General features: G+C 42.4%; 3 protein-coding genes across 5 annotated transcripts in view; 2 read left to right on the forward strand and 1 right to left on the reverse strand.

The window, feature by feature from the left end:
• GPR155 (G protein-coupled receptor 155) overlaps nucleotides 1-795 on the forward strand; it is a 30,362-nt gene extending 29,567 nt beyond the window's left edge. The window contains exon 15 of the mRNA XM_018572420.1: nucleotides 428-795. Within this exon, the coding sequence (XP_018427922.1) occupies nucleotides 428-650 (223 nt within the window). The 3' untranslated portion in view covers nucleotides 651-795. The remainder of the gene's footprint in view (nucleotides 1-427) is intronic.
• Nucleotides 796-9,140: 8,345 nt separating this feature from the next.
• On the reverse strand, nucleotides 9,141-22,219 carry SCRN3 (secernin 3). The gene is made up of 8 exons (XM_018572564.1): nucleotides 22,215-22,219; nucleotides 17,044-17,213; nucleotides 16,775-16,956; nucleotides 16,487-16,686; nucleotides 13,755-13,967; nucleotides 12,673-12,835; nucleotides 11,840-12,020; nucleotides 9,141-9,468 (listed from the first exon to the last, which is right to left on the reverse strand). Exons 2-8 carry the CDS (start codon nucleotides 17,197-17,199, stop codon nucleotides 9,319-9,321), a joined length of 1,245 nt encoding a protein of 414 aa, XP_018428066.1. The 5' UTR covers nucleotides 17,200-17,213; nucleotides 22,215-22,219; the 3' UTR covers nucleotides 9,141-9,318.
• CIR1 (corepressor interacting with RBPJ, 1) lies at nucleotides 20,640-53,517 on the forward strand. Of its 3 annotated transcripts, XM_018572552.1 has the most exons (11): nucleotides 20,640-20,783; nucleotides 22,426-22,520; nucleotides 25,912-25,985; nucleotides 27,250-27,260; nucleotides 29,434-29,436; nucleotides 31,296-31,351; nucleotides 31,856-31,904; nucleotides 34,650-34,767; nucleotides 40,416-40,522; nucleotides 43,264-43,358; nucleotides 52,831-53,517. In XM_018572552.1, exons 1-11 carry the CDS (start codon nucleotides 20,712-20,714, stop codon nucleotides 53,420-53,422), a joined length of 1,272 nt encoding a protein of 423 aa, XP_018428054.1. In that variant the 5' UTR covers nucleotides 20,640-20,711; the 3' UTR covers nucleotides 53,423-53,517. The 3 variants fall into 3 exon arrangements, with proteins under 3 accessions (XP_018428054.1, XP_018428048.1, XP_018428049.1); XM_018572546.1 differs by lacking the exon at nucleotides 29,434-29,436 and having other exon boundaries at nucleotides 31,293-31,351; XM_018572547.1 differs by lacking the exon at nucleotides 29,434-29,436.
• The last annotated feature ends 18,572 nt before the right edge of the window (nucleotides 53,518-72,089 follow it).

A 72,089-nucleotide genomic window follows, 5' to 3' on the forward strand; every position in this document is an offset into this window, starting at 1 on the left:
ACAGAAGCAAACTGACATTTTATAGGTTTACCTGACAATTGGGAGAATGGGATGGCATGATATTCCATGGAAATAATTTAAAAAAACATTTTCAGACAAAAAACATTTTCTAAACTTTATATTGGCATTATATCATGTCATCATTATACTTCTCAGCATTGCATTTTTCACACCTCAATTTATCAATTTATGTTCTGCATTCCAAATTTTAGATTGCTCCAGTCAGCTCCTCCCGCTTGTCCGTGAATGTATTTTCAGTTTATGCTTTTCCCGCTGCCCCTTCTAATGTTCTATGACCCTGTACTGATCTAACCTACCTATATCATGCTGTCCTGTTTTCCCTCTTATTTTTCTTTACCTTCTGCCAATCACAGCCCTGGCACAAGAGTTACAGAGCATATGGGTGAATCATTCCTTTGACACACAGGTGTGGTGCCAGGAACTCTGCTATCATCTTCTGGGGCTCCGATTTGGTGAGCTGGCTTGTCGAGGTGGGGCTGGCGTCCGATCGTGGAGAAGCAGTAAAGTACGGAGAGAGACTGCTGAAAGGAGGCGTCCTCCAGCATATCACAGACGAATATGAATTTCGGGATGAAAACCTCTACTACCGCATGCTGAAAACAAGGAGTGTCCCAATCCAGAGAAGATGACCCATCGGGAATTTTGTGTCGTTGTTTCCCTCGTCTTTTGAGATTTTGTGTCTTAATACATGTGTGTAACATTGCTGAAGACACCATCATCATAAGTGCTCTGAGGAGTTTGTGTTTATAGCTATGCAAAAACCATCAGGGTTTGCTATGCCTAAAGGCTTGGTATGCCTGGGACTGTTAAAAGTATTGTGATAGCTGTGGGAAAGGCAGCGTCAGTCCTTCCATAGTAAAGACACAGAACTAGCCTGCTGCCAAGGGGTTAATTTGCCACTTTTGAACCAATGTGATAAAGCAGACATTGACTGCTTTCCTAGGGATAAAATCTGCTATCTGTGTTCCTGCCCTTCTATCTATTATTGTGCCTCTAGGCTACATGTAATACAAGCTCTCCATTCACTCCTATGGAGAATCCAAGAGGTGGGGTTTATCTGCTGCATTTGTCATTGGAAATGACATGACCCAGCTCAAAAGCCATCAGTTTTTGCCAAAGGAGCTGCTGGTGTGTGTCATCCATCTAACACTGAAACATTATTGTTGGATGGATTATGCCTTTAAAGCCCAATTCAACCTTTATGATGTATTACTGTAATGCGGCCAGGCTCCAGATACAGTAACACATCTGAACTTTTACCGTTTTTTTTTGTTTGTTTTTTAACACTTGTAGGTGCTGCAGCAAGGGTTAAACTACCCTGTGCTGCAGCAATCTGAAGAATCAGCCTGTTGAGAACCAGGACGCTCCTTTTGTAGGGTATTTTGACCCTTACTGCAGCACCTACAAGTGTAAAAAAACAGTAAAAGACGTTCAAATGTGTTACTGTATATGAAGCCTGGCTGTATTAAAGTCATAAATCATAAGAGTTCCGTAGGGCACATTCACACCATAGCGTTGCTTTAAACACACAATACCATGCGCTTAGTGCATGCTGTCTCACAGCGCGCCTAGTTTGTGCTAGGTGCATTGCCATTCATTTGGATGGCACTCCAACACCGCTCCCCGCAGCAGTGTATGTACAGCGCTATGGTGTGAACGGCCCATACCGCAGAAAAAACAAATACCATTTATGTATATACAGACCCAATGCTAGAACTGTACATGATGAACAGTCCACATTTGATGTAATGTTAGGGGTAAAATCTGAATGATAAATCGGGCTACCTCTGCCATATAAAGCAATGGGTGGGTGAAATTTCCCCAATCTTAGTGCATAAGCTGCACCCTGGTAGCTTGGCTGACTCTTCGTGTGTGTCCGGTCACATAAACGACTTGACTCTGTTCTTGTTTGTTTTTTTTCTTTCTCAGAAATAAGCGGGGGAGAGCTGCAGGAATTAGTAGGCAGCACCAGGAACTGCTTTGGGTAATGTGTTTTCTGTCCCCACTGAGCCTGGATTTATCTGACATGGAAATGGGGACAGAATGGTGCATGTTGCTTTGCCAGCTGATTTCAGTGACTTCAGGCTTGGCACACGTGAGCAATTTATTTTTCTTGCTAGTGTGATCGCTACACATGCATTACGCATGACAGTGCTAACATATATCCTGCAGTTCTGCTTTCCTAGTCCTTGTACATCTCTTTTTCCTGTTTAATAAAAGTGCAATGAGGAGGCTTACTATCTACATGTAGCCTTCTAGAGCTTTCTTTTCTCTACACGAGGGGAGGTGGGCAGTGCTCTTCAATTTGGTTTACCATTTAATTTTGCTGCAGAATGGACGGCCTTTGTAATTTAGAGGCTCAATTCACTAAGAATTCGAATTCCTTACATAAATGTGTTTTTATAGCTTGGTGAATTGAGCCTCATGTTTTTGCAGCAAACTTTATATGCACTGTGTGCCCTCCACAGTGGAAAGATATGTGTAAAGCACAAGTATGTGAGTTCTAAACATACTGCCATTTCTTGTTTTAAAAGAAACCGTATGACTATAGTTAAGACATAACGATGATTAAACAAGAACTATGGGGTAAGTGTTTTCCCCCCATAGTTCTCTTTAGGGTCACAGGAGGACATATACTAACCTCCTCCCGTGACCCAAAGCTCAGTATTTCGCAAGCTAGACCATTTATGTATTGGATAGATTCACCCAGCTGTGTGAGTGACATCTGGCTCAGCCTATCTAGAGGCAGAGCCAGCTGTGACCGCCCCCTCCCCGTTCGTTCCTCCACTCAGCGCTGGCGGATCGGAGGAGAGGGGGGAATCCCTGCAGGGAGCGGTGACTGACAGTCACCGCTCACTGCAGGGAGACGATCGGGAAGTGAGCGGATCGGCTGCATGTTTCTGCTCACTTCCCGATCGAAGAGCTGACTTATGACAGCTTCTTTCACAGGTCGGCTCTAACTATGAGTAGGAGCAGAAATCACTTAGTTCTCCTTTTAATAAATGATCTTCTGATGAGTGTGTAGCCCACAGCAATCTATACACATCCTTCACCCCTGCCATATATTTCTTTTACATGTGTTACATTAGGTGGCACAGGTTGGGCATACAAGTCACTTGTAAATTCTTATGTTGCTAGCTTATTTAAAGGGAATCTAATAGGTTTTTGTTGTTATCTTTTTAGATATATTGTGATTTGCGACTTTAACAATGTGCAATGTTTAAAAAAAACAAAACCTTCTATTTTTTAGTTTGTACATGCACATGGGGGTAGCCATATTGTTTTATTAACAACTGTGCTTTACTGTTACTCTCTAACTCTAAATAGAAGTCGTTTAGTCTGCTCAAACAAACTGAAAAAGGAGTCTCACTAAGGCTAATTGCTCTTGTCTTGGTATTCACGTAGCAGGGTTGTGGCCTCCTACTGGTTCCTGTAACGAAATCTACTGGAGGGAGGAACTATAAATGTGATGCAGTACCATGTGTGGAGTTTATTACTAAGAGGATGGCTTTGTCCACTTTGAGAAATGCTTTACACTTTTCTGTGTAAGTAGGAAAAGAATGAATTTCCATGAGTGCTGTATTACATAAAATGCCATTTAAGTTGACCATAGACATGACTTTTAGCACACGTGCAGTGACTGCCTCACTTTTCATGTCACCTACAAACACCCGTAAGCTGGCCATACACTACTTAGATTTTCAGAATAATTTTTTTTCAACTTTTTCTATTAGTTGATGGAGTCAAATCGTTGATCGTTTTCAACCACAGTGACAAAAAACTCCAAACGAGCAGGAATTGTAACAGTGAATGTGGCTTGCGCTCAGGAAACTCCATTCATTCCAAAATGGAATGCTAAAATCAAATGAAATTTCGATGGAAATTCGTCAAGTGTCTGATGGCAATATTAGGTGGTAAAGAAACATCTTTCATACGAAGGTTTGTTTAGAAGTCTACTAGTGTATGGCCAGCTTTAGGGCCTGTGTGAATGGGGTTTGGGTGTGTTGATGACATCAGTTTGAGACGCTTCTGAAATAATTCAGAATTCACTGCTGCATGTGACCCGCTTCAAGTGGGTTTTCCATGAACTTGTATTGGATTGCAAAACCCATTTGAAGTGAAGCAAAGTGCAGTGACACAAACCCTTAGCTGACCACTCTGAATTGCTTTGGTTTCCTTCTAATGATGAGCATTGTCAGCTACCCTCTGTCCCTGTACTTCTGCACTCAACAACATAATGCTGCTATAAAATATTTTGTACATACTCTGAAAATATTGTATTAACAAATTAATATATTATGTTTTGTTTTCTGTACTGATATTGTATGAAAGCGCACATTTCATTTTAAAGAAAGAGTAGAAATTGCTATGTTAAAGGAGAACTATGAGGTGAGTGATTTTCAATCACCTCATAGTTCTAGCCGACTTGTGACAATGAGACTGTCACAGGTCGGCTCAGTAGATCGGGAGGTGAGCGAACACATACCGGCGTTCGCTCACCTCTCGATCCTGGGCTGGATTCCCCCCTCCGATCTGCCAGCGCTGGCTGACGGAACGGACGGGGGAGGGGGCGGGTACAGCTGGCTTTGCCTTTTAGATAGGCAGAGCCAGCTGTCATTCACGCAGCTGAGCGGATCCCGGCACAATTGTCGGGAACCGCTTCAGCTGCAGCGTCTCAGTATACCGCGAGCAGCTGCTTGCGGTATACTGCGGTGTCTCAGTATACCGCGAGCTGCAGCTCGCGGTATACTGAGCTTATGGTGACGGGAGGACGCTAGTTTGTGTCCTCCCGTTACCCTAAGGAGAACTATGGGGAAAAGACAACCCCCATAGTTCTCCTTTAATAAATCCCTGAAACGTGTACTTCTGAGTGTAAGCCGCTAACTAAATATTCCGCACACCAGTCCTCCACATTGATCTAATGCCATTTAAATATATGATATTCCCAATTGGCACAAACAAAATCGTATGAAAGGAACATTGGTTGCCATGCACAGCTGCTCCAGTTTTAATAAATCCCCCTCTATGTAAATAAGCTGTGACTCAGCCACTAGAGTAGCCCACTAAGACAGAATCATGTTTCTTTGTGAATTGCACAGAAAACATCTTCCTGCCAACCAGATGTATGTACATGCAACTACTGGTGCCTCCTCTTAGGTGGTTGTGTTCATATTAGGTTTACATTACGTGTTCTCTGGAGTATGTATAATACACAAAACATAACTGGTTTTGCATCTCTTGGATTAATGTGAAATTGTTACCCTCTGAATTGTTTAAAAGTCCTACACGATGTCCGCTTTACCTTTCTCGGCTAGAAATCCTGTTCTGTGCGCCTCTCTGTTTCACGTTGTTACTAGGGGACTGACTTCAGGACTAAAGCTGGCCATGTGCTGTAATATTTAACTCGCTCACACCCTTGGGGCTGAACAAGAAAAAAAATTTTTCCCCCATTCACAATAAAGAGAGTAGATGCAAGAATCTTTCCTGCTGGGTATTGTATTCTGCCAACCTAGTGCCCACAGCTGTCAGAATACCTAAAGAGTGACTGCAGCTGTCTGGCCAAATTTCCCTCCAGTTTTTCCATTGCCTTTTGTTGAGCTGGGTGGTGTTGGTAGGGCCACCAACAGATTGCATTTTGGCTAATTAAGCAGGAACTGATTGAGATTTGATTGATTTATGTCCAGCTGTAGCCCTGCCAACTGTCTTCACCATATCTAAATAAAGTGCTCTTATTGGCTCGAGGCACTCTTACTGGACAGGGGGTTGCAGTTGATGGGGCTTGGTCCTAAAGTGAGGCCCTCAGAGTGAAGCTAGTTTCATACAGGCAAGCAGGGCTTTCTGGCTAACCAATGTAACGGCAAACATGTCGCAGCATCTGCTTTTAGACAGGACTTTTTCTTTTAAAATGGCATACGGGTCTTTTACATTTTAAAATTTAGAATGGCAGACAAGATACACTTTAAGGAAAGTGTTTAAGGATGTCTGGTATTGATTTGCTCCTGTGTGACCTAACCATTGCTTTTCAAACTTGAGCAGAGATTCCAGAGGTCATAACCTGCTCTGTCCACGCCTGCTCTGAGATGGAGCACCTTCTCGGGAAGATCTTGTGACATGGATACCTATAGAGCTGTGTTTGCATTTATACACAATACACTGGGTTCACACAGGACTTGGATGTAAAAGAGCACCTAAGATCCATGTTGTGGAGATCCCTTTCCATAACCAATACTAGTGAATGGCCAGCAATGGCCCAGACTTTGTATGGTGTTCAGAGTGCTGCAACGCACAGCCAGGCCACATGTGTACAGAGCTGATTGGCCCCATACACATTATATGACCCGTTTTCAGGGGACACTTGCCAGCTCAAAGTACCACCTACTGAGAGCTCCATTTAAGTGCCCGTGTGAAAGAAGCACAAGTTAAAAGGAAAGACAATGACACACATTTTAGATGTTTATTTTGGCACATACTAAGAATCTAGTGCATTGTTTTATCATTGATGTATTCAACTGAGAAAAGGAGCCAGAGATGCAACATTTACAGATTTATACCTAATGGCATCGTGCTGTAACCCGTAGCAACCGCTAAGAATCCTCTAAATGATACGATTGTGGCTGTTAGCCTGCATGTCACTGTTGTGCTTTTCACTATACCCATTGCTTTGGTTTAGACCATTTGATGCTAATGTATCTGAACGTCCTGCGTTTACTGACTCAATGACAGAACACTATTGCAAATTCATACACAGCAAGTGCCAAAATTGGTTAACGTATGATTTTATTGTACTGACATAAGGTGGCGAGTAAATATATTTATACTTTACATTTTTAAGATGCTTTATTGTCTGACAAGTACCTTGTGGTCAATAATTATGCAATATTTTGTTGTGTTGTTGTTTTTGAGTCGTAGATCTGCTTATTTATAAGCGATCTATGCTATAAATGTAACTTGAAAACCCCAAAGAAGCAGCATGTTTGTCTAAACGATCCTCTCTTGCTATTTCAACCCTAAAGTAGCCATTCTCTCTGTGGTAACATGCTTACTCTTTTTGGGACCCCGCTTTCACACAGTTGCAGAGTACAGCGAGATTCAAGAAATTCCTATGTAGCTTCAGTCACTCCTCTGCCCTTATATGAAGAAATACCCATCGCCTGCATGCCTTCAACTTATCCCCTCCTAGGGCCAGTCACATGGTTTCAGCCAAATCGACTTGGGGGAGTGATGAATCGGCAAAGCCTGCAGGTAAGCAGCTCTGCCTGACCTTTATCAGAGACCATATGACCAATGGCAGAGGAGATGCACATAGACAGCATGCCAGAAGATGAGTACTTCTGACCTGTCCTTTCATATTACTCAAGGGACTGATTTTTACTTATAGAAAGCTAGATTTAGAACATGTCGACATTAAAACTAACGTTGCCAAGTGATGCTTCTATGACTGTTATGAGTTTGAATGTATGCTCATTGCGGACCCATGCACTCTTTTTTGTGCATTCGGGGACTCTTGCGGCAAGAATCCCAGGTATGCCAGTTCAGATGTGACCGCTGTGCTCGTTCAAGTCCAAGACAGGATGACAGCAGCCTCATCTGTCTGTGGCTGTTTGCATGTAATCGTACATGGTATGATTAACTGCATATCGGGAGATGTGCTTGTCCCAGGGTGCAGAGTTTGTGTCCTGGGACAGACATCGCTCTTGATCTGCAGGTAATCGCACCATGTACAGAGACATGCTGAGCCACAGGCAGATGCGGCCGCTGTCAAACTTGAATGAGCAAAGCAGCCGCATCTGGATGGGCACACCCGTAATTCCTGCCACAAGAATCTGTAGGATCTTGCCGCAGGAATCCTCAAACGCACATAAACGTCCTGTGTGCATGGGCCTAACAATACTTAAAGAATATTATACTGACTGCATCTGTTTGCTGAAGAACCATAACATCCACCAGTGAAGATGATTGATCTCAAAATCTAGAGTATGATGCCAAATTCTATAAATCATTTTGTACAGACACAAGAACCAACAAATACTTTATGTCCAGTGTTATTGTATATTGACCCCAGAAAAAGCTGCGGTATTTGCACATTTACCATATGCAACAAAATGTTCATATTCATTCAGCCTGGCTTGTGCTTGTTTTTCATCCAAGTTTTACCTCTAATAAAAGAACAGTTGGATCAGTTCACTTGTTTGTGTTTTATAAAACATGTTCATATAAATAGTGTGTAGTGCAGGAAATAGACTGTAAGCTTTCATGAACAGGTCCTCTTGTATTCTAATTGCTCGGTCTCCTTTGATTGTGTAAAACACTGCCCATTAGGCTGACACTATATAAATCCTGTATAATAACTATGGCAGGAAAGAAAAACAAACATTCTCGTTCATTGATTGACACAGGGATATAGTTAGTAAGTCGTGTGCTGCCTTTAGAAGGTGGACGCTGGACACTGGGAAACGGGGGGAAAAAAAAAAGTTGAATTCCAGTCTCCAGTCTACGGTCCCAAACAGTCATGTCTCCGTTTTTTTTCTAGTGTCCTAGGAGCTTGGACACTTTTTAGCTCTGCAAAGAAAAACTCTATACTTTTACTGTTGTTTTATTTCTCTTCTATTAAAGAAAAACTCCAGGAAAACCTTTTATTAACCCTTGCAGTCATGCTACCACCACACCAAGTGTTAACTGCTTATTTTTGTCGATGCTAAAAAAATTAAGTTATATTCACCCGATCCACAGAGCCAGCTTGCTCTTAGACCGGTCATTCCAGCCTCTCTCCCCCATCATAAAGCCATGATTTGATGTGAAGCAACCCAAGCGGTCTGCACAGAGCCCTGCCTTCAACTCTACTGAACACCCTTGGGCTGAGTTAGAAACGCTGATTGCGAGCCACGTCTTTTTATCTAACATCAGTACCTGGCCTCACAAATGCTCTTTTGGTTTAATGGAGAATTCCCACTCCATTTCTTGTAGGAAGCCTCAGAGTTTGGAGACATTCCAAAAACTTGCAGAAAGCCTTCCCAAAAGATTGGAAAGCGCAGAGGGAGAGGGGACAATTCCATATTAGTTTTTAATGGACTGTCCAACACACTCCTATAGATGTGATTAACAGGTGTGCGCACACCTTTGGCCATATAGTATACACTGTATATATCACAAACTTGACATTTTGAGGACAGTGACAGATGGTAAAGCAAATTTTATCGCATACTTTACAGATCCACAAACCTTTTTTCACATGAAATGGCTGATAAATCTATGTAGGGATATTGAACTCTGCTAAGCCACACAATGCATTATATCATGTTACTCATAGATCTTCATTTCCTCCTCCACACATTTGGAAAACAGTGCAGCTAATGCAGAGGTGTCATTCGTCCCATTCTGTAGCAATATTTCTACCTCTTCCAGCTTCTGTTTTTCCAAGTTTTTGATTTTTTTCAACAACTCCTTTACCTATAATGAAATAAAAAGACTTTAAGTCCATATTTACCATTATAAACCAGTAATCAAAGAACTTTCCTTAACAAGATCTACAACAGTTGGAACATGTCATGTAATGTTTTGTTTTTATATTGTGCCAAACTGCCACCTGCAGTATTTACATAGTGTTTCTAAAAAGGTACTATGTCCTTCACATTACACAGGGATACGCCTCCCAGCTGTCCATCTGCTGAAGCTTCAAGTAATGTTCTTTCTATTACAATTTCTTCCTCACCATGAAACAATTGCACACTACTCTACAGAGGTGTAACTAGACACCTCAGGGCCCCAATGCAAGAAACCATGAAAGGGCCCCCCCCCCCTGCAGAGCATTAGCCTGCTGGGAGCTGTAGTCCCAGGAGGCAATATCGGTGCCTCAGCGGTTTGTATGATCTATATATATAAAAAATTATTTTTTAATTCATTTTTTATTTTTTCACACAAATAATTGTGTTTCTTAGTCGTATCTTGTCTGATATTTCTTTTGATGAATATAAATTAGGACACACATTGTAGATCTCACGTTTTTCTTTTCATTTCACCGTCTCCACGCACAGCGATCTCCTGCATATAACACAGCCGGACACGCCCCCTCTACTACTCAGCCGCACCCCCTTTATGCTGATCAATGTGCTTCTCCCTTGTCAGCAACTGCATAATAGCACAGAACCCCACCCAGCTACAGAATGGGAGCTGCCGATTGGAGGGCACGCCGAGTAGTGCAGTCTGGGTCTCAGAGCATCGTACAGAGTCTGGGAATAACGGCCTGCTGGGAGCTGTATGTCGGCAGATACCGGGGCCGGCGCCTCTTCCTTTCTAGGCCACCCCCCTCCCTTCCCCCCCAGTGGCGAAGCACCAGGGCCCAGTCGCGCATGCCACCCTGGTAGTTCCGCCACTGCTACTTTACCAGAAACTGCATCTTCCCTAGGAATGAATGGTAACTGATAGCAGATGGAATATGGATGTACCTCAGTGTACACAAATGTATAATGCTTACCTGTCCCACCACTCTGTCTTGTAGCAGTCAGAAGGAGCTCAAGAAGTGCAATAGAGTGTGGAGCTGAGGCCTGGTCACTTTAACCAGAATAAAGTGAAGGCTAGATTTTTTTTTTTTGCCACATTGCAGTGTTTCCAGCTTAGTACTGGCAAGACACTGCCTGATGACTTCTGTTGCTTGAAATTGCTTCTAAAGTGAATCTGTATGCTGAATAAAGATATTAAAGTGACTCTAAACTCAGGAGTTGAACCTTCTTTATTCATTTAGTACAGGTATTTATTCATTTAGTACAGGTATTTATATAGTGCCGACATTTTTACGCAGTACACATTCACGTCAGACCCTGCCCTGAAAGAGCTTACAATCTAAGGTCCCTCTCTCACATGCATTCAAGTACCTTAACTATTTAAAAAAATGTATCTTATTTGTAGGGATGTCACGATACCAATACTAGTACAGGTTACAGGGCATTTTCACGAGTACTTGTATGCGTGAAAGTAGCCCGATACTAAAGTCCAATACTGGCCCTTTACATTTTTAAACAATGGCTGGGAACCTCGCAGCTGTCTTTGAGAGCACTGGTCTGGCTCCGCATCTCCTCTTCCTCCCTGGCGCTCGTAGAGACCGGCGCAGAACTTGACAGACCCACACCCGCACAGTCGTGGAGCCCTGCACCCGCCCGCAGAGCCCCAAACTCAGCCCTGCATAATTCCTGTATAATCATGGATTGATGGGATCTGTAGTCCTCTATAGCCGATTGCCATTCTCCATTGCTGAATAATCATGGATTGCTGAGATTTGTAGTCCTCTATAGCCGATTGCCATCCCCCATTGTTGTATAATCATGAATTGCTGAGATTTGTAGTCCTCTATAGCCGATTGCCACCCCCCATTGTTGTATAATCGTGGATTGATGGGATCTGTAGTCCTCTATTCCTGGTTGCTATTCTCCATTGCTGAATAAATCACTGAGTCAGTTCTTCATAATTATAAAGAAACTGCCCTAAAATTATTAGTCTGTATTGTTTAAGAAAAAAATGTCACATGTCCCTTCTTTGAATTGGTGCTGACACTGTCCTTCATTCTAGAGCAAGTGACTACTTTACAACACACACAGGGACCATGGGTAACAAAAGTAGCCACCCTCCAGAAGGAAGGACAGTGTCAGCACCAATTCAGAGATTTGAGGATCTACAGCCGAGTGACACACAAATAAGATACATTTTTGTTAATAGTTAAGGTGCTTGAATGTATTTTTAAGATTTAACTCTTGAGTGTCGTGTCACTTTAAACTGCCCAATGCGGTGTATAGAAGCCTCTATTATGAAGTGTGATGCCTATACCTACCTGTGATGTTTCCTTAGACCTCAGAGTACTTTCATGCTTCTTATAAAGCTCGTGCCTTCTGTCTGGCCCTGTCTGGAACCTTGGCTTCAATTTGACAGGATCATCAGCGCCCAACACAGGCGAAGCTGTTCTTACAAACTGCTCAATCTGGGGCACAAAAATGAAGGGCTTGAACATAGATCTGGGGAAAAAAAGAATAATGCATGAATAAAGTATATTTCCAATTGAACATAGATCTGGGGAGACTTTTGTCTTGCGATGGTTGTAAGGTAATTTAAAAAAACGTACGATCTGCCCATCTTGGACAGGCAGACCGTACTTGCGATGATCGCAAGCCGCGCCCCCGAGCGGCGGGCTTCCAATTACCGCAATGCCGAACGGGCAGTGCACACACCGGCCTGTCCGGCTTTTATCTTACGAACATGCTACACACCCGCCGAACATCGTACGATGCTCGGCGGGTTTTCGAACATGTTCCTAAGATAAAAGTCGTGCAACCTTGTAGTAGAGTAGAGGTTGTGCGACCAGTAGTAGAGGTCGCACGGCTTCCACACACCTTACGATATCGTACGATCGCGGGATTTCCTGCAATTATCGCAAGCTGTGTGGGCACCTTTAAACTGGCTATACACCTAGAGATTATCTGCAGACTTTCTATGGTCAGATGGAAAAAGTGCAACAGATTCCTCCATCTACGCTACACTGTGTGGATGGAGGAATGATAGGATGCTCTTTAAGAAATGAATCCAGTTTGTAAGTGTCATTCTATAGCTTTAAACTCAACAGACCCAGATTATACCCACCATGCCCTTCATAGTCTACATATACTGTACCTGGATGGGTCTGGAGTTCCGGTAAAGAAGTGACAGCAGGGCTGGGATGGATCCTGTGGCAGGATGGACACCATGCTTCCAGTTGTCATAAAGCCACCTTCCATATTAATGCCACTTGGCTTGTCTGATAGAATTTCCATCATACTCTCGGCTGTAATGTTTCCTAACATATAGACAGAGCACTTACATAAGAGGATGACATCATAATAGGACTTTGAGGTAATAAAGTGCCAACCTACATACAACCTATTGTTTTAAAAATAACTTGTTTTAAAAATAACTTGTCTATGTCTGCTTCCTTCTTTGGAGTGCTACGCAGTAGTTGTACGTCACACTACAAGTCTATGGGATGCCTGACTTCAGGAAACAACGCACTCCCTGTGTGGCCGATATAGTAAGGCGGATTTGTGAGAAGAGTTGAAAACAACAAATGCTGTGAATATTTACTTCAATTATCCTGTTTATTTAATTTATCCGCACAGGATTAGGGATTTAAAGGGAAAAGGAATTTGCTTTTCACAAGATTGGGTAACTGATTTGAAAATTCACACAATTGGAGTAAATAGTCTCAACTCCTTTAGTGGATCAGTCTCCCTATCTCAACAGATGTTAAAGCCTAACTCCAGGATCGATGTGCGAGTATTGCAGCTTGAGCTGCCTTTATTTTTCTAACATCTATGGGGGTCTTTTTTGAAGTGGAACTCCAGATAATAACGTCACCAACACATGTTGTCTCCTTTCCCCTCCTCAATTATCTGCTGTCATGCATTATATATAAAAACTCATAACTAGAGATGCACTGATACCAATACTAGTATCTGTATCGGTGCCAATACCGAGTATTTGGGCGAGTACTCGTACGTGCCCAAATGCTCCAATACCTTCCCCGATACCAGAACCTCCGGTCAGAACTTTCTGACCTATAGTGCCGGAGGGGGAACATGTAGCCCCACTGGAAGGGTTGATTTTGTACATGCCCAGAGTTCTTCTTAAGTAAATTTATTGATGTGGAGTTCCACTTTAATTTGAAAAATCCCGATGAACACAATCTATAAAACAGAACTCGTATCCCCTTCACTCACCTTTGTGTTTTCTGAGCAGTTTGTAGCCTTCACAAAATCTGTCTCCAGAAGAAGACGATCTAGAGGGGTTAAAGTAGGAATAGACAGCAGCGAAATTAAACTCCCTTTTCCCGTCCCACCAGCCTTTCGTCCTGGCATACTCCCTCATCCCTGGGTGCTCACGGTCAATCTTGGTGGTGATAGAGAGGTTGTTGGATATATTCTTTATGCCTTCTGTCAGAAAACACAACAAACTGCAGTCAGAAAGTACTTCACAATGCTACTCACATGATCACATGCATGGAAAGAGAACCTGTCAGCGGGGCCAGTTTTACCATTCAGCACAATAGCTTTGTGTCCATATGTGGCAGAGACAAAACAGGCAACTCTCTGCTCTGCATAGTAATTGGCCACAAATTTATTTCCCCATCTTTACTCGAAATGCAGCCATCGCATACAAGAGTATGTACACATTGTTACAATATTCCAAGTACAAGCACTGTATAAAGGAAGTAATACTTGCAGAGGGTATTGCATAGGGTACCAAACGTTGTGCTCTTACAGGCCCCAGTAATAGCAACCTACCCTGCCTGTCAAGATAGAAATCTGAGGGCTGCCACTACCAACCTGTTTTTAATGATACAGGCTACGTGGCTGCCATCCTAGTGGCATTAAAGTCAAACTTTTTTTCCCCCCTTCCCAATCCTGCTGTAAGGACTTGCCTTAAAAGATGCCTCTTAATCCGATCATCTTCTTCTTTACTGTCCTTTTGAGCTGTCCCTCCAGCGCTGCTGCTGGTCTCTGATCCAGCGCTGACTCCTCTGTCCTCCTCTTCTCTGATGTCCCACGGATTCTGTGCGGCTGCACACTGCTCCATAGACTTACCTTGTGTGTCTCCTCATCTCCCGGCCCAACATCTGAAGTGCGCATGCGCCCGCCCGAGACTCTTCAGATGTTTGGACGGGAGCGTGCGGCAAAGACACAGGTAAGTTTAAACCTGTTTCAAAAGGTTTTTTTTCAAGTTTTTCCATATATCTACTGCTTGCTAGCAGTAGATATATGCAAAAACACGCAAGAGTTTAATAACCCTTTAAGCCAGTGAAGTGTAAAAAGTCTAACTCTGTACTTGCCTCCTGTCTAGTCAGTGAAGCTTGGATCAGAATGAAAGCCCTGGAACCTGCACCCATTCAGGAATGGCAGTCCCCAAGTTTCTATTGTAGCAGGTTTACATCATGTATATCAGCTACAGATACTGGAAGTGTCCATGGTCTGATGCATAGCACTGCACATAAAAACAAAGCGTAGAACCAGTATTTACAGCAATCCATAAAGAATAAGAATGATACACTGGCTGCTGGGATGGCCCTAATGTAGCCAAACTGGCACCTCATCATATTTCTCAAATATCCACAATCCCAAACCCGTCCCTCAAGAGTCGCATGTTATTTTCAGTTCCCTCTTATGTTATTCTCCATTGTGAAATATGCGTGTCTCTGAGCCACAGCCAATGGCGGTCACACCAGCCATGAAAGAAACTTCTGCTCTTTCGCCCATTTCCATGACCAATGCTTTCTTCCCAAAAACTAAAATAGAAAGGGGTGGGGCATCATCCACTTATTAATGCCTATGCTTTTTTCTGTATATCATTTAGGTTATAAAACCCAGAAAGATGGAAGAGAAAGAAGCACCTTAAAAAGGCAAAATCTACTTTTTGCAAAAAAAATAATAAAATGTACCCATATTGCAAAAAAAATATTTTTTTTGTATTGGAACCTGCAAAGTATTGCAACTGCAATTGGAGGATCACAAATGCAATGCCTAGGTTCCAGCAGACTGTTCCTCCAGCCCTAGATTCGTACTGAGGTACAGCCCTTTGGTTTTGTAGATGGAGGAAGTTATCTACAAGTCTCTCTGCCGCAATGGCATATGGGATTTCTAGTTTTCTTCAATCACAGATCCTGTGGATGATCTGTGAATAAATGATGCGTCTGTGTGGACAGAGCTACGCACAGCCACACCGAATCCACAGGAGCCTGCAGGGAAAAGCACCCCGCGATTCAGGTATGAGGGTGGAGGGCACCATATTCCATGTTATACCCTAAATATGAGTGTAACATGGAATTGAAGTGACACTACACTGGGGAGTTAAGTCTTAAAAATGCATTCAGGTACCTTAACCATGAACAATACTGGACCGTATCTGTGCATCACTCAGCTGTAGAGCCTCAAATCATCTCAGAATTGGTGCTGACACTGTCCTTCCTTCTGGAGGGGGGCTACTTTTGTTCCCCATGGTCCCTGTGTGTGTTGTAAAGTAGCCACCGCTCAAAGCTCGCTCCCGTAATAGACTACAATCTCTATACAAATTAGTAAACTAAACATGAGATTGTAGTCCATCACAGGAGGGAGTTTGGAGCGGTGGCTACTTTACAACACACATAGGGACCATGGGGAACAAAAGTAGCCCCCCTCCAGAAGGAAGGACAGTGCCAGCACCAATTCAGAGATGATTTGAGGATCTACAGCTGAGTGATACACAAATAAGATACATTTTTATTAATAGTTAGGGTACTTGAATGCATTTTGAAAATTTAATTTCTGAGCTTAGTGTCACTTTAATGTTGGAATTAACCTTTCATTGCCATAGGGGAAGAGACTAAATACTAACATATCTGTAAAGAGCAATATAATGGAAGTCCCATCACTGAACACAAGCTTACAGTATTTGTAGGTTCACTAGTTGCACAAATTACCTTCTACTTTCTCTGCAGCCCAGTACAGGCCAGCAGTCTCCAGTATCCAGGCTTCCTTTCTGTCCGCTATCAGGAAACTGTTGTGGTAGGTAAATGACATCTGACTTTCCATGCAGTTCCCCCCTTGTCCGTACTTTTCTAACAGGCCAACAAGGACATCCAAGGCTCCCTCCGCTGTTTCTGCTCTCTCCAACCCAAGCCTACAAGAGATATGCAAATATAAGGATGTGATGAAACTATCCTCCTGGTTATTCCTTCCGGCTTTAAAAATGCATTTCATTTAACAACCTGACAAGATCCATGCCAAGGAGTGCTTCTTTATCATCAATTTCTTCCTTTCCCCACACTGCTTCGTTTCCAATGCATACGCCAAATTCGTTGGCTCCCATCTCAGCTCCCCACAACCAGGATGGGCGACTCAATACCACGGCATGAGTCTTCTCCACTTGGTCAATCTTAATGTAAGTGCTCTAGTGGGAAAGAAAAGTAGAAGAACAAATAAGAAACATCCATCAGGCATGTCTATGCAGCAAAATTGGTATCTTGGGAATAATGACCTCCAGCTTCTCTCCTGCTCCATAAGTCCTTCCAGGGAAGTATACGATCTCCTGTACTTCATCACTGGGCCTGTCCGAGTTCTTCCCAAAGATAATCCGGGCACCAACCGTTGCAGGGGGAAGAGCTACGAAAGTGTCACATGAGCAGGGTTCCATGTTGTCTCCACTGCCTGCAATATGATTTACAGAAGGACTTGTATAACAAGGAAAATATATATTTATGGGACACACACACTTACAATTAAGACTATACATACAGGATAGCCATCGTGCTTTTACATTTCTACATTTATATTTAGTATTTAACCATTATCGGATGAAATATTTCATCTTTAGATGTCAGTCTGAGGCCTAAGGGCGATGACCATGTCTAATACGAAATGTACTGGAATACAATAACGACAACTTGCTAAGCCTAAATCTTGGCATCAAAATCAACTACATATGCCACCTGGTGGCCAAAGACAGCAATGACAGCACCTCATACTGAATTTGATGAAGAATTATTGCTGGCCTCCTTCTGAAAATGCTGGTTGTCTGGCTGTCATGCTAAATTGTAGGCCTATATATTTTCTGAGTTACTGACCTGGAACAAGTGAGCAGCAGGTAAAGCTGGAGTTCATGGTAAAAATCCTTTTTCCGTATCAATGATTTAAAAAATAATTGAGGCTAAAGGATCAGCATGACAGCCAGGCATATGGCATTTCCAGAAGGTGGCCAGCAATAGTACACTTCATATGTGAATACGTGGCATAACTATTTAGGCAAATGTTTTAGGGCCAGATCACACGTAGGTGGCACGCTAAATGCATAATACTGTGATGGGAATTTATAAAAAAAACTGGAGCAGAGAAAATCTGGAGCAGCTGTGCACGGCAACCAATCAGCTTCTCTCTTCAGTTTGTTCAGTTAAGATTTGAAAATGAAAGAGAGAAGCTGATTGGTTGCCAGGCACAGCTGCTCCAGTTTTGATTCATTCCCCTGTGTGTGTGTGTGTTTAGTGCACACTATCACGCAGCACAATTAGCATGTGGTACCATGTGCTAGGTGCGTACCGTTGCCATTCAATTGCATGGCACCTCCTGACAGCCGTATGTTGCAGTGCGACTTAGAATACGGTACATTCTTCTGCGGTACAAAAAGTAAAGCACGCACTACATTTCCCACCACAATGCACGGGACTGCGATACTACGCACTGAGCTGCAATGAACGGCCGCCGGGAAGTGTTTTGGAGTTCTGTTCAAATAAATGGCAATAGAACAAACCTAGCACACGTTACCACACGCTAGATGCACTGTACAACAGCGTGCGCTGAACGCATGGTATTGTGCATTTAGCGCACTGCTTAGGTGTAACCCGGCCCTTAGTGTATCAGGTGTCAGGACTATACTCCGAATCAATCTGCCGGGTATGTGTAGTGGATTGATCTGCCAATTCTGAACACACCAATAAAGCTGAACTCTGAAGATCAGCTGACATGGTGGGAATGAGATGTTAGACACAAAGCTGATTTAAGGGGTATTTCTACTTTTGCAGTCAGATTTGAGAAACCCCCCACTTGATGTTTGTTATGTGTTCCCAATATCACAGTATAACCTAAATATATATTTATGTTTTAATGTTTCTGACCTTTCTAGTAGTTTCTTTGGAGAAGATTAAACATAGGACTCCATGGAAAAGCTTCTATTGGCTTAAACAGATGGCAGTGTGCAGATAAAGGGAGCGTACATGAAAGGACCATGTTCATCTCTCTGACCATGTTTACTAATACACCTGTATTCAGGGTGTAACATGAACCAGGGTCGCATCGGGCCTTCCACTTACCTGAATCATAGGGTTCTCTCCCCCCCACACATCCTGCTGATATTTTTTTTTAATCTGGTGCGGATGTGCACGACTCTGCCTACACAGGCTTGTCATTCATTCACAGATCCTCTGACAGGGTCTAAAAATGGAGCAACTATCGCATCAGAGGGACTTGTAGATCTCAACGGAATACAAGTGCAGTGACGTCACCACACTGGTAGCCCCTTCATTCTTCTGTCCATGTTACTGAATATCCAGACCTCAGTACTGACCAGGAGCCAGAGTATTGCACCACTGATTGCGGACAAGCCTGCCCCTAAGGTATTCACTGTGATGTGCTGTTGTTCCAGGAGGGGAAGGGGGGTGCGTTATCAAAAAATGATTACTGAGGGGGTGCTGGCAGGGAATGATCACTGTAGGGGGGCAGCATGGTTGTTGTGCTGATTTGTTGTTTAGGAGGAGAGGCAGACACCGGACCGTGCTATCAGCGGCTCTTTATACTGTATCTTGCCCAGCTTACTGACGTCACTGGCTGCCAGGAGCTCAATGTGGCACCAGCCAGAGCATCCAGCTCAGCTCCCTGGCATACGGTCACGTCAGTGAACTGGTTGGGAAGCTACACAGAGCATTCAGCAACTTGGGATACTGCGGCCACTTCCCCCGGGATGCTGTGGCCCCACCACTCAAACCGGCCAACCAAACCCCCCCCCACCCCCCGCTTTTTTTGGCGCGTTTTTATGCTCACGTTTAGATTGTGACATATTGATGTGAATGGGAAAACGGTTAAATGTAAATGGTAAAATGCGCATAAAACGCACAAAATAATTGTGTTGCGTGTTTCCCAGCATTTCCTATTGAGTCTATGGGGACAAATCATGCTGATCTACGCCCCCCCAAAAAAAAAAAAAAAGGTCATGTACTTTTTCCAGCGACAGACACTTTTTTATGCACAATGCTATGCTCAGGTGTGAACAGGCGCTATAGAAATAAATGGGATTTTTTTGTCCTGAGCGTTCCAGTGCATACAAACCACTTAGTGTTGAAATGTAGATCAACAAGGAGATCAGCCAGCACAGTATAGACAGGGTTAATTATGGTAAACATTGACTCCCCACCAACCCTCCTTAACATCACATTGCAGAGGTTGCCAGCTAAGAATTTTCCACAAGTAAAATATAAGCAGCAAATTTTCAATATTTTTAAAGTCTGCAATGTGAATGGGAACATGTCACAAACATGACATAGGTGTTATCCCAATCTGCCTGCAAAAGTAGAAATACACTTTAATATAAACAAGATATAACACAGCCTCCCTCATTCACCTATAACTCCTGTAGGGGAGATCTCCCTACTCGGTTCCTGCAGTTGCCCCTCCAGCCAGGAGACGAACAGCTGGTTGTCACAAGTATGTCAAAGACGCCATATTGTGACTGGAAATCTACCGCCGCCATCCATTAGCGTCATTGACGTCATCTCCAAGCGTAAAACCTCTTAGACAGCTACGTGCGGGAGGAGAGAGAGAAGAGGCGTAAAACGTGTCTCCGATTTAATACCAAGAACTTGCTGTGGCGGCCATTTTTCCGTAGTACAAATTTCTGTGATAGAACGAATTTTATCTCATAGAAAATGACCGCGGAGACGGAGACAGTAAACGCCTTCCTAACTTCTCTGGAAAGGACTCGTTTTGGCTGGAGGGTGTGTCGTTGTTTTGATGACGTTTTCATATCACGACCCTCCACAGACGCACATCCGGGAAAGACACAACAGGAAGTGGTGTTGTCCCTGGGATGTAGTGTTGATGGTGTAGGTTGTGGCAAGTCTAGAGTTTTACTAGTGAGATCGTCCCTGGAGAGCAGCAGCCATGGGCAAGTCATTTGCCAATTTCATGTGTAAAAAGGATTTCCATCCTGCCTCCAAATCCAACATCAAGAAGGTGAGTAATGTCTACTTAGGTTATCATTGTATCACCATTGAAGTGTATCTAAAGCCCAAACCGTTTGGCCTGAATAGTTCATAGGTAAACCTCCTCTCAGTTGTTTACGTGTCTCATTGGAGAGCTCCTCTTCACTTCCTGTCCAGGGGACACAACAGGAAGTAAACCGAAATCTCTTCAAAGTGTGGGGAATCCCCTCTTAGTTGTCAACAGAACAGACGTGTCCCCCTTAAAAGATTTTCCTTCTGTTCCTGTTCTATAATTTGGGTTTCTGTCCAGATGACAACAAATTGGGTGAAGTTCCTTAGTGGGGACAGTAGATGCCTGATAGAGCTGCTCCTAAACAGCTTCTCTGTCAGCTCCTGGTTGCAATAACGTAGTAAACATTTCCAGCTGGGGCAACGTTTCATTAACCCTTTTGGGACCAGATGGCTATATGACCAGACTGAAGCTGACCATACACTGTTCTATTTTTTTCCTTCAAACCCGCGGGCTGAACAGATTCCTCCATCAACGCTTATGAGCATTGATCAAGGAATCTCCCGCTCTCTTCATTGTATTCTGATAGCAGCCGCCAGCCACTGTCAGAACATCTGAACAGAGCTGGCAGCTCATTGGCTTGTTTGTTCGAAGATTTCATGACCGGCTCCTTCGATCGGCTGATTGAGAGAAGCCAACTGAAAGGGGACTGACGGCGGCGCCCGCTGTGTGAATTCCGGCTTGTTCATCAAGGACTGGCCGCAATGCGCATAGTATATGGCCACCTTTTAAAGAAGAAGTGTTAAAGATTTTCCTGGCAGTGCGGGGTAGCCGCAGTGCAAGGGTTAATTTGAATAAAAACTGCTCGTTTTGGTCTAGGAGCTAAATTAAACCAGATCCATTCACCTGATCCTCTGTCCTGTGGCAGTGACTGCTCACGTCTCTGCTCCGGCTGTGGTATGTCCCTCGGTGCCCTCACATCTAATAGACCTGCATTAGGTATGATTATGTCACAGGTCCTTAGACTGCTTGAGTCTGGAGGAGAAGAGGCTTGTGGGGACTGGTTCCGTAGCCAGGCAGGATGGAGGATCGGGTAAGTTTTATGTCTTTTTGTTTTGTCCGCAGACCAAAACGAGCACTTAAACCTTGCAGTGCTGCAAGGGTTAATTTGAATAATTCCTGGAGTTCTTTAGCTATGCCACTCGTCTTGACAATAACTCTATGACTCATTTTAATGAAATATAAGGCACATTGATGTAATAAAACCCTGCTCTTTTTTTAACATTTATTTACAGTAGGAAGATATGTGACTCATGTTTAAAGAAAGCACTAGTCTCAACTCACAGAAACGTGATCGTTTTCCAGTTGAATGTGATTTAAAATATCTGAAATAAAGATCCTTATCCTTGTGCCACAGCTGTGCAAATTGAGCTTAGTGCAGGGGTAGGCAACCTCGGCTCTCCAGCTGTGCTGAAACTACAAATCCCACTAGCCATTGCAAGCCAGAGGCATGACTCCCTGAGGCAGAAGCATGATGGGTTTTGTAGTTTCAGCACAGCTGGGGAGCCAAGGTTGCCTAACCCTGGCCTAGTGCATCAGACTGACTGCTTCTGATTTCTGGGGTGTTTCCTAACATTTACTGAGGAATGTTTTTTGGTCCTAGGTATGGATGGCAGAACAGAAAATATCCTATGATAGGAAAAAGCAAGACGATCTGATGCAGCAGTACTTAAAAGAACAAGACTCTTATAACAATCGGTATGTTCCAATGGTATATTCTCTGGTTGTTTCCAAAGCCCTCCCCCACATAAGCCGTGCTTTTCATGTCTTGTACTTGTGAATGCCAAAACATGCACAAGCGGGAAAACTGTATTTACACTTTATCTGTATCCACAGGGAAAACATACATACATACATACATACATACATACATACATACATACATACATACATACATACATACATAGATGAAATACATATATGTAAGCTGCTGTGTATGCAAAAAGATTAGTATTTCTGTCCATCCAATCCTGAGACTTGCACAGTTCTGCTGTGGAGTACAGCCAGGTGGATGATACCACTTGCAGTTAGTAATACACTGGTGTCCCCTCTCCACCCCTCCAGCCTTATTGGTGGACAGCTAAAAAGACTCAGAAGACTGATGCTCTGTACCAGCATGTTCCTTGTCAACACATTTGCATGCAGCGCACCTGCTTGGCTCCCAGTCTGAGTGATGTATAAGAATCACAAGAGGCTGATAGCAAGTCATATTCAGGTACTTGCACTAGTTACAATAAATTACAAAATACATTTAAGGGGATTTTCTAGAAACTGGAGCAGACAGAATTTGGAGCAGTTGCCCGTGGCAACCAAATCAGCTTCTCTCTTCCAGTTTCAAAGCTTAACTGAACAAACGGAAGAGAGGAGCTGATTGGTTACTATGGGCAACTGCTCCAGTTTCTGTCTGCTCCAATTTTGATAAAATCCCTTTGAGTTATATAGTAATGAACACAGAACTGCGTTTATTTATGTCTTTTATATCTACCCAGAGTTGAGCTTTACAACGCATGAGCTCATTTATATCCGGGGGTACCAAACAACTTTGCAAATGTAACACCTTGTCTCTGCCTTTTCTTTGCCTGAGTTGTCATCACAGACCCAGGACAGTTTTTAGATGACATTGTTTACATTGAGCTTGTCTGTGTTTGCACTGCAATTGCAGTCTGGGACACAGGTGAGAACACGTAAGGTGTCTGCTCCATTGACCTGTTTTCATTTAGTTTCTTTACTGCAGAGAGCTATTATTAGTAGTTTCTGTGCAGCAGTGCACTTGTGTACTCATTGGAGATCACAAACTGCTAGAAGCAGGCAGCACTTGCATAAGTTAAGCCAACTTTAGTCCCACCTATCCCCAGTTACATTTTAAATGCCCAATTTGTGGAAAATAAAATGCACATCAACATGGAATGTCTGAAAGGATTATTTATTTTTTTCTTCTTGTGATGTATGCTTGCAGAATTTGGCTTTTCTGCCTTCAGGCTGGCCACACAGTCACATTTTGATCTGGCGGATCAACAACATTTCTTAAGAATGGTAGTCAATTTAAAATGATTTAAAAAAGAAAGGGTGCGCATGTGCACGGCCATATACAAAGCGGTACAAAACTTCCCTAGCACACTCTTCAGATACTCTGCACACAAATCTCAATAAATGGGTTTTAACATCTGAGGTATTTGTTGTATACATGTGAAGCCGCATTGCCACATCAACGCACCTCTGTTAAGTGCGTTCCATAACTCAAAACTGTCTGAAGTTCCCAACTATGGGACATATATATATATATAGATAGATAGAAATGCATGAGGTGCAAGCTGACTGGCCTAAAGGCAGCCTTCTGCTTCTTAGACCTCATGCACCCGGGTGTCTGGGGATTCTTGCGTCAGGCATCTCAGTTGTACCCGTTCAGATCCGGCTGCTGTGCCCATTCAAGTTAATGACGGGGTGACATCGGCCGCATCTGTCTATGGCTTGCATAATATGATTACCTCTGGATCAGGAGAGATGCTTTGGTCCAGAAGCAAGCTCTCTGCGTCCTGGGGCAAACATCTTTTCCATTTCACAGGTAAATGTACGATTTGCTTGTAGACAGATGTGGCTGCTGTCACCATGTCATGAACTTGAATGGGCACGGCGGCCACATCTGAACAGGCACACCTGGGATTCCTGGCAAAAGAACCAGCAGACACCCATGTGCATGAAGCTTTAAAAATAGAGGAACACGGCAGAAGTCCAACAACACTTAAGGCAGCTAAAGGCACCTTGGAGCAGTGGGCTGTCTTCAGGTAAGCCAGCTCTCACCTTATGCATTGCCATTTATCCTGTAGTTGGGAATTCAGATAATTCTGAGTTATGAACAGCATGTTACAGAGGTGACAAATGTGTAAAATCTGGGCCTATGGGTGAGTCTTTGGGTCTAATTAGAGCTGCTGCACTGTAGACGCTGAGGTCACAATGAATATAAGTAATGAATGTGCAGCGCTAAGGATTGGTGGTAGGTTAGATGAACCTACTTTGATGTTAAGTTAGGGCTCTCTTAATTACTGTGCACAAATATTTAATGCAAATACAAGTGACCTGTGCACTCACAGGTGTGTCACTACCTCAGTAGTAACTAAATAATTATAAAGGTGCAATACCTGCAAAAGTGATAATGTGCAATTATAGTCAGATATATTATAAATGTAAATTATAGTGTACATAAAATAAGTGACAAATATGAATTAAGTAAATACATGCAATAAAAATAATTTCCATATGTGACAAACCTTCAAAGAATTAATCAAATAAATACATGCAATAAAAAAAAAATTCCATATATGAATGGCTCACACTTCATGTGATATAAATATATGGTGAAATGTTGCTAGTATTAAATCCAATATGTGCAACACAGTCCCAAGGTGCTTGAAAGGTCTTTCCCCACACCGCGTGTCAGTGTCCACTTCAACCGCCCCTTAGGGGTGCGCGCTCACCGCACTCTTGTTGTATGTAAACAATAGGAAGTTTAATTAATGAATCCCAGCATCCGTCCCAGCAATATCCCATAGGTCGGAGGATAGCGGAAATTACAAAAAGAAACTCCTCCTCTTGGTGTCGTAGGTAGAAACATTTATTTAAAAACACGTAGAAACTCACAGTTAAAAAAACGAAGAAACCGGCCGGTCAAACACAGCATTCAGATAGCCTGTACATCCGTTTAGTGCGTGGTATCGAATGGAATAGGCCCGTGTGGCTTCACATGCATTCATAAGTGTTTGCAGCAAAAACCTCTGTTTCACCCTGACATACTGAATCGGTTTAGATAGGTTTTTGTTTTTTCTGCTGACTAGCTGGACACATTCAAGACTTAATACTGAGTAATCTAAAGTTTAATGGGGGATTTACTGCACATAGCACATCAATGATCTTCAGGTGGGAAGGCCTGGAAGGCACAGGTGTGTTTATTTTACTGAGGAACACTACCCCCTGGATCTTAGAAATACCAGACCCCTGATACTCTGGGGTCTGAATTGTATCTAGAAATTGACTTTGGCCACTTTATGTATTTAGTTTTTACTACATATTATATATTTTTATTTTCCATCAACAGGGTACTTTTAGGTGATGAAAAGGTAAAAAGTGGGTTGAATTTCATGTATGAAGCACCACCAGGAGCTGAAAAAGGTAAATACTCATAATTATTTTAAACAGAATTCATAAATAATATACATTTTTAAGTTGTGTTTTTATAAGCAGTAAGCAGATATCTAATAGGAAATATTGTACATGAATATTTTATTTTTACTATTTCCAGCCAACAGATGGAGCTCTGGGCCTCTCTTCACATTCTTATTAGGCTGAGCTTTTCTGCTTTGCTGATAAAAGGCCTGCTCACAGAACGGAGTAACCGAAGCTCAGTTGTCGCACTTTGCACCCCCCACACTCTCTGTTCATATGGAACCATATAGAGTTTCAATTAGGCACGGAGACCAGTATGTGTATATGAGAATGTAGCAGGTGATATGCAAACAATACTTCAATATACAATAAATACAAATCATGGATGCAATCCATTGATCATGTGAAGGTAAAAATGAAAACATCATTTCTATAGCAGGTAACAGTCTGAAAATGTCTGTCCTACACATCAAGTTTTGCAAAATCTGACTTCTAAAAAGTTGGAGCTTAGGTGCATGTAAACACCACCAAATTCCAATGTAGCCTAGTTCTCAACTGACAAGCACCAGAATTAAAAGAGAACTATGGGGTAGGTGTTTGTCCCATAGTTCTCTTAAGGACCACGAGAGGGCATATACTAGCGTCCTCCCGTGACCCAAAGCTCAGTATATTGCGAGCTACAGTCCGCCGCAGCTCGGACGGATCCCGACAATGCTGTTGAGGTCCCCCCAGCTGCGTGAATGACAGCGGGCTCTGCCTATCTAGAGGCAGAAACAGCTGTGCCCACCCCCTCCCGGTCCGTTCCTCCAGTCAGCGCTGGAGGATCGGAGAGGGGAGAATCCCTGTGGGGAGCGGTGACTGACAGTCACCGCTCTCTGCAGGGAGATGATCGAGAAGTGAGCGACGGTATGCGTTCGCTTACTTCTCGATCTATTGAGCCGACGTGTGAGAGTTTCATTGTCTCACATCGGCTTGACCTATGAGAATGAATGGTTTTCACTCACCTCGTAGTTCTCCTTTTAAACTTGCCGCCTGTATAGCTCTCTTGGGACACATGAAATGTGTGCAATGGAAAACTTTGAGATTAAACCGGCACTGTGCTGCACACACTTGCATTGGAATCTTGAACTACAAGATGGGGGTCATATAAGGGGTGTGGAAATTAGTTTGATTCTGATTTTGTGAGCACTAACTTTTTTTTTCCTCGTCTTATTAAATCTAATTGCTCTTGTTTTGTGTCTTCCCTCCTCCCCCTGGGTCATCAATAAAGAAATAAAAGAGGTAAGCAAAGTAGTTAATATACAACAGCACTTCCTGTACCTTTTGGACACCTCTCAGCCTCATTTATTAAAGTGTATTTTCAGAGAAACTACGCAGCACAACAATCGGCAGGGCCTTAAAGATACTTTGATAAATTAGACTAGTTTTCATAACTGTGTCTCTTTGTGCTGCGTTTTATAGAATAGACAATTTGCATTTTTTTTATATTAAAGTGTATTTCCACTTTTGCAGATAAATTTGAGAAAACCTCACTATATGTTTGTGTTACTATTCACACAGCATGCCTATTCACACAGCATGCCTAAACAAAGAAAGTATTTCTTACCTTTTCTAGCTAGTTGTTTCTTTGGAGCAGGATTATACGTAGGATTCAAAGGGCGTCTTGTAAGCTATTCTGAGCAATTTTAAAGTAGATTTAGTTGGGCAAACTATTAGGTATTAAGACAAATTATTAGGTGCACTTTGCTAGTACCAGGTTGGACCCCTTTTTTGTCTTCAGTATTGCCTTAGCTCTTTGTGGCATAAATTTAACAAGGTGCTGGAAACATTCTTTAGATCATTTTGTCCACATTGACATGATGGCATCATGCAGTTGCTGCAGATTTGTCGACTGCACATCCAAAATGCGAATCTCCCATTCCACCACATCCCAGAGGTGCTCTATTGAAGATCTGGTGACTGCGGAGGACATTGGACACATTATCATGTTCAAGAAACCAGTTTGAGATGATTTTAGCTTTATGACCGGGTGCCTCATCCTGCTGGAAGTAGCCATCAGAAGATCATAAAGGATTGGACATGGACAACAACAATACTCAGCTAGGCTGTGGCATTTAAACAATGCTTAGTTGATACTAAGGGGCTCAAAGTGCGCCAAGAAAATATCCCCCACACCATTACACCACCAGCCTGAACTATTGATACAAGGCAGGATGGATCCATACTTTCGTGTTGTTTAGTCCAAATCCTGACCTGACCATCTGAATACATCGCAGCAAAAATCGAGACTCCTCAGACCAGGCAACGCTTTTTCAGTCTTCTATTGTCCAATTTTGGTGAGCCCTTGCCAATTGTAGCCTCGGTTTCCTGTTCTTAGCTGACAGGCGTAACACCCAGTGTGGTCTTCTGCTGCTGTAGCCCATCTACTTCAAGGTTCGACGTGTGTAAAGAGATGCTCTTCTGCATACCTCGGATGTAACGAGTGGTTATTTGAGTTACTGTTGCCTTTCTATCAGCTTGAACCAGTCTGGCCATTCTCCTCTGATCTCTGGCATCAACAAGGCATTGTAACCCAGAGAACTGCCGCTCAATGGGTATTTTCCCTTTTTCAGACCATTCTCTGTAATACCCTAGAGATGGTTGTGTGTGAAAATCCCAGTAGATCAGCAGTTTCTGAAATACTCAGACCAGCCCGCCTGGCACCAACAACCATGACATGTTCTAAGTCACTTAAATCGCCTTTTTTCCCATTTTGATGCTCAGTTTGTACTTCAGCAGATGTTCACCATGCCTAAATGCATTGAGTTGCTGCCATGTGATTGGCTGATTTAGATATTTGCATTAATGAGCAGTTAAAGTGACATTAAACCCCTCAGATTTTTTAACATAAAACAATAGTGTAATGTGCGCCTTACTGTAATCCATGGGTGTTTCCCTTCTCTTTGCTGCTCTTCCTTTAAATCTGTAGCTGTTCTCATGCTGGGCAGAACTTCTGTTTTGCAGCAGACTGCCTTGTCTATGGAATGGCTACATGGTGTCTGTGTATAGGTTTGCAACCTGAGCCAGCACTACAGGAAGAGGCACTCAGCTACAAAGGGAAGTTCTCCCCAAGCATGAGAAGACATGAGGATTTAAAAGGAAGAGCAGCAAAGAGAAGGGAAACTACCATGGATTACAGTAAGGCACACATTACAGTATTGGTTTATGTTAAACAAATCTCAGGGTTTAATGTCACTTTAAACAGTTGTTCCTAATAAAGTGGCCAGTGAGTGTATAATGTACTATGTAAGGCTTGACATCTTTAACACTTTGTTACGACAGACAGTGTGCACATCTAGTTTACAATCGGAAATTAGATCTGCCAGCGCAGTACAGACAGGGTTAATTATGGCAAACTACTCCACAACCCCTCTTGAACATTACATAGAACAGAAAGCTAGGTAGGATTTTTAAGCAAGTAAAAAGTTAAGCAGCAATGTTTAAATAGTTCTGCTATGTGAGTGGAAACGTAACAAATGTAAGGTAGTCAATATACCTGCAAAAGTTGAAATACATTTGGCTGATTTGTGATTTTTGGTTTCACGATACAATTAAAGCAAACCTGTCTCAGAAAATGAAAAAATGTGAGATGGAATAACTGCAGAGTGATAGAATCCGAAACTTAGCTGATTGAATAATCACCCTTCAAGCTCTGGAATTGGGGAATTGAGTGTTTTCTCTGACTTCTGGTCTATAGCCAGGTTTAGAAAAAACATTCTTACACCTATAACAGGAAACGAGGTAAAGTTGCTCTATTCCTGTATAACACACTCGTGGTGGAGTACCAGCTGTCAATGATGACTCATTTAAAGTGGTAATAAACTCTCAAACTTTTTTTCAATAATGAATCCAGATCATTGCTTTACATTTTTGCCAAAACACTTACAATCATTATGTTTCCGAACAGCTGCTTCCAGGTCTCCCAGCCAGCTTCTCTGAACTTCCTGTTCAGTACAAGTTCACAAAGGACAGTGCAGACTCCAGCAACTGTTCATCTACTAGCTGGAAGGAGGGAGGAGAGGGGGCCAGGCGGGAGGGGACCGGCTTGATTTGCTATGTCTGTGTGTTGATAGAGACACACACAGCTTACTAGCACACACAAGGGTGACTGCATAGCACTCTGCTTGAGAAAGGAGTCATTCTAAAGCAGCAAGTCAGGACCAGTGCTCAGGAGATCAGCAGATTCTTCCGGAAACTAAAACTTTTAAACATCAAGGAGCAACATTTATTGAAAGTGCTTTCATCAGCATTTGAAATAGCTTAAAATCCTTTTGACTTTAATATCACTTGGGTGCAGATCATTACTGTAACCTCTTGGTGTCACTGTTGGATTACAGAATGTGCAGAGCTCTGAGTCTCTTATGACTAGGTGTAAGAGACAGCTCATCTGTGTTTCCTTTAGCAACCATTTCATTCCTTTCACTGTAGGTGCTAAAGAAATTGAGGGCTGTTAGTGTTTGAGTTTATTCTCATTTTGGAGAGGCATCATGGCCTTGTGTACAGTCTGGGCCTAGAAGCTAGGGGTCTCTCCAGATACAAGGGACCTAATTTGAAGACAAACCTAGGCCCTTGCAGACTCCACAATGTGTTTATACACCTTTTAGGCCTCATTCACACACAACGCAAGCAAAATTGTATATTGCGTCTATGCGCGTATATGCGTGCACTATATGCAATCCCAGAATGCATCACTCGTAATGGAATTTTAATGTGCTGTACGCACGTATATGCGCGTAAATACGCAGAGATACGCTGCCCGGACGCATCCCTGTTCCATTCTGTTTTTGCGCATATATACGCTGCGCAAATATACGGCTCCATACGCGGGCTGTGTGTATGGAGCCATTTATTTGCATATGGTACAATACGCAGTGTGAATGAGGCCTTATGGACATGACGATCATTTTAAGGTGTTCTCTGCTTTTTTTTTCTTTTCTATAAACTACCTTGGCTGAACTTTAATTGGTGGGCAGTGATAAGCAGATCATGTCCCCCTACAGCCATTTTTTATAAGTATAGTAGGTCACATTGTGTACAGACAACTCCTAGCAGCCAGCAAAAATGAAAATTAAAAAAAAGAAGTGAATGAGTTACCTAGTGGTCTTCCTTCCCCTCTTTTCATACCTCCTTTTAGTTTTAACAATGCAGTATATTAAAATCAGCAATATAAATTAGGGCAAGCAATGCATTTAGACTTTAAACCTCTTCGGTTTATTATTACTTAACATCATTAGTATCTTTATTTTCTTGTCATTTTTCTTTCTCTTCCTTGTGCAGGAAGGAGAGACAACTGAATACAAATTTGAATGGCAGAAGATGGCCCCTCGTGAAAAGTAAGGAATTTCATCTAGCTTTATTTTAACAACATTTTCTATGCACAACGGCAACAAAATATCTAGTACACAGAAGCTGTATTGCTGTAAAACTTGCTTGTTGATAGTGTGCTGATGGTCAGCTATTACATTTGGTCCAAAGGATCTGTTCTGACTATATTACGGCACGTTAGGTTTTGATGATAGGTTTAAGATGAGAGAGAGGGGGTGGTGAGGAATGTTCAACAGAGCTAGCAAATGGCATAATATAGAAGGCTAATAGACATCTTGAATTTGAGAGACTACATTTCTAGGTAAGGAGGGGTGAGAGCACCCTTGCATAAAAGTTCAGTCTTCACTCAAAATGGACATGTAGTTCCTTTATATAAAATGGATGTTGTGCTGAATATGAACATCATAGTGGATTTCTCTTTCAGTAGCATTTACTATATTGCAGATTGTGTTAATCATGGTGAGTGTTTTTACTGTCCTCTACAGATAAGTATTCACTTTTTTTTATTATAGGTATGCTAAAGATGACATGAATATCAGAGATCAGCCCTTTGGTATACAGGTAAGAGTCATGATTTTGTGATTTGATTTGTGATTTTGGCTCCAAGAATAAACCATGTGGCAGAATGATTCTGTTGTTCATTGTGGAATTCAGAGCATTTTCTGGCCACTGGAAATACTCCACATAGGGAAGCCGCCAATGTTCAGTAGTATGTCCTCCTGATTAATACTGTGGAGAACACACAAACATAGGAGAGTTCTGTCTTAAACAGGTCATGTGACAGGTTTCCTTCTTTTGCACTGAATGGGGCTTCTCTTGGTCCAAAGTCATGAAGCACACTGCAGTGCTCTTCATTTGTCAGATATGGTTTTAATTGAAAAGAGCAGTATGGTCATGGTTGGGACATATGGCTGCTAAGTCTTATTTTCTGACTTTAGCATATCTGCGGCCTATTTTGTTTGCTAGTGTTGCACTTCTGACGAATAAACTCCACAGTGCGATCGGGGTTGGGTGAAATTAGGGTGCTTTAATATGAACTGCAATAGAATGGAGGACACTCATCACTGAGGGAACAAGTGTGTAACTGACTAAACAATAATACAGTATATGAAGCATAACAACTGTGCAGGTACAGTACAGAATTATTGTAATTAACATGTGCTCTGTCTGCTGGGAACATCCTCCCCCAAAGCTGCACTAAGGAAGATGCCACCTGTCCTATAATCACACTGCATTTACTTTCACTTGTCACAGGAACATTAGCTAGACCAGTTTAATCTATTATTCCAAGTTATGCTTATAAGAATCATCTCCCTTACCTGCAATAGAATGGAGGACACTCATCACTGAGGGAACAAGTGTGTAACTGACAGGAAGTTCCCTCAGAAACAAGTAACTAAGTTTCCCTTTCCACTTACTGTGCAGCAGGTGCTCTGGTAAATGTGTCCTCTCTCTACAAACAGAATTTTAGCTTGGAGTGTCACTGTGTCCTCTCTGTAAAAACCGTAGTTTAGCTTGGAGTGTCAATGTGTCCTCACTAAGAGAATCTTAAAGGAGAACTATGAGGTGAGTGCTTTTCACTCACCTCATGGTTCTAGCCGACCTGTGACAATGAGACTGTCACAGGTCGGCTTAGTAGATCGGGAGGTGAGCGAACACATACCGGCGTTCGCTCACCTCTCGATCCTGTCACGGCTCTCTGCCGTGACAGGGGAGGGGCTGGATTCCCCCCTCCCTGCTCTGTTTCGCCAGCGCTGACTGGCGGAGGGGGCGGGTACAGCTGACTCTGCCTCTAGATAGGCAGAGCCAGCTGTCAGTCACGGAGCTAGGCGGATCCCGGCACAATTGTCGGGATCCGCTTCAGCTGCGGCTTCTCAGTATACCGCGAGCTACAGCTCGCAGTATACTGAGCCTAGGGTGACGGGAGGACGCTAGTTTGTGTCCTCCCGTTACCCTAAGGAGAACTATGGGGAAAAGCCTTAACCCCATAGTTCTCCTTTTAACATGTTATTTTGAATATTATTTTGGTTGTGTCTAAGTTTATATTCTTTACACTAGCCTTCACTGATAGTTGTTGCTCTTTACCAAGTATGGGAAAACAAGGAGTTCTATGGCCGACCCACAATACTTGTAACCAGCCTGTTAATGCCCCCCTATACTATTTTATTAGGCTGGTAAGCCTTTTAAACCTATCGTTACACCTTTTTCCCCCAAAGACCAACAAAATTAGATATTACTTTTTAGCAAAAATATAAAAGCTTACCGCTTGCACCAAGGGTTCTACACCAGGGTGTCTACTTATAAAGCAGCAAGTTAACTTTCCCCAGACATTCTCAGGTGGAGAGTCAATCACTGTCATTTACCTGGAACATTCACTTGCAGAGAGTGTTTGCTTAAGACACCATTCACAACTGAGCGACATGGAAATCGCGCGACTTTGAGCGACGTGTCGCGCAACTTCTTCCTATTGGGCTGTATGCAATCAGGAGCAATATCGCTCAAAATCGCTCTAAAAAAGGGTCATGTAGGAGCGACAAGCTACCAGCGACGAGCTACAAGCGATATTGAGCGATGTGATGTGAGACTGTCACAGGTCGGCTCAGTAGATCGAAGGTGAGCGAACACATACCGGGTTCGCTCGCCTCTCGATCCTGTCACGGCTCTCTGCCGTGACGACAGGGGGAGGGGCTGGATTCCCCTGTCCCCGCTCCGATCTTCCAGCGCTGACTGGGGGAGGGGGCGGGTACAGCTGGCTCTGCCTCTAGATAGGCAGAGCCAGATGTCACTCACGCAGCTGGGCGGATCCCGTCATCTACGTCGGGATCCGCTCCAGCTGTGGCGTCTCAGTATACCGCAAGCTGTAGCTCGCGGTATACGGAGCTTAGGGTAACGGGAGGACGCTAGTTTGTGTCCTCCCGTTACCCTAAGGAGAACTATGGGGGAAAAACACTGACCCCATAGTTCTTTAACATCAGATTTACAGAGTACAAAAAAAAGTGTTTTTGTATTTTTTTTTTTAACCTTAGCTTGGTCCCAGACCACACCAATATAACCCTTTTGATTGTTAGCACCAACAGTAGGAAAAAGCAGGGAATTCAATGACTGCTCTAACATTCTTATTAAGAGTAGATATGGTTTAGGAGCACAGAACAAGACTGATGGCAGCAGTATTGGCATGCACCAACACTGCAGGCTAGGGTCATTGTGATGCAGTGCAGAAGCTCTGATGTGTAGAATGCTAAAAGCATTGATTTTATTTTACTAGAAAGTCATGTTTTTGTTTTGTTTTTTGCTTTTTTCCCACAGGTTCGCAACGTCAGGTGTATCAAATGCCACAAGTGGGGTCATGTGAACACAGACCGAGAATGTCCACTTTTCGGTCTCTCTGGGATCAATGCAAGCTCAGTCACTGCAGATGGGTCAGGTATGCAGGACACGTATTGTTTGTTGTAATCAGGTGTTTAATCACAAGCCAGACTGCATATTTAACTTGGTAGCCTGTTCTTGCTGCCCATAAAGTCACACTAAACTCCGGAGTTAAACTTAAAAAATATACATTCAAGTACTTTAGCTATTAACAAAAGTGTATCTAAGACACTTCCTGTCTTCGGGTTGCACTCTTACTCACTGTACTGTGTCTATGGAGAAGCAGCGTTGTATCCATAGGACATGACTACAGAACACAAGAGTAGAGGTGTTTTGTAGTTCACAGATATAGCTGGGAAGAATGTAGCTGATAAGAGTGCAGAACAGGCAGAGAGCACAGGACATTATTAGCTCACAAGATTTCTGGCAGGATCAACAAGTATTTTTTTGCACCTATCAAAAAGATGTAACAAAATTATTTCACTGCTTGAGGACGCATAAAATACAAGAATTCACTGCTGAAATGTCTCTTCTGTTGAAGTGACCCTTCCCAGACCCTTTGGAAACTGCCCAGTCATGACTGTCTCTACATGGATGTTTTTCTGCCACTGTCACTTTGTAGTCACTGGTGAATATTTAAATGTGACCAGCAGAAATGGCTCACCTGGTGCTTTTATCTACCACTGACTGCTTTTCGCGTGTACAACAAGGATACCCGGTACTGCTAATATTAAGGCCTAGATTTGCTCAAATGTGTCAGTGGGCCTTGTTTTTACTCCGGAGGATCTTCATATGTACAGATTTTATTGGCTTGACATTTATCTATGGCTTGGTTAGGGTGTAACGCAGTCCATGATCTAAAAAATTATGCGCAGAGTTTTATGAATGAAGAATAATTGCAGTTTTATATAGTTTTTCAGGATTACCTTTTTTGCAGTGACCCACTTCGAGAACCATATTTTACACCATATGCTTCCAACCTATGGTCCTTTTGTAAGCTTTCTGTGTGAATTAATTTCTTCCCAAAAAAAAAGACATGGACCCGACTACAGTTAGTACTATGAAATGCAATGTTTGCATTCAGAGAATTGTATGAACCTGAATTTTTTTTCTAGTCCCCAGGTGTTTTTTTTTTTTTTTTTTTTTTAAAATATCTAGTCAAAATGGTTCCTTTTGATAACATAACAGAGAACGACACAAAGCGCGTAAAAACGCTAGGGTATGTCTAAAAATACACACGACTATGTTTTAAGGTCACCACCCAACAGCATGAGGAGTCAGGGGAGGTTCCCTCTTGACGCAGCCCAGCCTGGCTTCATGGAGATGCTCAAATCCAAGGCTGAAATGATGAAAAAGATTTGCTAGGTATCTCTACATGGTGGCTTGGTCTTTGGAAAGTTTAGAAGCTTCAGAAAGGATGGCATTTCAGTGTTATCGAAGAGCTGGTACTTTCTGTTCTACAGATGTCAGGTGAACATATAGGGAGCGGGCAATAAGGCTGTGAAAAGGAAGGCAGCGTCTGCCAATAGCTTACAGGCAACGGTAGCAAATTGAGTGAAAATGGTGGAAAGTAGGATAACGCTGAGGTACTTTGTACACAATCCCTGACCTTTCACCTGACTGATGTTCTTTGCATCCAATGTAATGGGTTTTTGTCAGAATTCGGAAACTTTCTTTTTGACATTGTTTGAAAAGCTAATGTGTTTTAGCACCAGAGATAGTCTCTTTATCTTTGCTCGGTGAAAACTAAGGTCAGTACATAAAAAAAAAACACATTATTCAATTTCAAAATCATAAAACTTTCCTATTAAAAGAATAGAAGTGACATACAATACATGTAGGCGTGTGTGTGTGTAGACCGGCAGATTCATAGATTCTTTTCCTTTCAATTCCTGTTCCTTATGTTGTCTCAAAGTGTCAGTTTAGTCCTATGGTCTATGATCATGTCAGTGTAACCACAAATGTAAACTCCTTTTTGTAGACGTCTAGAGAAGTTGCATCACCATATAAATCAGAATATAACAGAAAGGATTCCAGTCTTCAGTTCCTTGTGCAGGTCATGGGACCTAAACTTCTATTCAATTGGTAAAATGTTCTTTAACAGAAAACTTATCAGATAGATAGATGGATAGATTCTATCCTATCTATCTATCTATCTATCTATCTATCTATCTATCTATCTATCTATCTATCTATCCATCATTGCCCAGATGATATGATATTAGAATTGCTTTAGAATTAATCGTGTTGGCATTCATGGGACTTTTTGAAATGTACTAATTCCATACAGTAAGTTGCTTTCTGAAAATATGTGAAAAGTTATTAGCAGCCCCTGTCCCAGTCTGCTGTGTACACACACACACACCGTATTGGCCATAGAGGCACACTCATTGTTTTGCAGAGGGACAGTGATGGTACTCCAAGTCATGTAAGTTGAGCTGTCTATCTAGTTTTTAACCTGAAACCAGAAGATCCCCCTAGGCAGATAGCATAGCTCATGCATGTACTTTGTGGTGCTTGTATTAAAAGAAACCTGCTCAAAAAGAAAACCTAGACTGATACTGCCGAACTCTCCATGTGAAAATGCTGGTTTCCTGGCTTTCATGCTGATATGACTTCAGCTGACCTGAACATTTAGGTTGCCAGTGAAGTCCAGAATTCCTAAACTGCAAAACTCTTTTGGCTTATTTAATTAAAGTATTAAAACCCTTGGATGAGCTTGTCAGCCTGGCAATTTCGAAGGGGAGGTCAGCTGATATTCTCTCAGTAATGATTCCCTTGAATCGACACATTATTGTTAAGCCATTTGTAGAATAAGATTTAAAACCAGACAATGTCATACAACTGATAGTTGATTTACTGACATTCAGTTCAATTGACATGCAGCTATCCTGTCATAACATAACATTTAAAAATACATTTGAAATCTACTTCTCTTAGTTACTTTGGCAGATGATGGTGATTACAGCAAATTGATTACAGAAATAGTAATTCCGTATCAGTCCAGTCAAGGATTCTTATGGCGGTAGGCATACCATGCCTTCCGATCTCTGATTCAATAGTCAGATGGTATCTTTCACAGACTCATTAGCAACAGCTTCTCTTTACGCTACGTAAAAACAAAGGGTCATAAATCCGACAACATTTGCTATGAAAATTAGTGATTGAAATAGTAGTAAGTCCCCGTCTTCTGACCTATTATGCGTTGTAAAATGTTTCTACTGTATGTGGATGCATTCCTGAAGCTGGACATCTCTTGCTGAATGACTAGATCTAGTTCAACCTCATCTGTCTACAGTGCAGGAAGACTGAGTTACTATTACTTTGGCTGCTAGGTTTCATACTATCCTTTTTCAACCCATTCTTATAAATCCTGACAGGTTTGCTTTAAGAAATGTCACTAGCTGAACTAAAAAAATATTCCAAAAGTATTTTAAACTCTCAATTTTTTCCCGGTAATGAATCCAGATCAAGCAAATATACATTGCCCACCCAGTAACGTATTTCTTGACATTTATGCCCGACAAATTACAGTCATGTGTCTGAACAGCTCCAACTTTCTCAGCTTGGCTTCCCTGAACTTCCTGTCCAGTACAAGATCACAAGGGACAGAGCAGTCTCCAGCAGCTGTAGCAGAGAGGAGGGATACCCCAAACGCCCAGACGCTGCATATGTTATTAGGCTGCTTCCACTGGATCCTTGACGAATTAAGCGGCTAGAGATAGGAGAAATAGACATGCTTCCTACGTTTGTACCTGTACGATATCATTTATCGACTGTATATGTGTTATTTGTTTACTGTAAAATGTTTGCTCAAAAATAAAGAATTTAAAAAGAAGAGAGGAGGGAGAAAGGACAGAAGCAAGGGGGAGGGGAGAGGCTTGCCCTGCTGTGCCTTTGTGTTTGTGGGGATACACACAGCTTACTAGCACACAAGGATGGCTCCATAGGACACTACAAGGGAAAGCCACCCTAAAATAGAATATCAGGGCCAGTGCTCAGGACCAGCTGATTCTGAAGGATTCATCCAGTGTAAGTGATTAAATCAACATATAAAATAGTAAAACAAAAAACAGACAGCACCTTTCCTAGTGTAAAAACGTTTATTTTATATAAAGTAAAAAGTCTCATAAAATGTACTCAGAGATAAATTGGAATGAGCAATAGGATAACAAGCAGATCCCAGAGAAGACCGACTAGCTGACGCGTTTCGGGGGAGCTTCCCCCTTCCTCAGAGCTAGTAAGTTACACAAAGACACAGGAATATATACACATACACGTCATGGGGGTCCTGTGGCAATCGACCAATTGGTAACCAATCAATCAGCACCAATCCTCTGCTCCATTGTACACCAATGAAGGCACAGATGACAACAATCAAGGTAAACTTAGACCCTATAGGAAGCATACACTGATTGCTTACCATATGTGAAATGGCAAACACTTCCGATCCTCCACCATGTCAGCATGATCATCGTTATCCCGTGTATGTCCGGGCTAAAGGCTGATGTCATTACCAGGGAGGGGCCTGGGATTGGCTATTGTAAGAAAAACAAAGAGGACAGCGTGCGTTCCAGCTATAAGCTGACGTCATAGCAAAGAGAGGAGCCTAACACCGGCAATGTGCGGGGAATACCCAATGAAAGGAATAGAATGAATACAGGGGGTGGAGAGACCTGACATGGAACAAATGCAGAATAAAGAACGCATGCAAATAAAAATGATATGAGACCCTGAATGTAATACTGAGCAGCCAGAATCCAAATGACTGGTAGTTTATAACATATAAAATAACTTATATTTTGACTTTAATATCTCGTATAATAATTTCTCTGAGAGTTCCTCTTTTAACAGTCATCTTTTACCATCTCTTTGTTAAAATAGTGCTACGTTAACAACGAAGTGTCAGAAATGCTGAATGATCAAATTTGGGGGTTGACTGTCTCTATTAATGTATCAGTCAGAGTTCTATTCCTTCCTCTATGTGTTTCACTGTTCTTATGTTGCCTTTTATTCTCCTATGCCTTTAGCCTGATGGCATACTAAGCTGCCAAGGCCTGGGCCTTTTAAACCTATTGTAATTATTTCAATAAGCAGAAAATGTTTCCCGTACGTTCATAATGGCCGGCACCGCAGGAATAACGAGTATGAAATGAGCATTTAAAGGCCATTTTGAGTGGCACGAATTTACATCTTGCCAATAGTGAAGTGAGCCATGGGTGCCAGTTTTTAAGTGGAATAATGATCATTCCAAGTAGCTGGATTTTAAATATGAGCCATATTTCACCACTGTATTGTGCTGCGAACATGAAAGTTTATAGCTGGCAGTCACATATTTTTCTGGTATGGTTGCTTTGTGCTGGATGGTAGTCTGCCAAGATGCTCGTTGCTTAATCTAGGGAACACCAGGACCCCTTCTTGCGTTGTCCTGTAATGAGAATCCTCCACAATACAACAGGCATTAGTAAGTTACATAAGAGGAGAATCCGGGCTCCTCGTTTTAAGACAAATGCAATTATTCTGTATTCCAAATCTCCTGGCTGCTGTTTTAGAAAATCATATCCGATGCTTTTCCCAGCAGAAGATTATTGAGTTGATTTAGCTGCGATTTGACTTAACAAAGCTTCAAACACATTCCTACCGCGGAGTCAGAATAAAGATAGGTAGATATCAGTGATGCATTCAAACCAAAATTCCTCTTCACAGGACCATCAATGCACCCCTCGGAGTTAATGGCGGAGATGAGAAACAGTGGGTTTGCTCTGAAACAAAATGTACTGGGAAGAAACCTGACCGTAAATGATCCATCGCAGGTAATGATCTTTTTTTTATTTATATATTTATCTATTTTTTCTTATCGGTAAGCTGAAAATATCTATACATTTACATCTGATTACTTGAAAATTGCTACTTGGCATTTGTAGGGTGGTGGTAGAACATTAAATGATGGCAGAGGATTTTTTTTTTATTTTAGACTTGCTATATAGGGAAATATTTTTTTTTAAATTAGTTTGTTTTGGTTTTTAAATCTCTTCTTGCTTAAATTGATCAGCGTTCCCCTAAGTTGTAAAGTGCCAAACTAGGTAATGGCTGTCATCCCCAAGTACATTGTTCTGTCCCTGATACCTGCTGGCAGAGCCCAAAGAGGATTTGAAAAGGAACAATAGAAAGAATTTGTATCTAGATGGACACAATGGTGATCGGCTGTGCTCCACATTGACTTGATGGTGCTGGAATAAAAAAATAAAAAAAACTGGGTGCATTAGGCTTTGTATCATCCCGACACACAGAGATTGCTGTAATTGAATATTCATAATAAAAGGCAGCTATCTCCACAGCAACAACACACCTAACTGTGATGCTGGAGCTGCCTGATGACCACTCCATAAAGCTTTTTTCTCCAAGCAATCTGTTCGCAAGGCACTTTAGTGATGGATTTGTCAAGAGCTTTTGAAGACAGACAAAGCACTGCATGGGCGCAAACTGCAACACATTAGAACACTTTGTAAAGGACAGGGATATTAAACTTAGTGCAACATATTACTTTCACTCTATATTCATGTTTTGTATCTTGTCCATTTCATTGTGCTCTGCTTGCACATTACATTGTCCCCCCGATGTACAGAAGGCTTTTATAGCAGTTGAATGTTTGAAATAGAGACTTCATGCTAACAACTGAGCTGTTATATTGCATAAACAAAGTCCACGTTTCTTGTTTTTTTTCACCATTTTACTACTTTTGCCATCTCTTCTGGAAAAATGTGCAAAATTATTATGGGGTCATTTGCTTTGATAGAAGCTGAAGCTTTTTTTTTTTTTTTTTTTAAGGTCGAAATAATAGTTGCTTTTACTACAGTCAAGCCTATAGTACAATGTTCTGAAACATCTGTCTTGCGATGATACAGACTCAGCAATCAGTTATATATTTTTTGTAATCGTTTTCTTTTTTCCTTCTTTGTTTCATGGTTGATTTCATCTGATGTCATTGAAGTGTAAATATGAATGGGGTAATTAGGCGTGCTAACTTAAAAATATTTGGTTGTATTTCCCCCAATAGATGTCATAGGCACAGCAGGAGTGATTGGGTGGACCTAATTCAAGTTGTGAAGTCTCTTCTCCACTAAGGATGACCCTACACATTACATTCTGATTGTACAGTCTTCTTCATACCTCTCTGATTGGATACCCCTTGCCTATGAGTCTGGCAAGGGGTTTAAAAAAGGTTGCCAAATTGTTAGAACTTAATAATTCTGCTGTAATGTTAGGAAACAAATCTACTAGTGCTGTAGACTTAAAATGACTGGTAGTTTGTTACCAACAATTCTCCAACAACCCTAAAATTCAGTTGAGAGGTGAGCTGGTAACTTGGAAAAGTTAGATCCAAAGCACATGCATCTACAATCAGAAAGAGATTGCACTAATTTAACTGCATGTAAGGTGTGCCTGGAAAATGCCCTTGCTGTCTAAAAGCATTAAAGTAAGACTACAGTTTGCCATTGAACATATAGACAATAGCCAGGGCTTCTGAAACCATGTGTTGTGTACTAAAGAATCAAAGATAGACTTGTTTGACCACAGTAACAGTAGGCATGTTTGGCGTTAAGTTGAAGATAGCATTTCAGGAGAAGAACCCCTTACCAACTGTGAAACGTGGTGGTGGAAATATGGAGTGGGGTTGCTTTGCTATTTTATGACCTGGGCAGCTTGCCGTTATTGAGTCAACTATGAATTCTTCATCAAATCAAAGTGTGCTTAATCAGAATGTGAGGTCATCTGTTCGAAAGTTGAAGTTGAATCGGAAATTGATCTTTCAGCATGATAATGATATGAAGCACTCTAGCCTATCCACCAAAGAATGGCTCAAAAAGAAGAAAAGGAGGATTAGGCACTAGCCTAGTTAAATCCCTGGTTTGCCATGTAGAGATCTCTGTCCTCTGTTGTATCTTACTTACTGAGCTAAAATAGCCCTAAATAAGTCATCCCACCCCCTCCTTATTTGATAGCAAAAGACAGCATTGTTTTAATTAGTTTAACACGGGCTGCTAGAAAGTATGACCGTAGTTCTGGGCTTTCTTAGGAAGACCAGCATGTTTTATAATGTGTAATGTTTCTGGGGTTTTTTTGTGTGTGTTTTTTTGTTTTTGTTTTTGTTTTTTTGTTTTAAGATTTAACACACTTTAAAATACATAAAACTTTACTTTTATAGTTTTTTGTTTTTTTAATATAACACTTTTGCACAATTGTATTTTTCACGAAAACCATAATATCCATGGCAGAGAGGTTAAACTTCTAAATAAAAAACAGTTTATGGTTTCTAAGTCACCAAATGGATCTTTAAGAAACATCTTTCCCAGTTGGTGTAAAGGGGAGGGAGGGTTTTCAATGATTATTCGGGATGAAATGGAATCTTCAAAAAAAAAATATTTTGCATAAATTCCACAATTTCTTTTTGGTAATAAAAAGCTCCACTTTAATCAATTTGATGTTCTTGATGGGGTTACACAATGCTGCATGTGTCTGTGGTTTGTTTTCTTATTTTTTATTTTTTTTGTAGGTTTATGTTGTCAGTGATGCAGAGGAGGAGGAAGATGACCCGGAAGTGGAGTTTTTAAAATCTCTAACAACAAAGCAAAAGCAGAAACTTCTGAGGTATGAATGCTAGGAAGTGGCTAAATAATTATTGAACTAAACAATATTACCACCCACCATATCTTGCTCCTACTCTCTACATCTCTCAGTAATACACACACTGGATTTACTGCTTCAACTTTAAAGTGACATTAAACCCTCAGATTTTTTAACATAAACCAATACTGTAATGTGTGCCTTACTGTAATCCATGGTAATTTCCCTTCTCTTTGCTGCTCTTCCTTTTTAAATGCTCATGTCTTCTCATGCTTGGGGAGAACTTCCCTTTGCAGCTGAGTGCCTCTTCCTGTAGTGCTGGCTCAGGTTGCAAACCAATACACAGACACCATGTAGCCATTCCAGAGACAAGGCAGTCTGCTGCAAAGCAGAAGTTCTGCCCAGCATGGGAACAGATACAGATTTAGTCAAAGTTTTTATTCGTTTCAAACAGGAGAAAAAATATAACATACATAGCGTATATTCAAAGGGTATGCAGGTATACAGGTAAGTTGGTCTAGAGGACCCAGTACATTTGAATGACTCCCGACAGGGGGGAGGTCTCAAGACATAGAAACAAATGAAGAGCTTATGGCGATGTAGGGCATATGAGCATCCGCAACTGAGCAGTGCTTTACGGCTCTGTATACCTCAATATATGTAGAGGGGAGGGGGGGGAGACAAGCCAATAGATGCAAGACAAGACAAAACAAGGACAGGACAATACAATACAGATAGTGGGGGGACGAGAACGGTCAATTTGCCCGTGAGGGTAGGTAGTAGCCTCAAGTAGTCACCTGAGACAGTGCCCAGTCTACAACATACGATACTAACAGAACACAGTAATAAAACAACTCCTAACTATGGTGCTGAGGTCAATAAGGCAGAAAAAGCAGCTGAGTCTTGAAAGCATATCCAGGGTAACCATAAGTTCGATCGGGAGATCGGGCGATAACTCCCAGGCAAGGAAGGGTCCTTACCTGGTTTTAATATCAGGGAAATATGTGCTAGCAGGGATTGAGGGGCAAAGGGACAGGAAGGGGAGATAGAGTTAAAGACATCCACCATTAGTGGGGAGAGTTCAGGGGCAAAAAGTTTTAAAAAACCTTGCTGTGTAACCATCAGGGCCTGGGGCTTTACCGTTTTTCGTGGCTTTGATGGCTCTAGTGAGTTCCTCAATGGTGAAGGGAGAGTTAAGGGTAGAGTGTAGCCCAGGGGATATGGATGGCAGGGGAGTCCTGTCTAGATATTCGGATAAAGCCATGGGGTCGCGTAGAGGGGGAGGTGTGTTGTCAAGGGAATCTAGATTATAGAGCTTCGTATAGTAATCATGAAAGGAGTTCAAAATGTCAGTATTTGAATGTACAGTATTACCGTCAGGAGAGCGTATGGATAAGATAGAGAGGGTGTATGGTGCGGGCCAATAAGGAGCTGCATTTATTACCATATTCATACGATCGCTTCAGGTAGCGATCCATGTAGCGTAAGGAAGCCTGATCTAGTAGCGCCAGCAATTGTTTACAAGTATTTAGGAGTTCCAATCCCGTGGAATCGTCTCCTCCTAGTTTGTGATCTCTCTAGTGTGGTTATCTTTGCAAATAATTAGGTAATTTGCTGGGATCTCCACTTCTTAAGTCTGGCACCATGCTTGACAAGGATTCCCCTTATTACGCATTTGAGTGCTTCCCACTTAATGGGGAGAGAGGTCGGGTCATTAGTATGATCTAGTTGGAAATTAGAGACGGCCTGCCTGATCTCCGCACAGCACACTGTGTCAGAGAGGAGATTGTCATTCAACCGCCAGAATGGGGAGGTGGGTGGCATCGCAGAGAAGCGGAGGGAACAGAAAAGCGGCGCGTGATCCGACCACACGCGAGGTCCAATGCTTATACCCGGGGAGGTGTCAAGTAAGGTTTGAGAGACAAACACGTAGTCAACCCTACTGTAGGAGTTATGTGCATGTGAGAAAAAGGTGTAGTCTGTGATGTCAGGATGTAGAGTCCGCCAAAGATCAAGGAGTTGCATGGAGGCAAGTTTAAGTTTCAACTTACGTAAGTCTGAATTCGAGACGGAACTTCTACCAGAGGATGCATCTCGGCGTGGGTCTAGAGGCAGGTTGAAGTCGCCACCCATAATTATGGCACCCTCCGCGAAGGACTCCATGACCCTCAGATAACGCAGACAAGCGGTAACCTGGGAAAAATTAGGCAAATGGATATTCGCAATTGTATACTTGGAGCCGTTTAACGTGGTTTTTAGAAAAACATATCGCCCCAAAGGGGTCAATGGCAGAGTCCAATACGTTAATCTTACATGTTTTGTGAATCCCAATGGAAACGCCCTTAGATTTAGTAGAGGGGTCAGTGCTGTGAAACCATTCCCCATAGTAGCGCTGGGAACAAGCTGGGTGCTTCCCAGCGCAAAGGTGCGTCTCCTGCAGGAGCACAATATCAACCTTTTGCTTATGCATGTGGTAAAGAATCTGGGACCGTTTTAGAGGGGTGGTTAAACCCTTTCACATTAAAGGAACCTTTTGACAGGGACATGCAAAAGCAGAGTAATCAGCATAATGAAGGTAACAGTGTGACCGATCAATGGTACGTACCGCCCCAGGAACACATAAAAGAGACAAGACCATACACAAACAAAACAGGGGTGACAGGACAAAGAACATAAAGAAAAACAACCATAACAAATAGAAAGGTGGCTCGCAAGGGGAGCCCAGATGGGACTGTACCATAGAGCCATGCCCACCAGGACAGGCTCCAGGTAGAGAACCCAAACATCTAAAGCTGGCCATATGGCCAAACACCTACTGTAACGTGGGTGACCTAGTGTGGGGGCAGGGGGGCCCAAACGGAGAGAACAGATGGAAAATCTGCTCGTGGGCGGCGCCCCACCACCAGCCTAGTAATAATAAACGCATATACATACTAAAGTAAGGATGGGGTTATGCATTGTAACTTGAACGATGCAAACAACATAAGGCATATCAGTGAGCTGTAAACTGAAACGGAGATGGTTTAACCAGCATGAACCATAACCATGAACAGACACCCCGCTATCTAAAAGCAGGGGTGACATGGGTTCCTAAGATATAGAGAACAGGGCAAAACAGTGTTCTCAAACTGTAAGGAACATTCCGCCATGGGACGAAAGTCTCCGGACCCCATTAGGTAAGCCGCCTAAAGGGAGGAAAACAAATCACTTCACCGAGGTTGCTGAGGAAGCAGATCTGCGAGGAGACTTCGTCTGCCAGTGTTCACGGACCGGGACATCAGGAAAGCTCGTGGTGTAGGGCCAATCCGGGAGGGATACCTGGGCCAGCTGAAAAAAGCCAAGGAACCGCGGCAGGTCACCCAGATGTCGGAAGATCGAGGATTTCCCATCGCGGGATGCAATCAGATGAAATGGGTAGCCCCAGCGGTAAGTGATGCTGTTTGCACGGAGCACTTCCAGAAGTGGTTTGAGGGCTCTGCGCATCTGGAGGGTACGGCGAGATAGGTCCGCCAGAAGGAGATTTGTGGAGCCGTTAAACTGGATCTCATCAGACTGCCGTGCCGCCGACATCACCGCTTCTTTAACTGAATAAAAGTGCACTCTGCAAATGACATCCCTCGGGCGGTTGGGGGTGGCTGACCGCGGGCCCAGGGCCCGATGTGCACGGTCAATCTCTAGCGGCTCGTCGTTGGGCTTCCGCAGGAGTTGATTGAAAATAGCACGTACCATGTCAGGGAGAGTCGCAGGTTCCACTGATTCAGGAATCCCACCGGAGGCGTATGTTGTTGCGCCGGGATCTATTTTCCTGGTCATCCAGTTGGTAGATCAGGTCGTGTAGCTGGACCGAGTGGTCTTGCAGTATCTGATGGTGTAGGTCCAATCTGGAAGATACTGTGTCCTGGGTAGTTTCCAGGTCATCTAAATGTGATCCGATATGGGCGACATCTGTTTTGAGCCCAACCATCTTGGCCTTGTAGGCGGACTCCATCCGAGACACATAATGCTCCAGATCTGCACGTGTAGGCAGTGAGCGAATATAGGCCTTCAGGTCATCCTCACCCTCTTCCCGGCCGGAATCTGCAGGATCCACTGACTCCTCTGATACTGAAGCCATCGACGGAGAGTGGGGGAGGCCTATCCGAGGGGTGGATATACCAGCCTGAGTGTTAGCCCGTCCAGCAGGGGATTCCGCACGTGGCGAGTTCCGGGCCTGTTCAGATAGGCCCAATCCAGCCGGCGGGGCCGCGGGGGAATGCGGCGACCTCTGCGAGGCTTGGAAGAAGGTGGAGAGCTTCCCCGATTTACGTCCACCCGTGCCCGGAGTTGTCTTGGGGTGTCTTTTGGTACCCATCAGGTGTTTAGGTCGCTAATGGAGCTGTAGAAAGGCTGTAAGGGGCGCCACGCACGGGAGCAGAGGAAAGATGCGACTCACTCCGCCATGCGCCGGCCACGCCCCTACAGATACAGATTTAAAATGAAGAGCAGCAAAGAGAAGGGAAACAACCATGGATTACAGTAAGGTACACATTACCGTATTATTTTATGTAAAAAAATCTGAGGGTTTAATGTCACTTTAAGTTTAAGAGTATAGGGTTGAATAACTAAAGATATAGGCTGTTCACTGGTCAAGTTTTTTGCTAGTGTCTTAGGAGGATGCCTTTTCTTCAGCTCTACTGTGATAAAGACGATCACTTTCTGTTTTTCTTGTTGTTTTTTTATTTTGATTTTATTTTTTTCAATCCAACACTCTTCTGTACATTGCTGGTGCTTCTACCAACTGTCTGCTTTTTGTGAGTATATGAGGCCCTGCCTCTTACCCTAAGCCTATACATTACCTTTCCATCACATTGTTGAAAGATGTCTGATTTTGAAAGGTGAGGGGATAGTCCGACTGCACTGGATGCCCGCAGCTCACTTTTTACTAGTGACTCTGAGGCTGCTTGAAGCTCCCCCACTTATAGTACCAACATCCGTAGCCTGAAGTCATATTGCCCTCTGCTATCCTGTCCTTGGAGTCCTCTTTAGCTTCTTTCGGGTGTGGCTGGGTCGTCTGCCCTTTATGGCTAAGGTTTTTACCACAGTCATGCAAGACTTTATGACACAAATCACCCAGTTCTGATTACACAGGCCATAAGCTTGCTCCCGTGCACTCTCCAGCAGATTCTATATCTGATTTGGAGTTATGCTCCTTGCCCCCTTCTTGGTTTCTCACATCAGACCTTTCTTTGTCAACACACAGACTAGCAGGTGTCCATCAAGCCCCCTCATCTTGGTTGAGGTGTTATTGCTACAGTTACTGTAGCAAACAGTTTCATATGTTTTAACCCACCCTGCCCACTGTTGCCATACCCAAAAGGGGTTCTGAATGTCTTAATTCGGGTCCAAAAATTCTGAATAGAATCCACCAAATGTATCATTGCCTCCCTTCACCAGGGAGACTTTCTGGCTTCTGTAAGCATCAAAGATGCTTAATTACATGTTCCAGCACATCAGGGATTCCTACACTTTGCGTTGGGGCCCCTACACTACCAGTTTGTGTTCCTGCCCTTCGGTGTCTCTCATCTGCATCTTGGGTATTCACAAGGTGCTGGTCCTAATATTAGCCTTGTTTTGCTCTCATGGCATCCCCATTGTGAAATACTTAGACAGACACCTGTTAAGACTGTCATTGAGAGTGCTATCGTGCAATGTGTCTCTGACTGTCCAGACGTTCGAGTGGATTCTGAACCTTCGAAGGTTCTCGTGGGAAAAGTCAGTTTGATCCCTGGACATACAGACAGACTTCCTGCAAGGACATGCTGTTTTTCTCAATGGATGAAAAAGAAAATAGAATTTTTCCAGTCACTGTAAAATCTTGGAGTCCATTTAAGGTCACATGTCCCATTCCTCCGTGTTTACGATCATGCTCTCGGGGACATCACTACTGACTTCATCAGTGGTACCATACAATTGATATGCCTTTAAAAGTTCCTGTTGTGCTCAAAGGGGTTTTTAAACTACTTTACATGCGTGTAAATCACTGACAATTGATGCTGCTCCTTGATGTTTCAAACTATTAGCTTCCTGCAGAATCAGCTGGCCCCCTGAGCACTGATCCTCTTTTAGGGAGGCTCTTTTCCCTTGCAGAGCCACCCTTGTGTGTGCTAGTAAGCTGTGTGTCTCTACAAGCACACAGGCACAGCAAGGCAAGCCTTCCCTCTGCTATCCCCCTCTTCCCTTCTCCCCTCTTCCCTTCTCCAGCCTAGTAGATGAACAGCTGATGGAGACTCCTCAGACCCTTGTGATCTTGTACTGGACAGAAAGTTCAGGGAAGTGGAACTGAGGGAGTTGCATGTGTTTGGAAACGTGATGACTGTAAGTGCTTGGGCAAAAATTTAAATAAATTGCTAGACAATGTATATTTGTTTGATCTTTATTCATTACTGAAAAAAAGTTTGATAGTTTTTAATACTACCTTTTAGGGCTGGTAATGATTAAAATTTTCGTGTTCGATTAATCTAAAATTTTTTTTAATCAATTAATTTCGATTAATTATAACGCACATACAGATCCAACTACATTGGCCTATACACATACAGCACAGCAATGAAGTAATACAATGAACTAGGATCACACTAATCCAGCACGTGTGATCCTAGTTCATTTTATGACTTCATTGCTGTGCTGTATGTGTATAGGCCAATGCCTTGGCTGGCGCTCGTGCAGAAAGTTTAATGGGCAAACTCACCGGCCCAAGTAGCTCCGTGGGCAAACGAAAGGGGGAGGAGTCTGGTGACGTCACGGACATCGCCATCAGCGGACTCCTCCCCCCTTCCCTTCGTTAGCCATCACGGACATCGACGTCACCGGATTCCTCCCCCCTTCCCTTCGTTAGCCGACTGAGTCACTTGGGGAAGGAGTCCTGTGATGTCCGTGACGTCACCGGATCGCTGACGGGACTCCCGGAAGCCGGCTGAGAGGTGAGTGTTTTCATTAGCGATTTAAAAAGTTTAACGATTAATCGAGAAATTTATCTTTTTAATTTCCACAGCCCTACTACCTTTTAAATTAGTGAGTAAAGCTTCTCTTTCAGGGAAACCAGAGGATTAGCTTAACTGTCAGGGAACGGCCTACTTTTTATAGAAGCTGGCAAGAGCCACTTGCTTTTTTGTCATGGCAGGTTCCATCTACACTGATGTAAAAATTTCCTTTTTTTTACATCACTATTTTTCTTTAGGGGGGAATTGATGGTTTAGAGAAGTAGAGCCTGTGCCAATTATCTATTTGCTGACTGTGCCCCTGTTGGGTAAGTTCTCCTTTTATACCAATGTGCTCCGCACAGGAAATTAGGGGAAATCTCTCCAAGTAGGCTTATATGTATCTCATTATGTCCCCTCCCTCTTTAACCAGTTTAGTCTATTACAAGTTACATTTCTATGTTTTCTGTAATAAATACTGAAGAATTCCTGGAGAGAATCAGTGCTGTGAGCAGAACTCTGAAATGATTGTCACCATTTTCTCCAGTCATGTATAATTTGTTTGGCTACCCTCTAACAAAACACATCCGATTCTTTAGTTAGAATCAAACTATCTGTGCATCTTATCCAATCTGACCCGTTCCACATGGGTGTCCTTATTAAATAGTTTCATGTGCTTGTTCTGTACTGAGACAGACAAATATAAAGTCTTATTAAACAGCATGATCCTTGCGTTTGTGAAGTGGCAATGTATACTGTAATTGGCTCGTCCATTGAGGGGAAAATATTCAGCCATGCCTAGAATGAGGGGAATTATAGGATTTAGACACGGAGTTGTTGAATAGTTTCTCTATTGGTTAACTTTGTCTTGACAGCAGGAATGCTGGGATTACACAAAACAATGGTGGGTGTTTACGTAAATTACACGCACATATTTTTTCTAATGGAATATATAACTAGTTCAGGCCATAAGCCAAGTAATATTTTTATGCTGTGAATTTATTTCATGGACAATGAAGAACCAGTAAGCTTTTTCCCCCATTATGTGGGCACAAAAAACAAGAAATACTACATACATTATTGAACGTGGCTGGTGTGGAAGTTCATTCAGGCTAGTAAACCAGTGCTGATTAGCACAGCCTCATGGCTTGGTTCAAACATTTCTTTCTTTTGCTGAAATACCTGTGTTGCTGGCTGATTGGGAATTTGGATCTTCTTTGCAACACACTCAGCCTTGCACTGAACAATACAAAGCTTTTTTTTTCATATTTAAAGGAAAACTGTAATGTTTTTAAGTCAGTTATGTTATAAGTTAATTCCTTTTTAAATTGATGTTTAACAGTAAATGCCAGGAAGACATAAACAACCGAAATTAACGCAGCTCTGTATTCATAAATACATAATAAAATGTATTTATTTTTTAATTCAATGTGAAAGGACACCTGTAAGATGATAATATTAGTTCTGCCATTGCTGACTTGTTTTTTTAGGGTGCACTCTTCAAGGCTGTCATCCTTATACTTGCTGCACTATTTAGTGAGTCACTGGCCTAGAACAAGCATATTAGGTGTCTCCACATCTGCTCTGCACTTTCTTGTTCCAGTTCAGTGGCTTACCAAATAGTGAAGAAATGCACTTTGACAAATAAGTTGGCAATGGCAGAGAGAGCACCTTCCAAAGCAAGTCATTGATAAATTTGTATGGATATGTAGATCTGAGGGAGGAAGGGTGCACAGAAAGGAGTGATAACAAAGCTACAGCCCTTTCCAGAACTACCTTCAACCCATGCCTACAGAAATAGTCTAGTCAATCAATGCAGACAGCTCCAGACTTCCTTATGTATCCCCTTGCAAGCAAGTTAAAAGGTTTTGCCCATGCCCTGATCTGTTTTCAAGATGGATATAATCACAGGGTCTTCTAAACTGATGCTAATGGTAGGAGTTGGCAGGGCACTCTACGTGTAATGTGTCACACATAAATAAAAATGCCCAACTGCAACTCCCAAAAAGTAATCAGTCATTTGGTGGGTTGGGTATTAGGAGCAATTTCTGCACAGGCACTTATAGGGGAGCAGAGAAGTCCCCTGTCATCAGTGCAGCATCAAAGTAGTAGGTATTTCTTAGTAAGCTGCATTGGCATGCAGACCACTGCTTGTAATGTCCACATGTGAAGTGTGTGGCATGGTAATGACAGCCTGTCTGCTGATGAAGGGTGTGAATGAAACTGTAGGTCATTCAGATTCATGTTAAAGTACAATTGCAGAGCACACTCTGCAGCACACAGTGTATAAAAAGATAAGTGATGTATTACCAATGAGGAGCACATCCTGAACCACTGGGGGGAATAAAAGATCAGTCTAGAGTTGGGCTTTAAGCTGAGTGCAAGGGTTTGTGGGCAAAAAAACTCCAGGTAAATGAATTGATCTGTTTCGTGTGCACAATGTCATGGATAAAACTAGAAGTTCGCCAGTTTTTCTGTTGCCTTTAGTTGCTGTACAACCTGCATCTTGGTTTGACTTTCATTATTTACTCCTGTCCCAGAAAACTAGATCGTCTTGAAAAGAAGAAGAAGAAAGACAAGAAAAAGAAGCTAAAAAAGAAGAAAGGAAAGAGTAAGCAGAAGAAGCATAAGAGCAGCAGCCGCAGTAGTAGCTCCTCCAGTGGGTCATCTAGCAGTAGTGACAGCTCCTCTGAGAGTGAGGATGAGAAAAGACATCGGAAAGATTCCAAAAAAACAAAGCGTGCCAAGGAATCTGATGATAGCCGTAATGACTGTGAGGATAAAGCAGTGTCACAGAAGAGCAGAAGAGAAGATGAACCTTCATCTAGCCAGAGGAAAGGTCATGGTGGTTGGGAGGAGAACCGCAGCTCCAGATCTGAGATCCAAATGTCTCAAAAAGAAAAGAGGGAACATCACAGGACAGAGGAATACAGCCGATCACATCAAAGAGAGGAGAAATCAGAGAAAAGCCATAGGCCTGAGAAATCTCGATCTAAACGGAGCCCAAGTAATGAACGATCAAGAAGCAACAAGTATAAAAGCAGGAGTCCAACCAGAAATGATCATCGGGACAGGAAGCAGTATGACTCTGAGAAGAGGCGCAGAGGGTCGAGGAGCAGAAGCCGAGACTGAGGGAGACGTAGGAGCAGTGAAAGAGATCAGTCTTTTACCTACTGCAACCAATCTAGTTCTAATATGTTTTTTAATAGACAATGTATGAGGGAAAGAATTTAATTGGATTGATTTTAATAGACAACACTTGTATAAATATCTAGTCACAGTCAACCAAATGGTTTTTCCCTCTTAAATAGAAAGCATTGTTTATTACTCATTTTTGTTTTACGTCATTTGTTTTTCTTTTGAGACTTGTTTTCTTGTTTATCCAAATCTTCTTCTAAAAGGGCAACTGTATTTTCATTAAAAAAAACCCTTGCCATAGGGAGACTTCTTAGTGTGTATACATAAGCATAGCATTTTATAAACGTAAGGTTATCATTTCATTGCTTGGCCTCTACGGTATCTTCCGATGTTCCTGCATTAGCTAAATGGGGCATGTGTGTGCTGGAGGAGGAAACTGAAGGGTGGAATCTGTGCCTGGCTACCTTTTTATAGTAAATAACCTGCCTGACACGGACCCCGTCCCTCACTTCTCCTCTTGGAGGATTTGTCTGCCCCTTCAGTAATTCTGAAGGATCTGCTCTGGCCAACTATAGACTGGACATCTGTATAAAAACCTTCCTCATATAAAAGGTTATATTTCATCCTTTGGTAGCTTACAGACTTCTTATTGCATGGGAACATTTTGTTAAAGAAAATCCATGGGCATACCATGTAAAAAAGGCCTCGGGTTTATAGAACAAGCATCTTCCAGAAAACTCCAGCCACTGTGGTATAGACATGTCTACCAGATTCTATGATTGAGCAGTGCCCCCCTTTCACCCATGAATCTGTTGAACTGTTGGCTAAGGAGGCTGCCCTTTGCATTTAGTAGGTGCAAAAAGTGGCAGGATTTGGCTTATTTACAGACGTTTTGATTGTCTTCTCCTAAAATAGCTTTTTTTCCCCCAGTGGCGCCAATTTCTATAGGACAAGCTGTTTTTTTTTTGGGGGGGGGGGGGGGGGAGCCCCCTCCCCCCATTAACAAATGTTAAACCCGCCCACTCTCCAGAGAATAAATGTTAGGATGAGATGAATGAGTGATGTGTCTTATCAATGATAATTGCTAGTTGCTTAGCAGCCATCATGCTGAGACAATGGCTTCAATGCCTTGAGTCATTAACTTGGAACAAATATGCAGATAAGAAATTGTGACTTCTTCCAGCATGCTGGTTTCTTGTCTGTGACTTGAAGCATTGCAGGCATTTGTTCAGCACAACATCCAGGGAACCAGCATCTTCAAAAGGTCAACAATGGCAGTCCTTTTCTGTTTCTCTGCACACAGATTTTTGTTTTTTAGATGTATATCTAGCACCCCTGTTGAGTTTTTACTGCAAACCGGGGCTTTGTTATGATTACTGTCCTAGTGATAATGGTTTAGCCCGACAGGAAGTGAGAGTGAAACCCCAAATTCACTTTCTAGAAAAAGTGAGAGTGAAACCCCCGATAGCAACGCAAACAATTTTCTTATTATTTCTTTTACTAGTAACTTATTTGAAGATTTGATCCGCGGTCAGCATTTTATTTCTGTCTGTGTCCCTGCTGCAGATTTTCCCCTCACTTCCTGTCTGGTGAAACCTCGCCATGACCATACAGCTGGGTACACACAGAGCAAATTTGATTTGTGTATGGCCCCATTCCCTCGACAGAAGTTGATCATTGGATTGACTTTTGCTGAAAGGGACATGCTGGGAAATCATCAGCCGAACAGTGTTTGCAGCACTGTTTGCTGCAAGCGTTGTTTGGGTATTCTGACAGCGGCTGGTGCAATGTACACTGTGGGAGATTCGTTTATCAACACTGCTAGCATGGATGGAAGAACCTGTCACATTGTTTTCATTCAGCCTGTGTGTACCCAAGTGAAATCTCTCCATTGGAGCCCGTGGACAAAAGTAAAAAGGTTCTGTTCTCTATCCAAAACAAAACCAAAAAAAGGTTTTGGCTGGACATGCACTTAATTTAAGAAGAACCTCATCATTAATACATTGACAGCAGTGGATGTCTTCATTTTAGGCACTACACAATACAAGTTTTATCTCACGTTCAATTCCCATTTCCCATGGAGATCTTTGCTGTTACTTAAAGCAAAACTCCAGGTATAAATATTTTTGTATATTTACATTGGTTTAGCTTGGCCCTATGTAGGTATATGTATTTTATACTTACCAGGGCCATGGTGATCCTGTAAAAGCACTGTAGTAGCCAAAGCTTCTACGGTGCTTTACATAGATTTTCCAATTCCTGATACTGCAATGAGAAAATTCCCCTCAGCTGTAAAAACACAGGGGTTGCTTGCTCAGTACAGCAGCCATTCAGAGAACACCTAGTATTTTTATCAATGAATACTAGGGGGGTTATTCACAAAGGGGTGAAGAGTTTGGAGAAGGCAGGATAAGTGACCAATCTAGGACAATATGGCTGAACTGGAAAGTGAGCTGAATTGGAGAATTTTTCCAAATCGGCTATTTTGGCCTAGATTGTTCGCCCCTAGGTGTTTTCTGATTGGAAGAAGGGCAGGACTGTCATGTCACCACCCCTTTTATATTTTTGCCCGGTGTTAAGTTTTGTGGGCCTATTCACATCTGCTCTATGTGCAGTGCATTGAATGGCACCCAAACAGATTGTATAGTACAATGCAGTGCACCACAATACATATACTGTGCATTGTGGTGTGCTACAGGGTTAAAAAAGGAATGTTTTTACATCTGTTGTGGTACATTGGAAGCCCATTCTGAAGGAGTGAGCTGCCTTAACACAGTATGTACTAATGTGTGCCATAACATGCATTAATGGAATGCTGAAGTGTAAACGAGTCCTACATGTTTTTATTTTCTTTTGCACGGATGTCTCATTTCCAATCATACGCTACAATTAACGCTACCATTCTATTAAACCAAAGGCTAGCAATTTGCTATATATGGCCTCAATTTCTGGGGGAGTAGCTGAGAGTATTTAATCTGTAACAGCCACGTATATTTGAAATGTGGTATTCCTCTTCCTCCATTCAGATGTTATAAGATTCCCTACCATCAAGCAGTAGTCCACCAAGTGGAAAATAAAGGGGAAAAACTGCTGCTATTTAGCTATATCAGGCATGATGAAGTACAAGATGCCTGCTGATAATAGAGCTGGTAGAGATATTAGCTCAACGGTGCGCTGCTTCTCCTTTCCCTGTCCTATGTGTAGGGGTACAGAGGAGACCTGAAAGTGAAGTAAAACTGCAGCAAATCAGGTCCCCTCGCCTTCCAGACAGGACTGTCCTGTGTGGCAAAGCTGTGTATATATCCAGACTGGACAGACAGAAATACAAATTCTTTGGCAGGTAAAACAGCTCTCATATATTTAAATGACAACAAATAATAATGGGCAGCACACCGAACAACAAGGTGTAAAAAGTGCAATCCCACCACCTACTAGACAGGAACTCGCCACATCAGAATGACCACTAGCTTAAAGGTAAGAGTGCACTTTATATCCTCCTCTCCATGGAATCAAACTCAGTTCCCTCTCTGGTTTTACCAGGGTAAAGGTGGCCATACACTGTACAACCATCGCAAGACCTTAGTCTTGCGATGGTTGTAAAGGGATTAAAAAAACGTACGATCTGCCTATCTTGGACAGGCAGATCGCACTCTCGATCATCGCAAGCCCGCCCCCCTGAGGGGCGGGCTTCCGATGACCGCAATGCTGAACGGGCAGTGTGCGCGTGCGCACACCGGCCCGTTCAGCATTTATCTTCCGAGCAATGTTCTAACCAGCCGAGAATCGTACGATTCCCGGCTGGTTTTCGAACATGCTGGTTCGACAGAAGACGTGCGACCGTACAGTAGAAATGGTCGCACGTCTCCGTTCACACTGCTCGATTATCGTACGAAAATTCGATCGCATACGATTATCGTGCAGTGTATGGGCACCTTTATTCACAAAAGGGTGAAGAGTTTGGAGAAGTTAACAATCTAGGACAACATAGCTGAAATGGAAAGTGATCTGATTTAGAGAATATTTCCAAATCAGCTATGTTGGCCTTCTCCAAACTCTTTAGTCACCCTTTTGTGACTGTCAGTTGCTTGTCTGCTCAGCGCCTGTTTTGTGGCTGTGGGGAACCCACCCCTGGGTCTCTGGGGTGTAAGTGCTGAGGCATTGCCTTTCAGCCACAAGGTGTTCAGCACTGCAGATTTCTATTCTAGCCCCACCTGCTTGTCAGCTGCAGCCAATCCACAATCATCTCAGCCTTTAAATACCGAGCACTCCCTGTGCTCTGAGCCTGTTTATTTGGGTTTGTTCCTGTGTGTACTGCTGCTAGATTGATCTCTGAATATTACTGAGACTTTGGCCTGTTTCATGACTACTCTTCTGCCTGCTGATTTTGTACCTCGCTGCCTGTTCGTGTTAGACCTCGGCCTGTTTCTTGACTACTCTCCTGGATCCTGATTTTATACTTCACTGCCCCTCTGTTGCTAACTCCGCTAGCATTTTTAAACAAGGTTTAAACAGTAGGGAACACTCGCATGGCATGAGTTCCTCCAGCTCTATCATGTAATTGTGTTTGTATACAGAGTTTCTGTAAGCTAATATTAGATCAGAGCTACAATCCCAATCTCCAATGTCTGACGCAGTACTGGGCTGGGCACCAAAGTGACTCCAAGCCCCGGTTAATGCGTATGGCCACTTCATCAGAGGCGTGATGGAGACGTGTATGATAAAGTTCAAGCAACGAAAGCAGGAATGGTTGGCCAAACAACAATACTGCAGCATCAGCTATGTGGTGGCATACCTAGAACCAAATTAAACTTTATTGTTTTTGGAACTCGGTTGTTTTAAATCTGCTTTTCCAATGGAAACAATACATCATGAAATGTTCACTGATCTCATTAAAGATGTAAAGAAAGAAACCATAACACCTAAATGCAGTGCTCTCACTTTGGTTCAGAAGGCTTTTATAGCCAGCTGCTTGGTAAACGCATGCTACTGATAAATACCTGGGCTACCTTATTTGTCCCAACAGGGCATACAGGTTCTTTGGAGTAGCTTGTTTGATTGACATCTGTGCCTTTTACAACTTAGTGAGCAGTCGTGGTTCTTTTCACATTGTAGTTTGTTTTTTTAATAAAGATTTTTAGGCAGAATTTTAACACATTCCTTACAACATATCTACATCAACATTACAAAAAAGGTGGGCTTGCTCTTTTCTTTTTCCTGCCATAACTTTTTCTTAAACCCGTTGAGGTGGACCCCATCTTGAACGCAGTGCTGCTCACCATAGATTCCTATACCTTTAATGATCTTTATCCTAGCTATCAACGTGCCTTTGGGCTCTATTGTATGCTGCCTGTCCAAAAAAAGTCACACGTTCTAATATTTTGTTGGACCGCCTTCACCTTTACGGCATTCATTCGCCATGACTTCATTTTTATAAGCTTATGCAATGTCACAACATTTATTTCCATCAAGAGTTGCATTCATTATTCGCCAAGATCTTGTAGTGATGGGAGAGTCGAACCACTGCATAAAGTCTTCTCCAGCACATCCCAAAGATTCTCAATGGGTTTAAGGTCTGGACTCTGTGGTGGCCAATTCATGTGTATAAATGATGTCTCATGCTCCCTGAACCACTCTTTCACAATCTGAGCCCGATGAATCCTGGCATTGTCATCTTGGAATATGCTGTGGAGCCATCAGGGGGGAAAAAAAGCAATTGATGTAAAAACCTGGTCATTCAGTATATTCAGGTAGGCAGCTGACCTCATTTTACGTCACCACCCTTTGTTGACATTTGGGAGCAGAGTTGTTACTATGACACCTCTACTCCGGAATAGCATTTGGATGCAGAGGTGTCATAATGACAGGTCTGCTCCCGAATATCAAGAAAGGGGCACAAATAGTCCTGTGATGTCACAACTCGCTCCACCCCCCCTTATTGACATTCAAGCACAGACCTGTCATTTTGTGGCAAGAGTTCATCGGGGACAGTCGGTGGCTGTCATTGACCTGTGGATTACATCGATGGACACTTTTTTTTAATACAGGACTTATCAAAAACCTTTGTTGCGTTTTCTTTTTCCAAACAAAGGATTTTACAAACCTGTGTAGTGTGTTTATTTACAATTTGACTGTTTATTTGGAGAATGAGTAGGGGTAAACACTACCACTTACTCATTCACAAGGGGGGGGGCAGCATCTGGGTGCCCCCTTTATGGGGGCACCCAGAATCAGATAAACCCACCTGCCCACAGATCCACATCCACTGGGCCAGGGTTGTGGCAAACGTATTCTGCCCATGTTAAGGGCATGTGGCCTGCTATTAAAAAGGAGGGGGGGGTGCACGCTTGTCCCTCTCCCTTTCCTGCTCTGCCAGGCCGCCGCTCAGATAAAGGATCTGATAAAGGATTTTAGGGGGGACGCCACACTTTTTTGTTTGTTGCTTTTCTTTTGGCATTAGGGTTCCCCCTAAGGGGGTGAAAACTGTTTTGTTTAGTTTTTTTTATTGTTTCTGTGGACTGTTAAAAAGAAAAATGTCACTTTTTTCTTAAGTCACTTTGCTGCAACAAATTTTTGTTCATAAATATCATTCGAAATTAACGACCATTTCGGATTCATGTGAAAAATGAAAAATCCTAAACGAAAAACGAACTGAAACACATTTTTGGCTGACCCTTATATCTAATGGACAGAAGGATAATGGCAGGGTTCCATAGTTGTCCTGATACAGAAGATGGAGTGAGTGTTGTCATCTTAGAACTGGAAGTGTGTAACTGGCCAAATTATCAGGTAAAAAAGGACATAAAGGAAACACATGCAGCCACCACATTGGAGAACTGGTAAGCTGCAATATATTACATTTTTGGCAGGGGGTTAAGCTATGCTTTCAGATTTTTGTAGCTTTTGTGTTTTGGTTTTTTTTTTACGTAGTTAAATTTTTAACTTTTGTTTTTCCTCACTTTTTTGTTTTCCATTTGCGTTGTTTTACAACCAATCACATTTTAACAGCTTTTAACATATTTGTTTTCTTTTTATTATATTTCTTTGTTGATTCCAAACCAACCTGAACCAACCCTGCATGGTCATCTCAACCTAGAATATATTTTTTTTATACAAGAACTTCTCATGATAATGCACTTGCTGCAATACACATTCTTCTAATGTTCACCAGTGGTTTTACTGATCGGAGAAAAGCTGCAAACCTGTTCATTATGTTGTCATAGAGCCAATTAACACCAAGCAGAAATAGCAACATGTTTTAAAGCCTCAGCCTTCTTTTCCTCAGTCTCGAAAACATATATAATTTTACAAATTGCCTTTTTACTTTTTATCCTGATCACAAGCTTTGTTCAAAGCCCCTGGATGTCACTTCTTTTCAGCCGAGGAAAAAAAAAATTGATATAAAATATTTTCAGGACTCATTAACAATGTAACTATTTGGTTTCCAACATCCGTACAAAGGAGGGGGTATTAAGTGAGACTCTTTGGGATCTTTTCATTAAAAGCTATAAAAAAAAGATACCATTAACAATACCGTAATAATTTCCATGTGGACTGAATGAACCACCCCGTGTGCTGATTTTAATGTCAATTTCCTTTAGTCTTAATACCAACAAGATTGGGTCCTGCATAGTCCAACGTAATTTTGATTGTACAAGTCGTATTTGTATTTTAATTACACAGCTTGTCTGAAAATCTCAATACACTGTGGCTTTGGAAAATATTAGTGTAAAAACATTTAAACCTCATGTGCCATTAGAAAATAAAGGGTAATCACTGAAGCTTTTGGAATGGCAGACTAAGGCTTTTTATATGTAGATGTGCAACAAAAATGGATAACTGGGTTATCATTTAAAGGGAACAAAAGAAAAAAGAGTTAAGTTTAAAATTTGTTAAGAATGTTGAATTGATGATGCCTGCATGGCCAGAATCAAAGCACCAGTTCTTCATTACTGGCTGCTAAAATAAATTTAAGGGGTGGCGAATATCCTGCAATTAATTGGAGCATTAAGAGTGGCACAGAGTAATTTAACACGGCTAATTCAAGTACATGTTTAGATAGGTATGATGCATGTCTAAAAGAGCGTAGACCGCACACTGCAAGATCTTGTAGCAAGCTTTACTTGTACTCACCAGCCTAACATGGCTCACTAGAGCTCCTCCCACTTACGCGTTTCACTCCTATAAAGATTAATCATAGACTCTGTAACTAGGTGCTATGAGAGCAAACACATTAAAGTGCGTAGCTCTAGAGAGCCATGCTAGGCTACGGAATAAAAATGCTATGGGTGACATCCCTGGCATATATTGCCTGATGAAGGGACCCTGTGTGGCCCTGAAACATCACCATCCTGGTGACAAAATGTTCGTGCGTAAAAGACATTTTGCTTTGACACATTTTTTCCAGTGTGCTGGTGACATCCTGTTTATACAACCCTGGCAGGTGACGCAGGCTCTTCTAACACTTGGAGTCTAAAATAACGACTGGTCTTCACCAGAGAACCCCGCAAGAAGTCATGGGCAGTTGACCTTAGTGGCTGGCTGTTTTGCTGCAAGCCAGCACCCAGTCCAGGCCCTTAGGTTGGCCAGACCAGGGGATTACAGGGTGGCTAAGAGGAGGAAACGGAATGGAATGACCTAGCGAGGTCAGCGTCCAGACGCAGACCAAAGCAGACAGCAGGCAAGAGAGTAGTCCGCATCAGGCAGATGTCAGGGCAGGCAAGAGAGTAGTAAGTAATTGGCAGAGGTCGAGGCAGGCAGCAGGCAAGAGAGTAGTCAGTAGCATTCAGAGGTTGAGGGAGGTGGCAAGCAGCAGAGTAGTAAGTACAAGGCAGAGGTCAAGGCAGGCAGCAGGTAAGAGGATAATAAGAACAGGCAAAGTTGTCAGCGGGGGTTGGAGACAGGAGCAAAATCAGGTGATCCAGGTCAGCAACAGGTAATCATAATGATAGCAATCTCAATGTACAGGGTAGCTGGTAAGAAGACGCAGCACCAACCACCTCAAAGGAAGGTGTTTAAATACTCTCCCAGCCAATGAGCACACCAGGCATCAGGGATGCACAGTAAAGCACGCTTACAAACGTGCACCATTGCATGCTTGCATACGACTACATTACTACACACACAACTAGACCTAGCCAATAAGCCACAACCTGACGTACACGCACACAACACATGGCGGGCAGACAGGATGGGCCATACCGCTGGCTGCACAGACACGGATCCTAGAGGTAACACAAGTAATACAGTTTACTACTTCATTGTGTGGTTTCAAGGTTTCAATTATGTGTTATGTACAGTGGTGTAAGCAAGTCTAAGCTGGGCCTGCACCTGAGGTGGGATTAGCTGCACCATGGGGACCTAGAGAAGACTTTTGTTAGATGCATGCTTCTTGTTCAAGAACACAAGAAATGTTTTCTTATCAGTTTATGATGCATAGTGTGTATGACAGAAAATGTTGTGTATTCCCACTAAAACAAAAGAAGTGCGTCTAGCTAGCTCGCAGCTTTTAATTTTATATGTACATGACAGTCATAATTGTTTGCTATATATGCATGCTGTGCTCCTTATTTACAAGGCCTCCCACAGACTTTAAAGGGTGGTGGAATATGCAAGCCAGCAATCAAATAGAGAAGTGCTGGTGTACGAGCTCACCCAAAACCATTCATTTTTACATGATATTAAACATTTTGAATGGCTATTGGTGTATGTATGTATGTATGTATGTATGTATTTACATTGTGTATGTAAGCTTGAAATAGAATACAATAATGGGTGACCAGACAAGCAGACAAGTTAGAGATGTTTATCCCAGAAGTAGGCAACTTCAGCACTTCAGCTGTTGTGGAACTGCAAGTCCCATGAGGCACTGCAATAATCTGACAGCCACAGGCATGACTCCCAGAGGCCTGATAGGATTTGTAGTCTCACCACAGCTGGAGTGTCAATGTTGCCTACCCCTGATTTATACACTACATAAGTATTAAAGGCAAAGACAGACAGCACAGTACAGATAGAGCTAACACAAACCTCTCACAGCCCCTCCTAACATTACAAAGGGGGAGAAGTAAAGTTTAAGAAAGTAAAAAGCAGTTTAAACATCAAGAACCATTTTGTTTTAAGCTAATGCTATGTCAATGTGAACATGTAACAAATATAAAATAGGTGTTGTCCCAATTTGGCTGCAAAAGTGGAAATACACTTTAAAATATATATAAACCCTAAGCGTTGTCTTAAGTTTTCAACATGCAATGTTTTGCTGCAATGCATTGTATTGGATGTTAATGTGCATCAGAATGTGTTGGCATGTTGCATTTGGGATGGCTGGACATCACAATCTCCCCTCCTCCAATCACACAACTCCTTGTATTCCGTGAAAAGAATACAAGACATTTTATGAATGGAGGAGGTGGAGTACAAGTGACCCACAAAGTACTAGAGCCAGGAGTGTCATTTTCAGAGCCGGAAGTTTGTCGCTCTCAGCGGTGACGGAATGAATGATAGTTTGAGTTTTTACCTAAAGCTGGCCATACACCTTTCAAATTCCTTTGTTCAACCTGCGGACTGAACCAAAAAAATTGTCCCAATTCCTCCATCAACACAAACAGCATGTCGTTTGAGGAATCGCCGCTGTCTGCATTGTAGAATACCCGATCAGAGTGGGCAGCTCATTGGCTGCCGGCTCTGATTACAGGAAGATTTTCCAGCCGCCTTCTTCGATCAGCTGATCACGGAAGCCGGCTGAAAGGGAGGCGACAGCCCCACACACAGAGTGAATTTCGTCCAGTACATTAAATACCCACCCATTGATTGGACACACATAATTAGGATTCATTCATTGTTAGATAGCAAATTTCCAATTATTGTTTTTTTCCGGAATTTAGCTTTAAACTTCACATTGATTGATGACTATCCCAGTAAAACTCTCTAATACTTGATATTGTACAAAAATTGTAATAAATCTGCCACTGCGCGTTGTGTGGATCACAAAAAATGCTGCAATGGATAAAAGGGAACATTTCCAGCAATTGCCAACCGAAGAACAAAGCAGAAGGAAAGAGAAGCGTAGCCTGAATGACTCTATACATCTCCCGCTTGTCCGGATTTGATGTTGGCTTTTTGTCAGGATGAAGAGCTTGCCATCTTGGGATGTAGATGAAGGTCACACATCGAGGGCACTAACCCACTGCGAGGAGGAGAAGAAAAAGAAGAAGACTGAGCTTGTGGGGGACTTCCTGAGAATGATTTCGTAGTGGCGCAGTGCTGCCAATTCAGGATTGTAATGGAAGAGGTGAGCGGCCCATTTGTCTGCTGGGGTGTGGACAATGCAAAAGTTGTGACCAAAGTTTGAGAAACAGCGGCTTAAAGGGAACCTGTCAGATTGCTTGTTGTCTGGTACATGCTATGTTCCAAGACTGCCATAGTCCAACTGCACAAGAGTAGCCCGGAACTAACAGCCTCCGGCCCTGGTGGGGAATACGTTCAATTTTAATAGAAAAATCCAATGATTATCTTTTCAGCATGCAACTAACAAATATTTCTACCAATGTATAGTGTATGGGTACTTTATTTATTACAGGTAATTAAATATCACTAGCAGTGTACGCAGTGCTTTACATAGTTGTACATCCATCCCTTCCCTCAAGGAGTTTACAATCTAAGGTCCCTATCTCACATGCACATACTAGGGCCAATTTAGGCAGGAACCAATGAACTTACCAGAATGTCTTTGGAGTGCCGGAAGAAACTGGTGTACTCCCACACCAGCACAGGGAGAAGATGCAAACTCCACGCAAGTAGTGTCCTGGTTGGGATGGGAACCAAGGACCCCAATGCTGCAAGGCAGGAGTGCCAACCACCAACCTATTAACGTGTATGTAAAGCCATCATTTTCTTTTGTTTTATATAAAGTAGAGAAGGGGTCATTTTAAAACCCCCTATCGGATAATGTTTTGCTGCCTGTGTCCCACTGGGGTGATTTCCCTTCACTTCCGGTCCTGGGGATACAATGTGACATGAGAGGAAATCTCTCCAGAGTGAACAGAATCCCCATGTTAGTGGGTTGTCCCTCACCTCTCACTATGGTGATCACTCTAAAAATCTGGATTACTTTATGCTTATTGTTTCAGTGACGACGGTCACCAGGACAAATAGAGAAGGGGATTGTACTCAGCAGGGACAAGACAGGTGTTTTAACCCTTCCCTAATCTATCCAAAACTTTTTAAAAATGTGAATTTGCATTCACTTTAACACTGCAAAGAATGAAACAGACATTTGCAACTAGGTTGCAGAGTTCCAATACTGTAGTTCCCAGCTGGACTGTGAGCCTCTTTAGGAATAGTTCACACCAGCCCCAGTGTGTTCCGGCCCTATTCGGTGCCGGAATGCACAGGATCGCATCCTGACCGGCTCACTTTGTTTGGGGGCGGGATGGGGCATTTTTTCTGACCACACTGGACCGGAACACAGGCATTGATGTGCCACGCGTTTCCAGTGCAGACGATCGCACTGCGGCCGGGGGGCATGGCTGCGGCGCCATTCACCTCAATGCACCTCCACGCTCGCTCGCGCCCCAAAACAAAGTGAGCCAGCTAGGATGCGATCCGGTGCATTGCGACGCCGAATCGTGCCGGACCACACTGGGCCTGGTGTGAACTAGCCCTTAAAGTGTATCTATACCCAGGAACAGCCATGTAGTATATTGCAGCTTAGCAGTCCTCAGATTTGGTGGCTGCATTAGTTTTCTTTGCCCAGGCTTTTGTCCCTTTATTTTCACCTGGTGATCCTGCCACTAACACCCTTCCTGTCCTAGGGTGACATCACTCACTTACTGTACTGTATCTATGGACGAGCAGTGCTGTCAATCTAAGAAGAGTGTTAGGACTCCAGAACACCTCCCCCTATTTTCATCACCATAACACAGTGGAAGGGTGTTCCAGTTCACAGAGAGCGCTGGGAAAAATGTAACTGATAACAGTTGACAAAGGCAGAGAACACAGGAAGTTATCGGTGCTCAAGGCTTCTGGCAGGATCAACAGGTATTTGTTGCACTAATCGAACAGATATAATAAAATGATTTCAATATTAAGACCAAATGGGAGTGAATAAAAAATGTCGATGTTAGGGTTTACATATGCTTTAATCATGTCTGAAATGAGAACTGTCTGTTTTAACCATGTATAAATGTTTCTTCCTTTCATTCTAAAACTGTCATTTTCCAGATAGGTTTGCACCTGAATAGTGGGCATAAATGGTAACCCGTACAGTATGGTAAATGACCCCCAATGTTTGGGACATCAGATGCAGCTTATATAACCTGAATCGGCTCCAAATGGATTTATTCTGAACTGTTATTACAACGTACTCTGGCAAGCCAGCTTATACTTCATGGTCTGTTATAGTTAGTTAGCGATTTATTGCTTTTTCATCTTCCTGCTAAGCACTTTTCATCACGCAAGCAAATTTGTAATAGCCCAGAAGGGGGTGCTGTTGCTTTACCAATCCACAAATGGGATCTGTCATTGCATTGCATGGCAAGTTATTGTTAATTGATTGCATGACCCCCTCTTCTAAATACATACCATATTAAATTGGTCATAAAGCTGGTATGCCCATGTGTAGAAAGTTAAAAGGTTTCTTGCGGAATAGATTTCTTGGTAGTCTTCATGGTAAATTCACGCTCTGTGGCCTAGAGACAAGAAAATTGTAAGAAGCCAGATTTCATGAAGAAAAATATATCATGAGAGTGAATACGAAGATACAATATAATATCAGCCGGTCATAATGTGAAATGGCTTATCTTGCAGGGCTAATCAATATGTGAAGCAGTAATGACAGGCCCATTAGCCAATGCCATAAAAGAGTAGGAGGCAATATATTTCTCATGTCCTTGTGCAAAAGGCAATCTGTGCTGAGACTAATAGGCGAGCTACCATTGCTGTCTTCTAAAAATGCTAGTTGTCTGGCTGTCTCTGGCTACTATTCTTTCTAAGCCCCTGACCTAGGATCTGCAACATGCTGGTTCATGCTCATCTACCAAATCTGCTGCAATGTGTAGATGTTAGGCTACATGCACACGTCTGCATCCAGGGACAACCATCTATCCTGAACCCTAGGCAATTGTTCAATGTCTGATTACGTGTGGACAGCCATTGACAGATGCGTCTGTACGGATAAACCTGGGATACCTACCCCAAGAATCCCCAGGTTCTTGTTGCAAGAATTCACGGCCTCATGTGAATGGGGCCTTAGATCCATCCTGTCTCCCATCAATGATTCAAGATAGTGGTGGCATTGGTGTGGAGAATGTTCTCTTGGCACACATAGCCTGAATACCTGTGGCATGAGGACTGCACTGCCAGACACTTGGATGTCAGCACTGAAATTCAAAGTAACAGAAAAGCAGAACAAAAATATGTGGTGTGATTAGAAAAGTGATTTTGAAAGGTTATTCTGGCCATAGACTTGGCAATTTGATGGCTTTCAATCAGCTTTCAATAACTATCCTTCCCTAGTCTCCAGCAATCTGATGAACCTGAAAATGAAAGAGGGACAAGAATCGATCAAAACTACCTCATTGCCACGTTAATAGGTATTTATGATCAATTTTCACCAGTTTTTATTGCTTGGTCACTTGATACCAGTATATGTGTGTGGCTGGAAATAGAGCGAAAGCAATACAATCTTCAAGTGTATGGCATGTGTTACAAATAGTGACTGTAACATTATAAAGCCGTGACCCTCCTTCCTGCTTTAAAGGTGTAGCATGAGACCTGAAGGTAAACTTTTACTAAGTGCTGCCTGTCTTACAATTTATTATAATGGATTCATTGGCTTGATTATCTAAAACACTCACTTGAGTGATGAGCCAAAGCCAATCCCAGAGGCAGAAAAGAGGTGTAACTAAATGGTCCTGGCACTTCTGCTGCATAACACGTGAAAGCAGATATATAGATCACCATACACTGTACATTACAGTGTGATTGTACAATCCCTGCACAGTCTTTTTTCAACTGACCAATGCTATGTAAAGTGAGAACTTATCTAAATGTTCCATGCAATTTGAATCCAGACAGGTGAGCCTTTGCACTACATAATTGTGTGTAGATCTAAAGGAGAATATAAGACCACATTGTGACCCTGTTCATATATAATCTGATTGTACCATCCCCGTACATTATCATCTGATTGTACCATCCCCGTACATTATCATCTGATTGTACCATCCCTGTACATTATCATCTGATTGTACCATTTCTGTACATTATCATCTGATTGTACCATCTCTGTACATTATCATCTGATTGTACCATCTCTATACATCTTCATCATCTGATTGTACCATCCTGTACATTATCATCTGATTGTACCATCTCTATACATTATCATCTGATTGTACCATCTCTATACATCTTCATCATCTGATTGTACCATCCTGTACATTATCATCTGATTGTACCATCCCTGTACATCATCATCTGATTGTACCATCTCTATACATCTTCATCATCTGATTGTACCATCCCTGTACATTATCATCTGATTGTACCATCTCTATACATCATTATCTGACAGTACCATATCTATACATCATCATCATCTGTACCATCTCTGTACAACATCATTCGACTGTATCATCTTTGTATATCATCTGATTGTGCCACAATCGTACATCATCATCCCATTGTACGATCCCTATACATCATCATCTGATTGTGCCAATGCTAAAATATGAAAAATAAAATTATAGATAAAAAGCAATATGTCTCCCTACACAGAACTTTCAGCTCCTCGTAACAGCTCCAGCACACCAGCAATATGGCTGCTGTTTCCAGCTTTCCCTCTAATTTTTGACTCTTATGACTCAGGGAAAGGACTATGCACTGCATTTTAGGCTGTTCTCTATTTCTGACCTGTGAATATTTGCAATTTGCAAACTGTCCAAATCCTAGGCATTTGCTGCAAAGCCCATGGTGGCAGCAAACACGAACTTCCTCTCTATTTATAAAGATCAATGTCCTTATCTCTGTAAGAACCAAACACTGAGACCACATTGACTTCCACACTGATAACTTCATAGAATTGGTAAATCTCAGGCTCAGAGGAACCTTTTATTGTGTGTCACCCAATTTATGGAGTTAACTTCCTTCATTATTGTGCGTTCCCTCCTCCATTGTGCACAGATGCAGATTTCTTTGATTCGTCACAAACAGTAATAGTTCTATATTTATATGCAGAGCTGTTCTGTCATTCTGTCTGATTGGAGACATTTACAAATCTGAACTCTTCATTACATTTTAAACTGGACGAACACATTTCTGTTTTCACATAAAGGGAAATTTACTTCTGAAAAACTCTCTTACTATTTCTTAATCATTTTATTGAAAAAAGAACACCACCCAAAACAGAAACGGTCTGTTTAATATTTATCTTAAAGGATATGTCAAGGCATGACCCAAATTTTACCTCATTCCTCGCTCACCCTCTCTAGACCATGTCCCAGCCTTAATTTTTTTCTTTTATCTTGTTCCTGTCATTGGAAACAACTTTTATTACTCCCTGTGATATCACCACTTGTAAAAGGCTTGCAGAAGTCGCTTGCTGTGAGCTCAGTTCCTGTTAACATAGGCAAGCCCCCAGAACTTCATCTCTCAGAAGCCCTCTCTCTGCACACATTGCTTATCCAGGTCAGTGCCTCCAAGTATTGAATCCAGAGACAGTCAGGTGATCAGCATTTTCAGAAGAAGGTCTAGAATTGCAGCCTCCTTATTCCTCTTTGCAGATGTTCCCTCTCAGATCTTAACAATCTGTATTTTATTGGTGTGTATATATAAAAAATAGACCCCAGTTCACATGTTAAAAAGACCCAAATGGTAACTCTGGTAGGAAGACTGATATTGGTCATGGAAACAGTAGCTTGCATATAATTATAGCTGAACTCTAGATCCAGTCCTTACAGCAAACAGGCTACACCAGGAGTGGGCAACTCCGGCCCTCCAGCTGTTGTGGAACTACAAGCCCCATGAGGCATTGCAAGACTGATAATTACAGGCATGACTCCCAGAGGCAGCTGGGGCTCATCCAGCCCTAATTCAGACAACAACATAGAGCTTTTCCTGCATTCACTACTTATTATTGTTGCTCAAGCCCTGACGAAGGGGAAGTCTAATTCCCCTGAAACGCGTTGGGTGTATCTGGCATACCCATTCAAATAAACAACCTAGACAAACCAAGGAAGGTGACGATTTTTTCAAGAGGTGTTCCCAACCACACATCAAGGATTTCATTATCAAGTGAGTCACTGACTCGGAACATGTATGTGCATAAAAGATGTGCTGACACCTGATTGGCCGCGTGTTTTGTTCTGGGTCAGTGACTCATTAAGTAAAGCACCAATGAGAAGGACACAACATGAAATTATGAAAAACCCTTTCCTGGGCTGGAATCTCATGGACCAAAATGGAATGGCTCTTACAATTTGAATAACTTACAGGTACTATGACTTCAGCACAGAATTTAGTCTTCAGTCTAAAAATAATAATAAAAAAAACCTTTAGAAAAATATTTATTCTGGAAAGCAATTATGACATCTCAAGCACAAAGTGAATGACAGGCCCACTTTAAGATTGACCTGACATATTTGAACCACATAATGTGCCCGTGCAGCAAATCAGCAGCAGCCAGGAAAGGCACAGCAGTGACTCCCGTGGAAGTGCTTTGAAGGGAATTAACTCAACGTAATTGTGTCTACCATGTAAATATGGCTCTGCGCTTATCCTGCACACAAATTCTGTCATCCTGTTTAGCCAGCTGCAAATACATTTCATTTTCAAACAAGTAATTCCTGCCTTGAATAGCTATGAGAGTCGGTAAATACATGAATCCTGCAGCAAGGACTCTCCGTGTTGCCGTCACCGACCAATCCACTTGTCCTTTGTCATTTTCTGGTCTGCCCTGGGGAAAAGACTATTGACCATACAGTAAAGATGTGCTACCTTCTCGCTTGGATGGTAAAATATGCTGCAGTAGATGTTGGTTGTATAGGCAACACAGAAACTTTTATATTCACATGTCTTAAAGCTGAACTCCGATATAAGCAAGTATTGTCCAAATACAAGAGGCGTGTATAGTCTTACCTGAATCTTGGTGTCCTTTGTGTATTTCTTCCAGACCTGTGCAGTAATCCAGTATGACTATTTTCCCCTGTGCAGGAACTTCCTTTAATAAAGACCGGTCACTGCTGCTGTCTCTTCTTGTGCAGGGTGACTGGTCTTGTCTCCGCCCCCTCCTGTAGTTTTCTGCAGGCAGCCTCTAGTGGGTGGAGCTTGCTGGCACCTCCCTCAGCTCTACTCTCTGCCCAGGCTATGTGCAACACAGTGTTGATGTCACTGCTACTTTTACAAGATTTGTGTTTCGTGCACACAACCCTAACCCTAAGTGGATTGTATTTCTTTAATATTATTTATTTAATATGAACCCGAACACCAGGAAAATTAATCAAACTGAGGTGCAGATACCTTTAGTTCTGGGATGCATGGCCTCACTGATCATTAGCAAAGTTTAAGAAGTGGGGAAGGTCCATGGACAGGCTCAAAATTAGCACGCTGGGTATGTCTGTAGAGAAACTAATCTGAGATAATATCACATAAGACACCATCTGGATTT

The sequence above is a fragment of the Nanorana parkeri genome, unplaced genomic scaffold (genome assembly GCF_000935625.1).
Source record: "Nanorana parkeri isolate BGI_ZX_2015 unplaced genomic scaffold, ASM93562v1 scaffold44, whole genome shotgun sequence".
In the NCBI taxonomy this organism is placed as follows: domain Eukaryota; kingdom Metazoa; phylum Chordata; class Amphibia; order Anura; family Dicroglossidae; genus Nanorana; species Nanorana parkeri.

What these genes read in the sequence shown, in the direction of transcription:
- SCRN3 (XM_018572564.1), bottom strand. Translation starts at nt 17,199, where the DNA reads ATGGAACCCTGCTCATGTGACACTTTCGTAGCTCTTCCCCCTGCAACG. An exon ending in GAGCAGGAGAGAAGCTGGAG is followed by an intron (nt 16,957 to 17,043) that starts GTCATTATTCCC and finishes CTTTCCCACTAG; the next exon opens with AGCACTTACATTAAGATTGA. An exon ending in GGTCTAAGGAAACATCACAG is followed by an intron (nt 9,469 to 11,839) that starts GTAGGTATAGGC and finishes ATTTCATTATAG; the next exon opens with GTAAAGGAGTTGTTGAAAAA.
- CIR1 (XM_018572552.1), top strand. Translation starts at nt 20,712, where the DNA reads ATGGGCAAGTCATTTGCCAATTTCATGTGTAAAAAGGATTTCCATCCT. An exon ending in CAAGACTCTTATAACAATCG is followed by an intron (nt 22,521 to 25,911) that starts GTATGTTCCAAT and finishes TTCCATCAACAG; the next exon opens with GGTACTTTTAGGTGATGAAA. An exon ending in CCGTAAATGATCCATCGCAG is followed by an intron (nt 40,523 to 43,263) that starts GTAATGATCTTT and finishes TTTTTTTTGTAG; the next exon opens with GTTTATGTTGTCAGTGATGC.